The following is a 72,089-nucleotide window of genomic DNA, read 5'->3' as shown; positions in this document are numbered from 1 at the left end:
CCATATCAGTTAATGACATCCCCTAATTTTGTGTGGCTCCATGAGGTCGTGGCTGGTAGTTTTGTTGCCTCGGTGTATGGTTCAGGTTCGGGTGATCGTGCCACCCTGGATTGTACGAGTTGGAGTATGGATCATACTTCCTATAGGAATGCCCTTGGTACCGATTAAGAGCATTGATCTGTTCTGAACTTTCTTAATGTAACATGGGACACTTATCAGTAACATGCTTAGTGGCAGCACAAATCCCACATTTTTTCACCGGAGCCATCTTTCCTAGAGCTAAGTTCTGCATAAGACTAGTTAGAGCATTTAATTTTTCTTCAATGTTTGAAGTACTTACCTCATATGCTCTCCTTGGACCTTCTTGCTGCTTCCCAAACTGTTGAGAAGTTGCTGCCATTGCTCTGATCAATTCCTTACCCGTAGTTGGTGTTTTGTCGAGAATGCTCCCTCCGCTTGTGGCATCCAACATCTTCCTTTCATACTAAGTAGACCTTCATAGAAATATTGGATTAGGGAATTTTCTATCATCCCGTGTTGGGACAACTCTCACGTAATTTCTTGAACCTCTCCTAATAATCATGAAGTGACTCCACGTCTTTTTGCTTGATCCCACTAATCTCCCTTTGGATTAAGGCTGCATGGGATGCTGGAAAATATTTGCAAGAATAAATGCACCATCTCATTCCATGTAGTAACGGTTCTTAAAGGTAGATTGAGAAGCCAGTCCTTCGCTGCATCTTCTAGTGAAAAGGATAAAGCCCTTAATTTGACTTGTTCTTCGGTCACACATTGCGATCTCATGCTTGAGGAAACTACATGGAATTCCTTGAGATTTTATGTGGATTTTTAGTTTCAATCCCATAGAACTTAGGCAATAAATGGATTAGCCTTGATTTCAGTTCAAAAGACACATCCAAGGTAGGATATGTGATGCATAGAGGCTGATTCTTGACCTCTTAGGCCTGGAGTTGTCTCGAAGTTCTTTTTGCCATTGCTTTTTCAATCTCATGAAATACTTCTTCATCCTTGCTTTCGTTGTTGTCAAGTCCCTCAATATATTCTTCTTCTGTGGGAATTGAAGTTTCAGTAGCCATTGACTTTTGGAAATTGGCTTCTTTTTGACGTTTTTTATGGTTTTCTCAATTTCAGGGTCAAAACGAATTTGCTTCGATTTGTCAGACCTAGTCATAAGAGAGATTAAATCAAGTTAGAATATTCCCCGATAATGGCGCCGAATTTGATGGGTGTCGAAACCACCAAAAATAATCTCGACTTTTCCTTAACAAAATAATTAGTAGACAGAGCAAGTAGAGGTCGAACCCAAGGGAATATCACTGACTCAAAAACAATTATGACTTTATAAGTAAACAAAGTAAATTAACAGGGGGGTTTTGATTTGTAAGACTTGACCAATTGTAAAAAGAACTTAAATAAAATAAGCAAGAGTAAATATGATTTTGTAAAAGATGTTTGGAGAAATCCAGTCAATGGGTTCAGATGTAGGTGATTCGCACAATATTGATCACTGACAGACAATTTATATTCTTAAATACATACCGGATTGGTTTGGAGTATTCTTCCTTAATATTAAACTAGTCAAGCATGACAAATAACTAGTTCCTAATCAACAAATAATCAGCCTCAGTGGTCAAGATTCAATCTATTGACAGGCTTATGAATTAGAAGAACCCGACCTTAGCCAACCGACTCTCAGCGTCGATGATTCAGAAACTAAATTACTTATTCATTCGACTCAAATAAATCTAATTACTTTTGTATTAATGTCACGTGAAAGACAATCTCAGGTTGTCAAATCTGAGTCTATTCTTTCAAATACAAAACTAACTTAATTTATATTGTTGATTGCTACCATGATTGGTTCACTTAGGTGAAACTCTAACTTTACCAATTTAGCAGTATGATAATCCAATTCAAAGAACAACCTGCAGTTATCATTCAAAGAATGAATAATCAATTGAGAATAAATCCCAAAAACAATAAACAAATAAACAAATAAACCGCAAGTTTAATAAGAATAATTAAAGCACAACAATCTCACGATAATGAAGAAAAACCTCCTTTGAATTAACCGTTAATTGAATATAAAAGTTTAGCTAAGAATAGCCATGGAGAACAACATCTTTATGATTCGAAAAGAGAACCGAAAATAAGAACTAAAAACTAAACCTAAACCGATTCAAAACTGAATAAAAATGGGCCCCTCTAAACGTAAAGCTATATGTTTAAATAGCATTAATCTCTTCCTAAAAGATAGCTAAGGAGAAATAGAATTTCAATCACATTAGAATCCTTCCTAATCTGTCATATCTCCTAATTTCGTGCATGCTTTATCATCTTTTACCGTCCATGTTCATTCTTGATAGAATAGGAAAAGATTCCCTGTCAATTCAGAAATCTGCAATCCCGAATCCTTAGTCTTGGGAAAGACTAACTCTGATTCAGAAAAAATCCATCAGCTCAGCTCCAAATCACGATCTAACTCCAATTTATCCAAAAAAAACAGGCCCAAATTAGCTCCTTATACTCACCAAGACTTTGTAGAGATGAAAATACCAAAACAAACAATAAAACTCATGATAACAATCAAACTAGCTAAAAATAAGCATAAAAGTGGGTATTTTATGGCTGAAGTAGTCAAATACCTCTCTATTTTTCCTCCTTATTCAAACCCAACCCGTACAATCACATAGCACATTTTCACATTTCTTCCTTCCTTTTTCACATGTCCTACTTCCCCCATTCTTTTCTATACATGTCTTTTGCAGCTTTTGACATTCCGTTAATAGACACACCTCCATTAATTTAAATCCCATTGTTTCTTCTCCCCTTAACTAATTTCTGCAATCTCTGTTCCCCCTTCTCTTTATCAACCATTTTCCCCAATTTTTATCTCCAATCAAATCATGAATCAAAACGACAATTATTCTTCCACAGATCACACTCTTCCTCAAAGAAGAAGAACCCCTTATTTCTCTTCCTCCCTTCTTGGCGCCATTTATCACTCCATCAATGAAGGTGTAGAAGATGAGGTTTTCGAAGAAACGACAATGGTAAAAAATAGAACATCAACTCTGTTTCTACTGAAGAAAATAGTTGATTGAAATCTCCAAAGAGAAAAGAAGTCGAATAGTGAAGGGGGATTTAGTAAAACTAAGCTAATAGCGAATTGAAGAAATTAAAGCAATCGATTTCACTAGGAGGTCGTATTGCGAGTTTTCTGAATTCAATTTTCAGTACTTGAAATGTGAAGAAAGTGAAAATGTGTTCAATCGGAGCTATGGATGATGTGAGTAATACAGAGGGGAAATCAAAATTGCTGCTTGCTCTTCAGTGACATCATTTTCACGTTCTTGTTTAAGGAAAAATAGATACAGAGTGTAAAATTTATTTTTATATGTATTTCTAGAGAGCCAAAACAGAGGGTAGGTGTGTTTAGAAAGAGAAGTAAAATAAATTAAGGAGAGATGTTTGAGGAGGAGATAGTGAATTTGATATTTTATTTTTGTTTTGGGGTTTATTTGTGATAAGTAGACAATAAGAGGGTTAATTTATAAAATAAATAAATATAAAATAAAAATATTTTTTTATAATTTGACTGTTGACTTTTTTTAACACAGTTAGTCTATTTGGACTGCTTTTGCTAACAGAATGAACCACGATGTATCACTTTGTAAATTTTTAAACCACGTAGTTTATGTTTGAAAATGATCCAAACCACATGGTTTATTTTTGTACTTTTCTCTTATTTTTATCAGTATTTTACCATGTAAATGTGATAAAACAAGGATTTCCTACATGAATATCATGATTAACTATAAAATTGCAACTAAATCATATTATCAAACTTAATTCTGAATATGTTATTATTTTCCATATATAACAAAGGGTAAATTCCAAAAAAAACCCGTGTGGTTTGATGTTGTTCCAAAAAAACCCTTGTGGTTTGTTAATACAAAAAAAGGACCGTGGTTTGCGCCGTTACCCGAAAAACGAAAAATGACTTAACGGTGTTAAAATAGAGGGGTAAAATTGGAAATTCCAGATTTTTTTATTTTTTTTATTTTTCTTTATCTTCTTCTTCTCCCTCCTCTCTCTCTTCTCTTCTCCTTTCTATCTCTCTCTTTTCTTCGACCTTGGCGTGTACTCCTGCATCGTCACTGTCATCAGAGTCATCATCGTCATCAGATCGGTGCCTTGATCTCACCGGTGCCTCAGCGATGGCAGCATTTGCGGCTCTCTGAGATTCGATGATTCGACGACGACGCTCTACGGGTTGCTGCTCCAGCGATAGGAAGACGTTGCCCTTGTCATTAAGGGAGGCGGTTCCATTAATTTTAGAGGCATTGGACGCAGCGGAAGAATCGGCGGGCTTCTGCTTCCTTTGGCGCTTAGCGTATGTGACTTTCTGCCAGCCGTGATATGGGTTGGTGTGTGTGATTTGGTGATCTTCGTTGTTAATGTTGGCTTCAAAAGACTCTATTTTTAATTTGGAGTTTGGATTTTCGGAAAATTTTGTTTCTTTTTTACTCTCTCTTACTTTCGAGGATACAACAACACAACACAAAGGGATGGAGAGAGATAAATAGATCTGAGGAAGAAAGTATACTTTGGATGGGAGACTAATTTTATGGGGTTGACTTTGTTCATTTTTTACCTAACAAATGGATGCAAATGCAAAGTTATAAATCTAAAAAAATACAACCTGCACAAAATCCTAACAAATGGATGCAGATACGAAACAATCAGCAAAAACAGAGTAACAAAATCCTTTCGCCAGCAATTTCCCGTCCTCCTTCTCCCTCTCAAGCAATTGCTCCATCTGCGCTTCCACATCGGTCCGCAACGCCCAAATTATCGCACAAGAACAGAGCAAAGAACACCCCGACGGAATCCACGACCTCTTGCACGCCGGACCGTTCAAAATTGGGTGAATGGAGGACGAATTGAAGAGGAGGAGAAGTGAAATAGGAAGAAAAAGAAGTAGAGATGAGTGAAGCTTTAGGAATTTTCCAGAATTCTGAACGTCTGAATTTCAGACGTAACGTCTGGATTTCGGAATTAAAAAAAATAGAAGAAGAAGAGGAGAGGAGGAAGAAGAAGAGAAGAGAGAGAGAGAGGAAGAAGAAGAGAAGAGAGAGAGAGAGAGAGAGAAGAAGAAGAAGAAGAGAGAGTGGAAAAAGAAAAAAGAAAAAGAAAAAAATAAAAGAAAAAAATAAAAAAAAATTCGATATTTCCAACTTTACCCATGTGCCACGTCAGCTTTTTAACGGTGTTAAGCCCTTTTCCGTTTTTCGGGTAACGGCGCAAACCACAGTCCTTTTTTTGTATTAACAAACCACAAGGGTTTTTTTGGAACAACATCAAACCACACGGGTTTTTTTTGGAATTTACCCTATAACAAATAAACTATGTTTTTACACCCTAATTTAAAACTTCTAAACTTCAATTCATAAATCCTAAACTTTAGACAATATATCTTAACCCCTAATTTATAAACCTCAATTCTTAAAATAGATTAAAAGTAATGATTTTATTAGTTTGATATATTTTAAAATTAGGACTTGATATAATTACAGATAGTTTTTCAAATGTGGATTTATATGTAAATTTCTCACAATAGAATATGTATTTTATAATTCAACTTAAATTATATAATTTATTAGATTTTAAAATTTTATTTGTATGTATTTAAATACTAATTAAACTTTATTAATATTAAATATTAAGAAGATAAAAATTTTGTCTTCCTAAACTGATCCCGGGTTAGGTTTTTGTTTGTTTGTTTTTTTTTCTTCCCTTCTTACCAAAAAAAAACAGAAGATAAAAATTGGAGCGTCGACCCAGGGATTTGACCTATCTTTTCGAATCAAGCAGGAGTCTCGCATCATCCCCGTCATCTGCGCCTTCGTTCGATCGCCTTCGCAGCCTGCTTGTCACCGTCCGATCGCCTACCTCTGCCTCGTCGCCTTATGCTTGGTCTGTTGCTGCGACTTGGCTTTTGAGAAAGCAGGTCGTGATTGTCGCTGGGTTTTTTTCTCCTCTGTTCTACCGCTGTTTTTTTTCTATTCTATCAGTTGATTCTCAAGCGATAGTTTTAAGAAAAGCTTATTGACATGAGCATTGTCGTCGATCATTTGTTCGTCACTGCTGTCTCCAATCTACCGTTGTTGTCTTGTTCTTCTCTTTTGTTGGCTTCTGCCTTCTGATTGCTCTGTGTTTTCAGGCATATTGAACGAAGATTTTCTTTACGTGAGATTGTTGCAGCTGTTTAAAGTGTCGATCGGTGTTTTCCGGTTGCTGGTTTTCGGATTGCATTGTTTGAGGTTAGTTTATGTGCTTTTGTTATGATGGCATCTAAAGTGCCTTTGGATTATCTTGATAATTGTTTAGGAATTGGAGTTCTGCTCAATCCCAAAGCTCCTATTTTTGGCCGGATTGCATATTCTATGTCGATTCCTAGAAATAGTGGGGGTATAGCTTTGGTTGTTCCTTTTGTTGGTCGACATTCTTATGCACACGTTGTTTCGGCCAGGGTAGATTTGGTTCCAAATTCTACGGCTGTGGTTACAAAAATTGGAGGGTTGAAATCAATTAGGATTTCTCAACAGGCTTATGATAAAAAAGGCTGAATTGTGTTCATTTTCTCTCATTGGGAGATTGATTCTTAGTAAGGGGATTCCCCTTCGAAAGTTTCAGCTCTTAAGGATGCTTTGTCTAAAATTTGGAGGTTTCAGGATAATTGGTGTCTTATTTCTATTTGGCGCAGGTTTTTTCATGTGGTTCTTAGCTCATAGGAGGCTAGAAATTTTGTTTTCTCTAAGGGAATTGTGAATGTTAAGCCATGTTCATTTTGTTTACAATCTTGGGTTCTTGATTTTGATCCGAATGCTGAGAAGTCTACTAATGCGCAAGTTTGGGTGAGTGTTGAACGATTTCCACAAGTGCACGGTATACGCTTGTAGTAATAAAAGATATCGAACCCATAGGGAACGCTTTTTAACGAAAACTTATTTTAATTCAGTTTAATTCACATCTTTAGGTTTAACTTAGAAAATCGTTTAATTATTTGTATTGGTCTGGTTTAGATGGAATTAATATGTTGAAACTTTAGAATTCAATTCTGTCTTGAGATTTAATTACAAGTTAGGAACTTTCGTGTTTAGAATAAGAAGTACACGAAACTTACTCGCATTAAGCAAGAAAGCAACTATAACTTTGGTAAGATTATAAACATGTAACAATTGATAATTTTATGCAATTAACGGGCTTCGAACTGCAGACGATCTTCCTACGGTTGGGCAAGATCGCTACCTTAATCAAATTGGTGTTTTATGTCTGATAAGTCGAGCTATCAATCATATCATCCATAAATCCTAATCTTTTTAAGTGTTCAACAAAGTTTCTTTATAAATTATATTTGTGTAAAACGTTTTAATGAAAACACCAGTATATTACTTTGAAAATCATTTTGTCAGAATAACATCAAAATAACAACATAAAGAATATATTGAATAGAAAAATGTATTATTATTGAATTGTGAATCTTCACAAGTTAACAGAGAAGAAGAAACATGGATAGCATTTTAACTAATTTGAGTTTTGGGTTGTCAATCCTTTCCTCAAACTTCGTAGGTTTGTCAGACCCTATGGTGCTTCAGCCGCTAATCCTTCTCGATGAATCCTCGAAATAGAGATCGTTGGATCCACTATCAGAATGTGAACTTGTCTTCGAACAACTCTTAAATCTAAACTAAATGCTGCTGTGTTTCTAATTAATCTAAGAACAACTTGTGTACATCAAGTTTGCTTTTACAAAATGAAAACTAATCTCTGACTCTCTTCTGAATCAGAATTTCTTTAACATAATAACAACAACTCTCTAAAACTCCAACAACCAACATGAATTCTAAAATAATCCACTTATTTATAGATGCTGGAGGGTTGTGTTTGAAGGGTCATGTCCGATGGTGAAGGGTAGTTTCTATCCAAACGAACATACGCGTTTTTTGGATTTTTGACATGTGAAATCAGTGTTGGAATTGCTGTTGTTGCTACCGAGATTTGAGAATCTCAGTCGCGACCTAGGGCTGAGAAATATGGATGAATGAAAGGTCATCTTCATGTTTGAAATCAGCGTGTCGCGACCGAGATGTGGGAATCTCGATCACGACACGGGTGTTTATTCCCGGTCTCGTCCGCTTCTTGTGTCCTCGTATCGGTCTTTTGAATTACTCGTACTTTTGGCTCGTAACTTAGGTTTTTCTCTCGTTTTTGCTCCGTTTTAACTCCTATTTGGATTTAACCAAATAATTAAGTATCTTGCATCAAAGAAACATATAAAGACGTAAAAGTACTCTAAACGAATATAATTAGCATGATTTCAATATAAAACTTACACAATTATTAATGATATTTTAGGTATATTTTGGGCTTATTAGTGAGACTGTATTCGCTTCCATGGGAATATTGGGATCCACAAATTTTGTCAAATATTGCAACTGAAGTTGGAGGTTTGATTAGGCTTGACAAGGCTACTATTGATGGTGATTTTGGGCATTATGCGATGATGCTGGTTGATGTTGATTTGAGTTCTGATCTCCCTGTTAAACTTAGAATTGAAAGAGCACGGAGACAAATTTGGATTGATCTTATTTATGAGAGATTGCCAAGTTTTTGTAAGGTGTGCTCGAATATCGGTCACATGGCTTATGATTGTAGGAAAAATAAGAGACCGGTTGAAGGGAAAAAGATTGTGAAACCATTAGAAGTAGCTGTTAATGCTATTCAAAATCCTTCTTCTAATTTGGTTGAAGTGCATCAGGAATCTCTGGTTGTGCAGGTTCAGCAGGCTAATGCGAGGTTGCTTTCTGATCTTGGGGTTCAGAAGGGGCCTTCGAGTTTTATTGAGGATCGGATTGAGAGTGTGTTGGATATACCTTTATCTGGTAGTCCGCTTGGGTATCGGGAGGACGATTCTGATGTTACTCGTCCTCCTTCTCCGGGGATGGAGAATATCTCTTGTGCTTTAGAGAGGGGTAATTGTTCTGTTTCTGATCCATTATCTCAAGGCTCAAAATTATGGGCGGATTTGGTTGAGGATGATGATATTGGATGGAGTACTGTGCAAGGTAAAAAAAGTGAAGCATCGTGAAAGGATTATGACTTCAACTGAGAACATTTCGTCTCATGCGAAACGGGCTAGTAAGCTTCCGGTTCGTTTTAAATGAGTGTTTTATATTGGAATTGCAGGGGTATTCTCAATACAGATACTCAGAATTATTTGTTTCGTTTATCTTCTGTTCATAATCCTGATCTATTATGCCTTGTTGAGCTAATGGGGTGTTTTGATTCTGTTAGGTTGTCTTTTTGGAGAAGTTTGGGATTTTCTTTGATTGTTGTTAATGATAGGTCTTTGCCGACTCTGTGGGTTTTTTCCTCTGACCGGTTTTCTTTGGTTTCTATGTGTTTCTGTCATGAGCAATTTGTTCTATTGCATTTAAGATCAATTAATACTTATATTTGTGTGGTCTATGGTAGTGTTTGGGCTAATCGTAGAGTGTTAAGCCCAAAATATACTTAAAATATCATATACAAATGCGTTAAATTTACATTGAAATCGTGCTAATTATATTCATTTTGAATACTTTTACGTCTTTATTTACTTCTTTGATGCAAGGTACTTAATTATTTGGTTAAATCCAAATAGGAGCTAAAACGGAGCTAAAATGGAGGAAAAACCTAAAAAACGTACCAAGAATACGTATCAGTTAGAAGAATGCTCAAGGAGGACAAGAAGCAGTCGAGAGACGGGGAGAAAAGCCCCTGTCGCGACTGAGATTTTCAGAATCTCAGTCGCGACATACGAAAGCCGAACTCTGAAAAAACGAAGTCTTCAACTCGCCCCTGCACCCCCTGTCGCGACTGAGATTTTCAGAATCTCATATGAGACAGCGAAGAATTCTGCACAGTTTTCACATGTTTAAATCCAAGAAACGCGTCTGTTCGTTTGGATAAAAGTGACCCTTCACCAATGGACACGACCCATCAATTACAACCCTTCACCAACTATAAATAAGTGATTCATTTCAGAAATCAATGTTGGAAAATAGTTAGAGAAATTAGAGAGTTGTTATGTTGAAGAAACTTTGACTCAGAAATGAGTCAGATTAGTTTACATTTCTGTGTAAACAAACTTGCTGTACACAAGTTGTTATTAGATTAGTTATAAACACAGTATTAGTTTAGTTTCAAAGGTTGATCAGAGACAAGTTTTCATTCTGGTAGCGGACTAACCAAGTCTCTATTCCGAAGATTCAGAGAGAAGAATTGACGGCTGAAGCGCAAAAGGGTCTGACAAACCTACGGAGTTTGAGGGAAAGATCGACAACCCGAATCTCAAAGTTTTCGTCACAATGCTTTCCATGTTTCTACTTCTCTGTTAACTTGTGAAGATTCACATTTCATTAATGATATATTTATTTTATTCAATACATTCTTTCTGTTGTTATTTTGATATTGTTCTGACAAAATGATTTTCAAAATGATAAATTGGTGTTTTTATTAAAACGTTTTATTTCATCTTATTCATATAACAAATTTGTTGAACACTTGAAAGAATTAGTTTTTATGGATGATATGATTGTTGATCGCGGCTTATCGGATATAAAATACTAATTTGATTAAGGTAGAAATCTGCTCCGAACCAGAGAGATTTCTACGGTTCAAAGCCATTTAATTGAATAAATTCCTATATTATTACATGTCCATAATCTTACCAAAGTTAAAGTTGTTTTCTTTGCTTTATGAAAATAAGTTTTATACCTTCTATTTATTCCAATTACAGAAGTATCTGTCTTGTAATCGAAATCTCAAGACGGAATTGTTCTCTAAATTCAATATAATATTCTTATCTAATCCTAATTTATCCGAACCAATACAATCAATTAAACGATTTTCTTTTGTTAAACCTAAAGACGTGAATAAAAGTGAATTAAATAAGTTTTTAGTTAAAAAGCGTTCCCTGTGGGTTCGATATCTTTTATTACTACAAGCGTATACCGTGCACTTGCGGAAATCGCTCAACAAGTTTTTGGCGCCGATGTCGGGGAACGCCAAATTTTTAACAAAAATTTATGTTTTTCGTGTTTTATTCCGAACCTTGGTTTATAATATATGTATTTATTTATTTTTATATAGTATTTTATTTATTGAGGATGGTCACTAGGACTAAATTCTCATTGTTATTTAACGTTTGGAATTAGATGTTTGCAGAAAAAAAATTCAAGTTTTTTCAAAGATAAACTGGAGATTTGATCATCAATATAAATTCAGAGAAGGAGTCTACATAAAAGAAATCCAGTACAGATACATCAGAAGGAAAAGAAAAATTTATGAAACAGGATGTCAGACGTGACAGATGATTTTTTTTCAGAAAATTTACCTCTTCCCAAACACATTTACCTCTTTTCTAACAAACTTAACCCTTCGCCAAAACATCATTTCTCTTTGTACAAAAATTTATTCAATTCCTACATTACACCCATATAATTTCTTCTTTTATCATATCATTTCCTTAAACACCTACATATTCTCTCTAAGAAATAGCCGATCAACTTTTCTCAGACGGATATATTAGAAAGTAGGAATGAGGAATATAGTCCTTGAAATTATCTTATCTACCAGGAAGGAATTGTCGATTTTTACCATAGTTTCAACTGTTTCGGTTCATGTGCATAGTTCTAGTTCGTGCACAAAACTAGAAGTTTGGGCATTCAACCGCAATCAGTAGACCCTTATATTGAGAAAACGTAAAAAAAAAACATCTTATTCCAGGTAAGTTAAATGGACAGGACCATTATTTAAAACCGGTCTAGGTAATTGACTCTGTCCATAATTTTGATTCTCCTTGAGAATTCTTAAGGATTATAACATTTTTAGTTTTTAATATTTCATATTCTAATTTTTACATTTTATTTTAGTTTAATTTTTATATTCATCTTTAGCTTAGCAATAATGATTAGATTAGAAATAAAAAAAATTTCATTGAACGATATTGAAAATATGCTATGTATCTTAAATATTTGTACTTAATGAGGCAAGTGTCTTTTGATTTAAAGAAATCTCAATTGAATTTAAAGAAATCTCAATTGAATTAAAATCACACATAATTTGAGTTTCTGATTATATAGAGATTTTTCAACAAATCTCTACAGTGATTTTTATTTGACGTTTTATAAATTTCTAAACTTACTGAGAAATTTTTAATTCTCAACTGAGATTTTAAAATTCTCTATAGAACTAGGGAAGACCGTTGCAAAGCATTCCTTGCCAATGGGCAAGACGTGTCGCGATCGATATTCCAATTTCTCGACCATGACACGCATAATTTTCAATAAGATATCTTTTGTTCTATGAAAATTAATTTATTTAGTTTTCATGTTTTTAACTTTTAGTTTTTCTTATCTTTCGCTCATAATTTTTATTTTTTTATTTATTTTTAGTTTAATTTATTTTTATTTTTATTTTCATTTATTTTTAATTTTTACTTCTGGTTTTTGTGTACAAATAAGTTTTGTAAAATAAAAATCAAATTTAGTCATGTTTTGAAATCTATTTTCATAAAGTGTTAAGTGTTTTTGAGAAAAATATATATTTAGAAATCTCAGTTGAGATTCTCCATGTTTCAGGATTTCGGAAATCTCAGTTGAGATTTCGGAAATCTCAGTTGAGGTTTTCAGTTGAGTTTATATAGTTTGTTTGTAAATAGTGTATATATGTTTGTTGTTTTTATGCATAGATGTTTTTTTAGTATATATGTAATAAGGTATTTTATTGTATTTCCTTTGATTATGATTAATAAAGTGCATTAATTCTTTAATTCATTTCTTTTATTTAAGGAACAATTGGTTACTAATATGTTGCTGATTAACTCTCATATTGAGGATTTTTATTCGACTTTGCCTGGTAATTTTGACTTGGTTTATGAGGTTGTGCCGAGATTGGTTTCTGATGTTGAGAATGAATTGCTTACTCTTTGTCCGGATTTCTCTCATGTTAGAAATGTTGTTTTTGATATGGATGGTTCTAGCTCTCCTGGTCCTGATGGGTTCACTGGGATTTTTTTTCAACATTTTTGGGATGTTGTTGGTAAGGATGTTTATGAAGTTGTGAGGTATTTTTTTATGAATGGGGTGGTTTTGCTTGGATTATGTTCTAGTATTATGGCATTAATTCCAAAAGTTGATGGTGTTATTACTCTTGATCAGTATAAGCCGATTGCTATGAGCAATTTTTGTTATAAATTAATTTCCAAGATCTTGGCTGATAGGCTTGGTTTGATTGCTTCGAATATTGTTTCTGTTAACCAGTTTGGCTTTATTCCTAAGCGTAGTATTCATCAGTGCGTTGTTATGGCTTCAAAGGGCACTAATATGCTTCGAAAAAAGTGTTTTGGTGGTAATATGGCTTTAAAGGTGGATATTAAGAAAGCATTTGACACTTTGGATTGGAATTTTCTTTTAACGGTTTTGGATGCTTTTAGTTTCTCTTTTCAATTTCGAGATTGGATTTTGAATATTTTGTCCGCTTCTAGAATTTCTATTCTAAATAATAGTGTAATTAGTGGTTATTTTAAATGTTCAAGAGGGGTTAGACACGGTGATCCTCTTTCTCCTATTTTGTTTGGGATTGCTGAAGACTTTCTTAGTCATTGGTTGCTTTATCTCAGGGATTCGGGGAGATTAGCTCTGATTCAGTACACGGGTTTGAAGGTATTTCCTACTCATTTATTGTATGCGAATGATATCTTGCTTTTTTGTAAAGCTTCATCTGCCAATTTGGAGATGATTATGGATGTTTTTTTATACGTATGGTTCTTTGTCGGGTCAGAGAGTTAATAGGAATAAGTCGGAGTTATTTTTCGGTAGCTCGATTGCGTATCAACGTGGTATTCGCTTGGCGGCGATTATTGGTATTAGGCTTGGGGAGGACCCTTTCCGTTATTTGGGTGTTCCTCTTTTCATTGGGGCTCCTCGCAAACAGGTTTTGAAAAGTTTAAAGGATAGGGTTTTGGCTAGATTCTCCAAATGCAAGTGTCATTATTTGTCTATGGCTGGTCGGGTTGCTTTGGTTAACTCTGTTATTACTGGAGGTTTCATTCATTTATTATTTACAAAGGGCATGTTGTTGAAATACCTTTCCACATAATTTTGATTTGACAAAATTGTTTAAATATAAATTATAACACATATCCTAAACACACTAAGTTTAAATGCTTTGATTTATTCTACTAATGTGTTTGTTCAATGTTGAGTATAAATGTTATAAGTCATAAGGATTGGAAGGCCCAAGCCCAATACGGAAACCAAGGTCCAAGTTAAACAACTCAGTACACTCGGCCCGCGTATGTCAAGACGCTGCCGTTTTTGTTCAAAACGCAACTCAGCAATCGGAAGGATCTAGAAGACCTTCGGGAACAACTTCAAGATGAAGCTGCTGAGTAGTCTCGACAAAGCGTACAAGATAGCAGCTGGCAAAGGAAAACTTCCAGACAAAGTGTTTCCTCTTTTGGCAAAGTTCAGACGACACAGTATGCTGTCCAGTTGACTTTACCATAAAAAGAGAGACCATCTGCTGTGCTGACCGAGGACAGAAGATACACGATTATGATTGGCCGAGAGCTCTGTGCAAGTCAGGATGACAACGACATATAGCCGTTTCCCTCCAACGGTTATTTCGAAATTCGAAATGACCGAATGACCAGACGTCTCTATAAATAGTGCCATCACAAGCTTCACAACACACAGAACTTGATCAAGCCATTACGCTGACCAAATCTCTACAAGTTCTGCAAGCAAGAAGCAAAGCAAATTTCTTACACTACATTTTCATATTTGTGTAAAAGTCTAGAGTGATTGTAAATCGTCTAAAGTGTCTTAGCACATCTTTGTATTAGGACAAAAACACTTATCATTTCTAGAAATAGAAAGGAGAGGCTGAGTACTCGGTTTTAAGTACTCAGCGGAGAGATTAGGATTGAGTAGAAGTATAGAGGAAGGTACTCTTGTCATACTCAATTGCTGATATTGTAAAAGGTTTGAGGCTCTACCTTTAAAGAGCTCAGTAGAGGATTCGAAATCTCGGAAGTGTTCCGGGGACAGGACGTAGGCTTAGAAGAAGCCGAACCTGGATAAATCTGCCGAGTGAAGTATTTCTAAACCTTAACTCCTAATTTATATTGCTTGCTTTAAATAATCAAAACTGACCAAGTAAAGAGGTCAAGTTGAGTTGTGCGCGTTGAACGTCTGAGTTCAGGAATAGACTCCAAGTGCTATCTCCTGACTCAAGCTGAGGAACTGACCTAGTCACCTGTTGACTAAGCCAGTATCTTGCTATTTACTCAGCGCCGCTGTTCAAACCTTTTTCTTTAGAAAAAGAAGTCTGCCTAAATTGCGAAAAAAGTTTAAATAGTTCCTAACCCCCCCTTGGAACTATACTTGCAACTAAACAAGGGACCAACAAGTGGTATCAGAGCCTAAAAGCTCACTTTAAAAGGTCTAACAACCTTGAGCTGATCCCTACCATGGGCGAAAATAGCACTCGGTTTCTCCCTGGAAACCAAACAACTCAAATACTGCCTGAGGGGCTGTCCATTACTAGGCCTCCCTTATTCTTCGGGTCAAACTATACCTTCTGGAAGAATAGGATGAAAAACTTCATTCAGGCTACAAACATGAGTGCCTGGCTATCTATAGTCCAAGGGCCGTTTGTACCTGTTGAGGTTGTGGCTGGCCAAACAGTTATAAAAGCTGAGGCCAAATGGACAGAGGATGATCTTAAGAAGCTTCAAAACCATGCTTCGGCTATCAATATGCTTCACTGTGCGCTCGATGCTGCAGAATATAACAAAATCTCAGGTTGTGAGTCGGCACAAGAGATCTGGAAGAAGCTGGAAGTCACCTACGAGGGAACAAACAAAGTAAAAGAATCCAAGGTGAATCAGCAAATGAGACTGTACGAGCTGTTCGAGATGAACAATGATGAGGGCATTTCAGACATGAACGCAAGGTTCACCAACATCATTAATGAGCTCAAGAGACTTGGGAAAATCTTCACTGAGGAAGAACAAGTCAAAAAGATACTCAGGAGTCTTCCAAAAGACTGGAAAGCAAAGAAGACGGCAGTTGAGGAAGCTCAGGATTTAACCACCTACAAATATGACGAACTCATCGGTTCATTGCTGACCCATGAGATATCCATGAAAAACTTTAAGGTGAAGGAAAAATCTGATGACAAGAAGCAGAAGTCACTTGTCATGAAGGCTGACTCCACTGACGGGAGTTCAACTGATGATGAGGAGATGGCCATGTTCACAAGAAAGATGAAGAGGCTATTCAGGAAGAACGACAAAAATTCTAAAAAGCCTTACAAAAAGTTTGATAAGTATAAGGCTGACTCAAGCGACAGCAAATACAGAAAGGACAGCTCAAAGCCCATTACATGCTTTGAGTGCCATCAAGCTGGCTATATTAAGTCAAACTGGCCCACGCTGAGGAAAGACAAGAAGAGTGGGAAGAAGGCAATGGTGGCTACTTGGAGTGACAGTGATGAATCTTCATCAACAGAAACTGAGGCCACCGAGTCAGTGAAGATATGCTTTATGGCTGACGAACTTGCTGAGCCATACGTCTCTGAGCATGCTGACCCATCCATCACATCAGATGATGAAGAGCAATCAAATGAGGTAATTTCTCTTCCCCGGCTCAGAAACGATATGGTTAATGCCCTGAGTGATCTCTATACACTTGTTAAGAAGTGTAATAACAAGGTTAGAGCACTCAGCAGGCGCTGTGACGAAGTGGAAGAGGTCAAACTGAGTGACCTCAGATACCTTCTTCAGGACAACTCGACTCTGCATGATAACATGAAGATCATGCATGAGTATGTGTCTGAAGTCCAGACAGTTTTAAAGAAACTGAGGAAGGACGTCACAGCCATCCAGAACCAACTAAAGGTTCCTAAGAAAAATAACATTCCTCTGAGAACTCAGTACCAAGGTACTCAGCAGAGATGGAATCCCCAGTGAAAAGTCCAGTGTGACTTTTGTGGGAAGTTAGGACACACTACTAAAGTGTGCTGGCATGCTCAGCACTGGGGTGCTGACAAGTCAGTAAAAAACCCTAAACAGAAGGTCAGTTGTGACTTCTGTGGAAAGAATGGCCATACTGTCCATGTATGTCATCATAAAATAAAATATGATGCTATACATGTTGCACCTAACAAGTCAGGACCCAAAAAGAATTGGGTACCTAAAAGTAACTAGTTACAATGCAGGTAAGCCTGAGATGTGCCGAGAAGTCAAAGATGTGGTATATTGACAGCGCATGCTCAAGGCATATGACGGGTGATGAAACTCAGTTCATCACGTTTGAACGTAAACGAGGAGGGAGTGTAAGTTTTGGAGACAACAAGAAGGGTAAGATAGTAGGCTCAGGAACCATCGGAGGTAATCCTACTATTGAATCTGTCTCCCTAGTCAGCGGACTCAAATATAACTTACTCAGCGTAGCTCAGCTATGTGACAATGGGAGAAAAGTTATATTTGATGCTACTGGATGTAAAATATACGAGGGTAAAACTAATGAGTTAATTTTAACTGCCCCTCGGATAGATAATGTCTTTATGCTAGACTTAGAGAAAAAGTTTTCAAAAACTGTGTGCTTAGTAACAAAGGAAGAAAATTCCTGGCTATGGCACAGGAGACTTGGTCATGTAAGCATGGACCTCCTGGCCAAACTAGCAAGAAAGCAATTGGTTGAGGGACTGCCTGAAATTAAAAACCTCCTGTCCAGTCCAGCCGCTGAGTCTGGGTGGAAGAAGATTTTCCTTGGTCATTGTAGATGATTTCTCTCGGTATACGTGGGTTATCTTGCTGACCAGCAAGGATGAGACCTTTGAGACATTTTCAAATTTGGTTAGAAAAATTGAAAATGAAAAAGACCTAAAATTAGCTCATATCCGTAGTGATAACGGTGGAGAATTCAAAAACCAAAAGTTTGTTGAATTCTGTGAAGCCAGCGGCATTGACCACAATTTTTCTGCTCCTAGAACACCTCAGCAAAATGGGGTTGTAGAAAGGAAGAACAGAACTCTGATTGAAATAGCAAGGACAATGCTGGATGAGCATAGGCTTCCAAAGTATTTTTGGGGTGAGGCTGTTAACACAGCATGCTACATTCTTAATAGGGCTCTAATTAGACCTATACTCAAGAAAACCCCCTATGAACTTTGGAAAGGACGAAAGCCCAATATTGGATACTTTCGTGCCTTTGGCTGTAGATGTTTTATTTTAAATACCAAAGATAGCTTAGCAAAGTTTGATTCAAAAGCTGATGAAGCTATCTTTCTGGGCTACTCAACAAACAGCAAAGCATACAGAGTTTTTAATAAGCGAACTCAAGTTTTAGAAGAGTCAATACATGTAGAGTTCGATGAAACTGACCCTGCAGGTAGATACCAGCCGCTGACCGAAGATGATCCAAACTCAGTAACCATCGCTGACTCAGAACCAGCTACTGAGTCATTCACGAAAAGGCTGACCAAGAGTAAGAGTGAACCTAAGATTACTTTTACTGACCCATCTACTTCTGCAGAAATTGTTGAAACAGGAACAGCACAAGACATGAATCTACCCAAAGAAATAAGGATTCCTAAAGGGCACTCCGAAAGTGCAATCCTTGATTCTGCTGGGAATACCCTGATGACGAGGAATCAACTCAGAAAATACCTCAGCAATGTTGCTTTCGTCTCAGTACAAGAACCGAAGAATTTCGCTGAAGCTGAGTACGATGAATTCTGGATGAACGCAATGCAAGAGGAGCTCGATCAATTTCGAAGAAATGATGTATGGGAGTTAGTGCCTCATCCAAAGAGTCAAAAGACCATCGGAACAAGATGGGTCTTCAGGAACAAGATGGACGAACAAGGAAACGTAGTCAGGAACAAAGCAAGGCTTGTAGCTCAGGGCTACAGTCAGCAAGAAGGTATAAACTACGGTGAGACCTTTGCCCCAGTGGCAAGGCTGGAGGCAATTAGAATATTATGTGCATATGCATCTTACATGAATTTTAAATTATTCCAAATGGATGTCAAAAGTGCATTTCTTAATGGAGTTATAAACGAGGAGGTTTATGTAAATCAACCTCCAGGTTTTGAGGACCCTAAGTTCCCAAACCATGTTTACAAACTCAAAAAGGCTCTGTACGGCCTCAAGCAAGCACCACGTGCTTGGTATGAGAGGCTGACCAGTTTCCTGCTGACTAAAAATTACGTCAGGGGCAAAGCTGATACAACCTTATTCATTAAGAAAAAGGGTAAAGATACCCTGCTGGCCCAAATTTATGTTGATGATATAATATTTGGTGCAACTAACGAATCAATGTGCAAGGAGTTTAGCAAACAAATGCAGACTGAGTTTGAAATGTCTATGATGGGAGAACTCAACTTCTTCCTCGGTCTTCAAATTAAACAAGGAAACAATGGCATCTTCATCAGTCAAGCAAAATATGCCAAGGAGATCTTAAAGAAATATGACTTGGAAAATTGCAAGCCAATATCCACTCCTATGGGCACTGACACTGTCCTCTGCGCTGATGAGAATGGTAAGTCAGTAGACAGCAAGTTATATCGAGGTATGATAGGCTCTCTACTTTACTTAACAGCCAGTAGACCGGACATTCGGTTTTCAGTATGCTACTGTGCTAGATATCAATCTAACCCTAAGGAATCTCATTACATTGCTGTAAAAAGAATCCTTAGATACTTGCAAAGCTCAGTGAATGCAGGTTTGTGGTATCCAAATACTCATGAATTTACACTTATCGGATACACTGACGCTGACTATGGACGAGATAAGCTGGAACGTAAAAGCACCTCTGGAGGATGCCACTTTTTAGGAAGCTGTCTTGTATCCTGGTTCAGCAAAAAGCAGGCGTCAGTAGCCTTGTCCACCACTGAAGCTGAGTACATTACTGCTGGTCACTGTGTTGCTCAAGTCCTATGGATCAAGCAACAACTTGAAGATTATGGTGTTCAAACGAAGACAATTGAGGTCAAATGTGACAACAAAAGTGCAATTGATCTGTCCAAGAACCCAATACAACACAGCAGAATGAAGCATATCAGCATCCGACATCACTTCATTAGAGACCATGTACTCAAGGGTGAGATTAAGCTGACCTTTGTCCCAACGGACGAACAGCTTGCGGATATCTTCACGAAGCCACTGGCACGTGAGCAGTTCAGCATACTGAGAGAAGCAATTGGTATGTTTAATCCTCTTCAGTAAATTCCTGTGCTAAATGAATATTGAATGCTGAGTGAATTACATGCTGAATGATTTATTGTTTGCTGAGTATCTCCTTGAAACTGACTGAATATACAATACTGAGTAAACTTGCACACTGAGTAAATTAATTTAGAACTTGAACTTAAAATCATCCTTAAATAATGCACTAACCACTCAGAATATCAAACGCTTGACATTCTAAATACTGAGTGATTAATCTGTTAGCATAAATGCCAAGCACGCGTATAACCTAGGATGACGTATTCGCCGTAATGTGTCATAAATGCCAGGATCCTTGTCGGTACATGATCCCAAGGCAAAACTGACACATGGATTTGGTTAAGATCCACACCGTTCAACTTGTCTATAAATTATGGGCATTTCCCCATTTTTTACTCTTTACGCTTAACAAATTCTTAAGGCTAAGAAATTACTCAAATTTCTCTCTCTCAAATACCTCTATTCTCTCCATCTTAAAAGAATGACTAAGCTATCCTTCAACGTCTCCGGTGCCGGCCACCAAAAGTCTAGCTCCGATGAACCTTCACGAAACCCCTCTACACCGAGCAAGGGTAAAACTGGCCAAACCTCTGGCCAAGGGAAAGCTGTTAAGATCAGGACCTACTCAAAGGTCTTCGACAATGTACGTGAATGGAAGGTAGAACCCTCTAGATGGGTTTCGGAGCACTTTGTACAGAACGAACAGCCATTTGCTGAGTGGATTTCCAAGAATGAATGGACTGGGTTGTTCTCGGTCAGGGATGAGACATATCCTGACCTAGTGAGGGAATTTTACCACAACCTCAAGGTTGCCAGTGACTCCGTCGACTACCTGAGCACTGAAGTAAAAGGGAAAACCATCTTCATCAACCCTCTGTACATAGGAAATCTCCTCCAGCTCAAAACTGAGGGAGTAAGGCTGAGAAAGTCAGGAGATCAGGACAAGACCGACTACGTCCATACCTTCTGCAAACCTGAGGGTCACTCAGGAGAGATCTCAGCATCTTCGATGGGACAGCATCAGAAGATGGCTCACTACCTGCTGAGCTATTTCATTTACCCAAAGATCAACTGCACTACATCAGCAACCAACTTTGAACAGTGCTTCATATGGCACATGCTGACGTACACCCCCATCAACATGCCAGTTTTCTTAGTTGCTGGGTTCCTACGCAGCACGGGTACAATGAGGTTGGGATCAATCATCACCAGGATCCTCATCGACCACAAGATTGACCTCGAAGGTGAGGAATCTTTTAGAGGAACCGAAATCACAGCTGCCTCGCTGAGGGCACTTAAATTTGGACAGCCCTTGAAGAAAGGAAAAGCTGCTGCTGCTGCTGGCCAAGCTGATTAGACTGAGGAGACTATTGCTGAGCCTAAGAAAGGGTGAAGAACTAAGGCCCCATTTTCTCGCAAGAGAAAATCTGCTGAGGCACCTAATGCTGTGTCTCCAGCAAAGAGGCAGAGGTCAGCTGGAAAGTCAGCTGAGAAGAGAAGCAGGCAAGATGAGCCTGACACTGAGGAAGCTGCTGAGCTATCTCAGAAGAAGCAGAAGTCTTCAACACTGGCACCTCTCGACGTCATGCCGACAGATTTTATTGTACCAGGTGATTCTCATTTCACTCAATGCCAAGGTACTGATGCTGAGGAACCTGAGGTCCAGTTAGATGACCACTTCATCTCCCAAGTTGAGGAAGAACTTGATGGAGATAATACTGAAGAAGAAGAAGAAGAAGACGATGAAACCAGCGGTCAGGATGACGCTGAGGAGTCTGAAGAGTATGACAGCGAAATTGAAGCTGAGGACGCTAACACTGGGTTAGCTGGTGGAGCTGTGCAGACTGGCACTGAGTTAGCTGCTGGAATTGAGCAAGTGGATCAAGCTGACCAGACCCATAATGAGGAAAAAGAACCTACTCACTCAGAAGAACCTGCTCATCATACCTCTCCACCACGTAGAAGGCGAAAGCTGGTTAAGGCCAGTGAGAAAATGGTCAGTGAACCCCCTTTGCAATCACCATCTATTCCTGAACTTGTCCTCTCCAAGACAACAAAGGATCCTTCTACCGTCCAATTAAAATTTTTCAAACGGCCCTCAACTTCCTCTACTACAACGCCGTTGGAAAAACAAGCCTCTGTTTCTTCTCAACAGGAACATGCCGAGCATCATACTTCCACTACTTCAACCAGTCAGGTTGAACCGACCACTGCTCATGTTGTCTCCTCAAGCATGGTGCTGACTCCCCATCCTTCTGCCGTCAGCACAGACAGTGTTCGAGTTAACACCTCTACAACCAATCTCTCTGCCGATCACACAACAATTCCTCCATCTCAAGTGTAGATTGAGCAAACTCATCCTGTCACTGACCAGGGTACTCCTCTCACACCCTTCTCTTCTGGTCATACGGATGTACATAGGGATGCCACTGAGTCCGGCAAGAAGCTCATCGACTCAGTGCAAGCTCTCATCCAAGATCTTCAACAGTCTGCTTCACCTGCTGCTGGATCCTCATTCCCAGAGACAACTCAGCTCTCCCAAGTCACTCTACTTCTTAATGAAGTCAAGGGACTCAAGGACCTGCTGAATGTTGTCTTATCATTTCAAGCCCAGCAAGCAAAGCAAGACTCACTTGCCAAGTTGGCAGAGATTCAACTATCCATAATTCAACATCTGAACTCGCTACATCAGCAAGTCCAGAGGTTATCTGCTGTGAACACTGACTACGCCACTTCCTCAGAACTGAAGATGCTTTTTGCTCAGCTGCATACTGAGCAACTCAAGACAAATGAGCAAATGGTGTCCTATAGTCAGTGCTCAGTTGAGCAAATCAGTGAGGCTGTCAGGCTACTTAACCTGAACAAGCAAGAAATGGATACTGACGCGTTGAAGCAGAATGAATTGCTGTCCCTCGCACAACAATCCTTCAACCATATCCGTCAGAATAATATTCAACGACATCACTATGACTCAGCACTTCTGAAGACATTCCACCAAGTCTTCGCTGGCCTCTCTGAAGCTCTCATCTGGCAAGCCAAAGCTTAAGCCTTCAGTGTAAATATGCTCAGTGTTGCTGATCTTCATATACCAGTAGAAGTCTCAGCTGATGGGGTTGCCATTTTTTATGGCGTGAACGAAAGTGCTGACAAACTAAAAGAGCTTTCACAAGAACTTTCTCGTGCTGTCTTAACCGATGCGTTCAAGCTCCCTGAAGTTGACAAAATGGGGGAGAAAGCGCAAGCTGCCAGAGCTCAGCATGAGCGACGTCAGTACGAGCGAAGTCAGTCACAGGGCAAGAAAAAGAAATAGATAGACTAGCATGCTTAAGCCACATCTGTGTAACCCATTTTGTCTAGTTTACTTCTTTTGTCTATATACTTGCTGACTTCTCTCAATATATATATCATACTTTATTTCCTGATTTCAATACTGAGTTATAATATATGCTTTTATAGTACTGAGTTACTTTGTATCTTCATCAGCCATACTTAACACTTATAATATTTATTGACTAAATGATATGCTGATAACATGTTTGACATCATACTATGATCTTATGAAACATTCTGATAAAGAACTCATTGAACAATAATTTGCTCAGTGCGCTCTGTATATCTAAAACTTTCGCTTAACACTGAGTAAATAGAATATGTAATATAGCTGACCTACACCTAAAAACTGACCTTAGACTCACTCATTTAAATTCTTAAATGATGCAATTAAAACTAAGTCAGTAGTGCAACCCTTACGGGGGAGTTTGCTGAATGATATAAGGTCAACTATCATGGGGGAGCTCATACTAAATGTCTTGCTGAATAGTTTTGCCAACATCAAAATGGGGGAGTTTGTTGAAATACCTTTCCACATAATTTTGATTTGACAAAATTGTTTAAATATAAATTATAACACATATCCTAAACACACTAAGTTTAAATGCTTTGATTTATTCTACTAATGTGTTTGTTCAATGTTGAGTATAAATGTTATAAGTCATAAGGATTGGAAGGCCCAAGCCCAATACGAAAACCAAGGCCCAAGTTAAACAACTCAGTACACTCGGCCCGCGTATGTCAAGACGCTGCCGTTTTTGTTCAAAACGCAACTCAGCAATCAGAAGGATCTAGAAGACCTTCGGGAACAACTTCAAGATGAAGCTGCTGAGTAGTCTCGACAAAGCGTACAAGACAGCAGCTGGCAAAGGAAAACTTCCAGACAAAGTGTTTCCTCTTTTGGCAAAGTTCAGACGACACAGTATGCTGTCCAGTTGACTTTACCATAAAAGGAGAGACCATCTGCTGTGCTGACCGAGGACAGAAGATACACGATTATGATTGGCCGAGAGCTCTGTGCAAGTCAGGATGACAACGACATATAGCCGTTTCCCTCCAATGGTTATTTCGAAATTCGAAATGACCGAATGACCAGACGTCTCTATAAATAGTGCCATCACAAGCTTCACAACACACATAACTTGATCAAGCCATTACGCTGACCAAATCTCTACAAGTTCTGCAAGCAAGAAGCAAAGCAAATTTCTTACACTACATTTTCATATTTGTGTAAAAGTCTAGAGTGATTGTAAATCGTCTAAAGTGTCTTAGCACATCTTTGTATTAGGACAAAAACACTTATCATTTCTAGAAATAGAAAGGAGAGGCTGAGTACTCGGTTTTAAGTACTCAGCGGAGAGATTAGGATTGAGTAGAAGTATAGAGGAAGGTACTCTTGTCATACTCAATTGCTGATATTGTAAAAGGTTTGAGGCTCTACCTTTAAAGAGCTCAGTAGAGGATTCGAAATCTCGGAAGTGTTCCGGGGACATGACGTAGGCTTAGAAGAAGCCGAACCTGGATAAATCTGCTGAGTGAAGTATTTCTAAACCTTAACTCCTAATTTATATTGCTTTCTTTAAATAATCAAAACTGACCAAGTAAAGAGGTCAAGTTGAGTTGTGCGCGTTGAACGTCTGAGTTCAGGAATAGACTTCAAGTGCTATCTCCTGACTCAAGCTGAGGAACTGACCTAGTCACCTGTTGACTAAGCCAGTATTTTGCTGTTTACTCAGCGCCGCTGTTCAAACCTTTTTCTTTAGAAAAAGAAGTCTGCCTAAATTGCAAAAAAAGTTTAAATAGTTCCTAACCCCCCCTTGGAACTATACTTGCAACTAAACAAGGGACCAACACATATTTCTTTGCTTGGGAGTATGATGGGTTGTATGATAAATTTTGTTTGGTCTGGATCGATTGACAATCAGAAATTAGTTTCGGTCCCTTGGAAATTGTGTTGTGGTTCGATTGACTCTAGGGGCTTGGGGTGAAGAATTTGATTTTGCTTAATCAGGCTTTGTTGGGTAAGATGGCTTGGGGTTTGATTCAGGAGAAGTCTTTACGTTTTGATTTACTTAGATCCCATTTTCTTTCTAAATCAGGTCAACATAGGCCTTGGCTTCTCAATTCGTCCATCTGGGGTTCAGTTAGAGGGGTGTATTCTTTGGTTTTAGATAATTGTTGTTGGTGGATTGGGTGGAGATCTGGTCTAAATTTTTGGAATGGTATATGGATTAGGCCAACTGTTGCTTTACAATTGGGGTTATCGGCCTTGCAACAAAGGCGTGGCTTGGATATGGTGGATGATTTTTTGATCAATAATGATTGGGTTGGTTTGCCGATTATGCCGATTGAGGTGGAAGAAGCTATCAAGCGGGTTTGTAGAAGTTCTGAAATGGAGGATTTGTGTATTTGGGAGCCTGCGTCTAGTGGTATTTTTACAGTAAAATTGTTTTATGATTGGATGCGGCCTCCTAGGTTGAAATTGGATTGGTGTGGTTTTCTTTGGCGTCGGTTTATTCCTCCTACGCATTCATTTATTTGTTGGAGGGCTTTTTTGGGTTATCTTCCTACTCATGAGAATTTGAAGAGGCATGATTGCTTGATTGTTTCTAGATGTCCGTTGTGTCTTTCTCATGAGGAGACGACAAATCATATTTTGCTAACGTGTGTTTTTTTTCAGGAGATTTGGCAAGGAGTTTCTTTTGTTTGGGAGGTCTCTGGTTTTGGATGGTGATTTCCAAACTCTGATTTCGGAAGCTGCTAAACAGAGGTTTAGTTCTCAAATTGCTGAACTTTGGTCTGTGGCAATTGTTAGCACTGTGTGGGCTCTTTGGTTGGCAAGGAACAACCACATTTTTAAAGATGAAAACCCGGTTATTTTTTTGACTCTTAGGCGTGTTTGGAGCGCTATTCATGAAGCGGCAAATCAGGGTCGTGATTTTACTTGGAATTCTTCTGTGGAATTACAAATTCTAAGTGAATTGAGAATTGATAGAAGATTTGCTAGGGGGCCTCGTATTATTCATGTGGTTTGGCAGCGTCCTCCGGTTGGTTGGACTATAAGGTTAATACTGATGCTTCTGTTTTGGGTAGTCCGGGTGCTGCGGGTTGTGGTGGTATTTACCGATCCTCAAATGGTACGTTCCTTGGTGCTTTTGCTTTCCCTTTTGATGTTTCTTTTGCTTTTTTAGTCGAGTTGAAGGCTACCATTTTTGCTATTCATTCGGCTTTTGACAAGGGTTGGCGTCACCTTTGGTTAAAGAGTGATTCGACTTATGTGGTTCAGTTGTTGTGTAGTAGGTCGTCTAACGTTCCTTGGGTGGTTCGCCGGAGTAGGGTTGAGTGTTTATCAAAATTAGATTCAATGCAATTTGTCATTTCTCACATTTATCGTGAAGGAAATGCAGTTGCTGATTCTCTTGTCTCTTTTGGTCGTATGGTAGATAGTTTACATTGGTGGGATATTATGTCAGATTTTTGTTGCTCGGTTTTTTTGTATGATCTTGAGATGCGTGGTTCTTATCACTTCTCTTGACTTGGTTTTGTTTTGAGCTTTTGTAATTGGATTTTTGTAACTTTTCTCTTTTTCTTTAATAATATTGGTTCGGGTTTGGTGTGATTTTCAGAGGTGCCAGCATAGCTGGGATGTTTGTTTTTTGCACTTTCTCGTTAACCGACCTTCAATAAAAAAAATTATTTTATGATATTTATCTAAATATAAAACAAAAACAAAAAAATTTAATACTAAATAATGTTTTAATTATTTAATTTAGGATATATCTATATATTCTTTTGTTTTTTTAGAGATAAAAGATTTTATTAAGCAATAGACTGATTGTCCTTGCATAAAGCAAACAAGACCAAAAGAGGAAGAAAAGGATTAGCATAGAAAAGAGTATTCCTGGCAACAGCGTAAACAACATCATTCGTAATCACGGAACAAAAATCACTGAAAATCATGACGAAGACGTAATATATTCCTATAGAGGATGATCACCCCAAACTAGAAAGATCACAATAATTTGAACGGAGACAATCCACCACAAAATTTGTATCAACGTCAAAACTAACATTGTGAAATTTAAGTGAGCTGATCCATAGAATATAGTAATGAAGCGCATTAGCCTTTGCAATTTGGGTCAAATACATGAATATCATAATTAAGTATGAAATTAAGTCATATCACCAAACTTAATTTTTAATATGCCATTATTTTCTATATATTATGATTTTATATTATAATTTAAAAATTATAGATTTCAATTCATAAATCATAAACCCTATAAAATATATTCTAGACTTCTAATTTAATTTATAAGAAAAATGAAACAGAGCAAAACGCGAGTTGCGATTTCAACCCGCGATACCACCACCGTCCATCTACCAGAACCTCCGCCGCAGGGATCTTTTAGCTCCGACGCTGGCCCGTTTTCTCTCTCTCCGCCGCCGCCGGTTGTGGGAGGTCGTTTGTCCTTCCGGCGCTTCATGGTGTCTGTGGGGGTGTTTGATATCGCACGGTTTGCTTCTCTCGTGCGCGGTTTCGTGTCTTGCCGATCTTGAGGGTTTTTGCTCCACCGCTCCTGCCGCTGCCTCCGCCACCGCCCGTCGGTTTCTGGTGTGCCATTGTCGCCTTTCCTCTGCTTCAGGGCCCGTTTTCGGTCTCGGTTCATCGTCCTGTTCGGCTCCATCTCTACCGTTTTGGTAGCCGGGTTAGTGGTTTGATCTTAGCTGGATATTGTGTTGAATTAGGGGTGTGGTTTGATTGATTGGTTTGCCTTGGTTCTTGATTTGCTCAGTGTTGCTTTTGTTGGTCAGTGTATTGGTTTATTGAATTGTTAGTCTGGTGTTTGGGTTTGGGTGAACTGCTGCTTGGGGTTGTACTGGTTGGTTTGAGTGCCCTGCTTTTTGGTTGTTGGCCTGCTGTCCGTCATTTCGGTTTGCCTTGGTTCTTGATTTGCTCAGTGTTGCTTTTGTTGGTCAGTGTATTGGTTTATTGAATTGTTAGTCTGGTGTTTGGGTTTGGGTGAACTGCTGCTTGGGGTTGTACTGGTTGGTTTGAGTGCCCTGCTTTTTGGTTGTTGGCCTGCTGTCCGTCATTTCTGTTTCTTAGTTTTTGTTGTTAATTATAGCTGGTGTGGAGAAGGCAATAGGCAACTTGTCGTTGTCGGATGGTGAGGAGGAAGCCCTGGATCTTAGTGGGCCGTCATCCAATCTTATTGCTAAAAATGGAGGCCTAACCTTGATTGGTCGGTTTCTCACAGAGCGTTCTATCAATACTGTAGCCATGAAGGCTAGAATGGCCACGATATGGAGGCCAGGCAGGGGAGTGGCTATATCAGAGCTTTCCAACAATAAATATGTCTTTGAATTTTACCATGCTATTGATTTGGCACATGTGGTGGAAGGGGGGCCCTTGGTTTTTTGATAATCATTTGCTTGTGGTTTCTCTCTGGAAAGATGAACCGTCACCTGACTTGGTTGATCTGTATATTGCCGACTTTTGGGTTCAGATTTATGACTTGCTTATTGGTTCTACTTCGGAGGGAGTGGGTAGACAGATTGGGGATTTTATTGGTAAATTTCAGGCTTATGATATCAATAATAACACCGGGTTACGTAGGCAATTTATGAGGCTAAGAGTCTCTATTGATGTGAGGAAGCCGTTAAAGAGGATGAAGAAAATCCGTAAAGGGAAGGAGGAGTGGGCTTATATCTCGTTCAAATATGAAAGATTGGGATCGTTTTGCTATATATGCGGCCTGTTGGGGCACAGTGATAGATTTTGTGATAAGATCTTCACTCTAAAACCTGAGGAGATCACTAGGGATTGGGGGGAGTGGTTGAAGGCTTCTGTACGCAGGGGCGGGGATGTGTTGAGTGTGAAGTGGGTGAGAGAACCGGGTAGTCAGGCTATGGCCTTCAATTCTGGTGGTGGACCTACTTTGGAAACCTCTATTAAAACCTTGAAAGCAGGGCAGTCGAGTGGGGGCAAGGAAGCCGGGAAGGAGAATATCCCCGGGGGTCAGGAGGGGGCAAAGCTGAAGGGTAAAATGGTAGCAAGAATAGGGAACCCAATTATTCAGCCAGTGTAGGAGGGGGAGATAGTGAATATGGCTGTGGATAGTGATGATGAGGGACTTGAGTTGGCAGATGATCGAAAGCGTAGGCGTGCAGGCTCGGATTCGATATCAGTCCAGGCTATTGTGAATAAGCTGCAGGGGAATGGGTCTGATCAGGTTCTTAATACTCCGAAGGGGACAATTTCTACGAGCCAAGTAGATTCTTCTTCTTCACATGATACAGAAACGACGAGGTCTGCGAAGCAAGCCCGCCGAGGATTATGAATTGCCTAAGCTGGAACTGCCGGGGGTTGGGGAACGCCCGGGCAGTTCGGTCTCTCGGTGATCTTGTTAAGACAAGTAAGCCGGATTTGGTCTTCCTGATTGAAACTTTGGTTACTAATTCCTCTATTGATGGGCTAAGGAGGAAGTTTGGATTTGAAGGTTCTTTTGCAGTCGATTGTAGGGGTAGGATTGGGGGTATTGCCCTACTTTGGAGGAAGTCTGACATGGCTTCGGTGGTTTCTTTCTCTGATCACCATATTGAAGTTCAGATGCATGATGCTGAGAAGGGGGATTGGAGGTTGGTAGGTTTCTATGGACATTCTAACCGAGCGAATCATGTGCGGTCCTGGAGTCTCCTGACTCAACTGTGCTCATGCTCGATTCTCCCTTTACTGGTTATTGGGGATTTTAACTGCATTCTTTCTGATTCAGAGAAGGCTGGGGGTCCAGGCTACCCTCATGGGTTGATGCGCCGGTTCTAGGAGGCGGTGGAAGAGAATTTTTTGATTGATCTCCCTACACAGGGCAGTCAATTTACGTGGGAGAGGAGTCGGGGTTCTAGAATGTGGGTCAGGGAGAGGTTGGATAGGGCTATGGTCACTAGTGCCTGGGCGGACAGATTCCCAACACATCGGCTTCAGACTCTAATCTCAGCTTATTCTGATCATCCACCCATTTTTTTAGAGTTCGATAATCCGGTTAGTAATGTGAGGCGTAACCACTTTCGTTTTGAACAAGAGTGGCTTTTAGATCCTGAGTTCAAGGTGTTGGTGAGGTCTTATTGGCTAAGTAGTAGCTGTCATAACCTTGCTGCCTGTGCCAGCAGCATGGAACAATAGGGAAAGAAGTATCGGCTGAGGTTTAGAAAGCAACTTGAGGGATGCAAGAAGAAGTTGGATAGGCTTGTGGATAGCAGTGTTCCGGCTGATGTGGTCAGTTTCCTTCAGGCCAAGAGTGAGTTGAATTCCCTACTTGATTGTGAAGCTATATATTGGCAACAAAGGGCTAAGAATTTCTGGCTACAGGAGGGGGACCAAAATACTAAGTTTTTCCATGCCTATGTCAAAGCTAGAAAGCAGAGGAACACCATTCGCCACCTTGAGGATATGAACGGCCTGATAGTAGAAGGAGTCTATGATATGGGGATTATTGCCAAAGCTTATTTCTCTGATCTGTTTGCTGGCCCTATCAGCCCATGCTATGATGCCGTGGATACCCTTGTCCCTCTTGTTACGCCTGAAATGCAGGCTGACCTGTGCTCCCCTTTTACTTCTGAAGAATTCAAAATTGCCATGTTTCAAATGCACCCTGATAAATCCCCTGGTCCTGATGGGTTAAATCCGGGTTTCTTTCAACATTTTTGGGACCTCATTGGCCCCGAGATTGTTAATGCATGCAAGGGCTATCTGGCCCGCAAGGAATTTCCCCCACATCTAAATGACACAATAATTGTTCTTAACCCTAAAATTGATAGGCCTGATTGTATGAAGGATTTTCGCCTTATTTCCCTGTGCAATGTGCTTTATAAATTGATTGCCAAGGTCCTAGCCAATAGGCTCAAGATTGTGTTACCTTTCCTGGTATCTGAGTCTCAATCAACTTTTGTCCCTGACAGGTCTATCTTTGACAGCATTATGGTGGCCTTTGAGTCTTTACACTTTATGAAGAGAAAGAATAGGGGTAGAATTGGTGAGGTGGCTCTAAAATTGGACATTAGCAAGGCCTATGATAGGGTTGGTTGGACCTTCCTAAGACTTGTTATGCAAAAATTAGGCTTTCCTGGGCTGTGGATTGATTGGATCATGTTATGCATTTCTACCATGGAGTACTCTGTGTCAATTAATGGTACATTTATGGGCCCGATTAAGCCTGGAAGGGGCCTGAGACAAGGCGATCCTCTGTCGTCGTACCTATTTATACTGTGTGCTGAAGTCTTATCTAATCTGATTACAAGGGCGGCGAATGAGGGTTCCCTCCATAGGTGCCTCATTGCTAGGGGTGCGCCAACTATTACACACTTGTTTTTTTGCAGATGATAGCTTCCTGTTCTTCAGGGCTTCTATGGATGAATGTAACAAAATTGGGATGATTTTATCCGGGTATGAGGCAGCTTCTGGTCAGGCTATCAACCTGCAAAAATCTGGAATTTTCTTTAGCCTGAATGTTGGCCTGGATCTGCGAAATGAGGTATGTAACTCTCTTCAGGTCCTTCATCCACTGGATACTGGTCGCTATTTGGGTCTCCCTTCACTTATTAGGAAGTACAAAGTGGCAATTTTTAGTTTCCTTAAAGATAGACTCAGGAAGAGGTTAAGTGCGTGGTCGTTTAGATTCCTTTCTGCTGCGGGTAAGGAAGTGATAATTAAGGCGGTTGCTCAGGCTCTGCCAACTTTTTGTATGAGTGTTTTTAAACTACCTAAATCCCTTTGCCTGGATTTGGAGAAGATAAATGTAGGTGTCGCGGCCTCGCCCGGGCGGACCGGGGGGTGGACACCGTTGACGACAGATGCTGTGATTTGCGCCGAAAGCAACCAATCGCAGAATCAAGCTGCTCGGTAGGGCCGGAGCTCGGAGTATGAAAGAGTCGCCACCCACGAATGGGAAATGAACACCCATCCCTTGCGAGAGACCGGTGAGGGTTCGGGAAACTTAGGTACGAGTTTATTCACATGAATTTAGAGTATATGGAAGAAAGAAAGAATTAGTTTATTCACCACGTGAGTTATACTTTGTATTATACATTAAATCTACACTAATCTCACTCCCAAAAAACGAGTTTATTTACATGGTTCGTACCTTAATCGTCGTTGGAACGATTTAGGTACGTTTCAAAACCCCGTTGATTTACATGATGTTCACTTGAATCGCCGTTGGAACGACTCGAGCGTTTGAAAACGTTGAACAAAAAGTTTTAACCAAAAACGTGATTAAGCATACAAGTCCATTTATTTTTGTACAAAACCGTTTAGTTAGGAAAACGATTCAAAACTCCATTATTTACAATGAAAACGATTTTAATTACAAGGTTCGCTTAATCCGCCATTGGAACGAATTAAGGTTTTAAAACGTGACGTTTTAAGAAATGGTTTGAAATGGTAAAAAGCCTTTTATTTACACTTTAGAAATATCTAGAAAAACTTTACTTTAAATAAGCAAGTTAAACTCTCTTTTTGTGATTTATTTCCCCTTTTTCACTCAATTAACCTTCATTTGCATAAGAATACAACAATTAATCAAATTAAATCCAAATTCACCCAACCAAAATACTTTTTAAAATATATATATATATATATATATATATATATATATATATATATATATAGGAAGTTCAAAAGGAGAATAAATGTACATATTTATATAAATATACATTATGGTAAAAATAATGATAATACTTATAGATCAAAAATAAGATAAGAAAAATAATAATAATATATATACAAGTTATTAATAAATAAAAATGGTAATATATATAATGCTAGATATGATACACTTTTGTTCCAATTTAAAAACATGTAAAAATAATGGATAAAATTCATAAATAAGAAAACTACATTTAAACCAAAATAGTTTTTATACATAATAAATATATAGAGAGTAACCCACCCCAAAAACAATAAAAGGAAAACATATATATATATATATATATATATATATATATATAGCTTTTACAAAACCAAATTAGTGAAAATCATACCCAAATATACAAGATAAGTATTTAATAGTAAACTATTACTAATTATACATTTTGAAAATAATTTTAATAAACACCTTACCTATTTATACATATATCTATACAAGAATAAATGTCAAAAAAGATGAGAAAAATATTGAAAAAGGGATTTTTTAAATTCCAACAGCTTTACCGACGGAAAATCCGTCGGTAAACGGCCTTTAGTGACAGAAAATGGAGAATTATAGAATCAGTCCAACAGTTTCCAGAATTATTCAAACACTTTAAATCTACTCTATTCTATCATTTTGGGCCTCCGAACTACCCAAATTGGATCATAGTCTATAACGGAGACTCCTAAAATGATGTTTTATTTTCAAAACGTTATTTAAAAATATTTTTAAAATCTATATTTACAACATTTTAATCCCGAACTCCCCTTAAATCGGGTCACGGTTCGTGTTGGGACTTTAAAACGAGGTTTTTTATTTCAAAACAAAACGTTTATTTAATACAAGACGGGAATTAAATAAATACGGAATAATAAGTGTGATAAATAAATAACTTAAAGCAAATAAAAACTACATACTAAATAAAGGAAATAAATAAATAAATAAAACGAGTCTAGTCCTGGGATAATACCTCAAGATCGGTATTGACGGCTTGATGTCGGTCGACTCCACGAGTTATGATTTTTTTGCTGTTTTTTGGTGTTTTGGTAAAATATTAAACTTTTAGGAAATTTGGATTTTTTAGGAAAAAAAATGTTTTCTCCCAAAAATTCACTCTCTCTCTAAAAATAATTTTCTAGTGTGAGAAGCTCCCAAAAATCCTCCTCCTCCCCTCAAATGCATGGGGATCCGTGCCTTTTTATAGGCACGGGTCCCAAGGTTGGGCGTGCGCCCAACGAGGGGTTGAGCGACGCCCAACATGGAGTTGGGCGACGCCCAACGCAGGTTGGGCGACGCCCAACCTTGGTTGGGCGCGCGCCCAACAGACGTTGGGCGAACGCCCAACGCAGGTTGGGCGAGCGCGCCCAACTGCCGTCGGGCGCTCGCCCAACGCCGCTGGGCACTCGCAAGCCGTCTATTTGACGATACGCGATCCCTCCGGACCCTTTCGTGGGTTTTTTTATTTTTTTATTTTTATTTTTTTTATTATTGGAATCAACCGCTCTAATCGTCTTCCATGGGTTTTCATCACAGGTCCTCCGACTCGGTGTCTACAATAATGAATTCCTTTTAGTGGGGTATGAAACCAGGGGGCAGGAGATCGATTCATTGGCAAAGTTGGGATATGCTTAGCAGGGATAAGAAAGAGGGAGGTTTGGGTTTTAGGAGCCTCCAAAAATTCAATCTAACCTTATTAGGTAAACAGGCCTGGAAGTTGATGGTTACTCCAAATTCTTTAGTGGGTAGAATGTTCAAAGCTAAATATTTCCCTAGAGACCCTTTTCTTTCCTCCAAATTGGACAATAATCCTAGTTTTGTTTGGGGGGGTGTTTGGAGAGCCATTGAGGTATTGAGACTAGGAGTTAGATGGAGAATTGGGGATGGTAAGTCAATATATGTGTGGAAAGACCCATGGGTGAATACTGTGGCACCTTTTAGGATCCAGGGTGATGCTGTCATGCAGCAGGATGATACAAAAGTGGCTGACCTGTTTATTCAAGGTAGGAAAATCTGGGATAGAGGGAAGGTGGAAGAGTTGTTGACCGAGGCAGATGCCAGAATTGTGTGTAGGATGATTTTACCAACCAAAGAAGTAGAAGATGGACCAATGTGGAATTTTACCAAAAATGGCATGTACACAAGTAAATCAAGGTATAGAGCGCTTTGTGATGGATATGGTGGTGAGAATCAGGATGATGGGTGGAGTAGAATTTTGAAGATGCATGTTCCTCCAAAAGTTAGAATGTTTGTGTGGTAGTTGGCCTCGGGTTGTGTGGCCATTAGACATAGATTGGCAGGGAGGGGGTTGTCAATCCCAACGCAGTGTCCCTTCTGTCACTCTGATACTGAGCATGACCATCATCTCTTCGTGGATTGTGTATACGCCCAAGAATGTTGGAACCTATCCGGGATCAATACGGATGTATTCCAACCTAATTATCTAACGGGTTCTATTTTGCAGGTACTCTTGTCCAATGATCAGGAAACCATAACCAAGATGGCAATGACGCTTTGAGTCATTTGGAATCAAAGGAATCAGATAGTCTGGGAGAGCAAAATCCAACTACCAGAAACAGCTATCTCTCTTGCGGATAACTACCTTGCTGCCTGACGCCAGTCCCAGTTGAAGAACCTCCCTGTTGCTGTCTGTCACCTGTCCACGCCCTCAGTGGTCCAATCCGAAGTCGGCATCGCACAGAATCGTCCAAGACTAGCTCCTCAGGCGGGCCAACCGGTCACCGTCCGCCCTGCTGCGCAACGAAGGCTGCCCACTTCCATCACCATCGACGCCAATGCCAATGTTAACACTGCTGCCCATCGTCTTGAGCATACGACGCGAGCGACAATGCCACAGGTACGACATATTAGCTGGTCCTGCCCCCCTTTAGGCTTCGTCAAATACAATTGTGACGCGACTACCTTTAAAGCTGAGTCTCGAAGTGGGGTGGGAGCTTTACTTAGATCTTCTGATGGATCCTTCATGGCTTGTCGTAGTCGCATAATCCCAATTGTTGATGATGTTAGGGAAGCTGAAGCATTAGCTCTACGTGAGGCATTGCATTGGTGTGTCTATCTTAATTGTATTAATGTCTTGTTTGAAAGTGACTTTGTGGTTAATAGTGTCAATTCGGTTGATCCAGACTTGTCTGTTTATGGGTCAATTATTCAGGATTGTAAGGTTTTGTTAAGTAGTCGACACGATTATAAAGTGTCTTTCTCTCCACGCCTAGCGAACAGGGGCGCTCATGTTGTTGCACGACATGCCCTGTCCAATGCTAGCGAGTTCGCATCTTTTTCTGGTTGCAGGAGACTATTGTTGCTGATTCGATTTAAGGAATGAATATCATCTTGTTTCAAAAAAAAAAAAAGACTTCTAATTTATAAATTTCAATCCTTAAAATATATTAAAAATACTTATTCTGCTAGTTTGATATAATCCAAAATTATGATTTGACATAGTTGTAATTAGTTTTTCAAAGATGAATTTCTATGTAATTTTCCCTTGCGATTTTGTGTAAGGAAATACCATATGCAGACGAGCAATGCCCTCACTATTGCATTAGAGTTGATTAACCTAGAATTTCTTCTCTGATTTGCAGCAGATGGTGAGCACAAGGCAATAGTCTGCCATTGGCATTGCGAGAAGAATCATAAACTCCATTCAATGGTTGCGCCTGTTGGCAAATGCGACGCAGAAATACCATTATGTAGAAATTAAAGAACTAGAGCTCAATTTGATCCCAATTACCATTCGACGCAGATGCACTCCAAATTGACATTCAACAAAGAGGTGTCAGGCATGTTCAACCTCATTCTCACATAAAAGGTAATTTAGAGGAACATCTACATTCTATCAAGCAAACGATAATGGGTAGGAAGGCAATTATTACCAAGTTTCCACAAGAATACTTTTAGCTTTGGTGAATAGTTTTGCTATCTTGAAGGACATGATATCCCAACTTTGAGGAATAATGGTCGTTCTTAGTGAAATGCCATGTAAGTCTATCATCTGTCCAATTCGGAAGGAGTTATGTTACATATAATGGTAGCTTTGTCCTCACGAAAACATCCTTACACTTCGCTGCGATCCCCAAGCACGTGAACCTTCAATAATAAAATCCGCCAAACGAGCATCCTACAAACCTTAAACACAAATCTAATGACACGAAAAAAAAATTCATTATTAATCACCCATGGGACATGTACCGACTCAGACGAGCAATTCTCCATCATAAACCCTTACGAAGCATATCAATTGTTCCCCACACACTCATCCAAACATAAGTTGGGTTTCATCCCAATTTAGAGGAAAGAAAAGAATTCTTAAAAATTTATTTAGCTTTGAAGATCCGATTAACTAATTTGTGGGATTGATTAGTGAATTTCTACCCTTGCTTGCCTATAAGAGGGATATTGAAATCATGGAGATCTTCAAAGCCAAGGCCACCCTTATCCTTCGAGTAACACAAATGAGACCAGTCAAACCAGTGAATGGTTCTGCTTCCATTAGCTTTCGTACCCTACCAGAATGAATTCATCATCTTCTAGTGATCATCGCATACAGACGGAGGCAGAAGAAAACCCCTCATACATAACGTGGGTAAAGCTTGAGCCACTGACTTAAAAGAACATATTTTCCCGCATTTGACAAAAATCTCAAGCTCCAACTACTGAACTTTTTCCTTAATATGTCTTTAAGAAACGCAAAAATAGCACATTTAGATTTACTAATGTAGGAAGGCAAACCTAAGTGGCGTCTTGTATCAAGAGCCGAGTAAACTTTTAGGATATCACAGATAAAATCTCTAGCATCAGAATGAACACTTGAACTGGAGAAAATGCCAAATTATAAATTGACATCTTGCTCAGACACATTTTCATACTCCATCATAATATCAGCAACTATCTGACTATCCTCTACCATGGCAGTGGAGAAAAGAAAAATGTCATCTACAAACAACAAATAAGTCACACTGGGCACCCCATGGCAAATACAACACCCATGTGGGCGACCCTCCATCTCGACCTTTTCAATCAATTGTGATAAAACCTCAACGCACATAACGAAGAGATGTGGTGAAAGTGGATCTCCTTGTCTCAACCCTCCACTCGGAGAAATTGGGTCTATAGAGGAACCATTAACATCAACAGAATAGGACACAATAGTAGCAGACCATAATCCAATTTACCCAGCAAGCATCATACCCCATACGGCACATTATAACTTTAAGAAAACACTCATCGACTCTATCATATGTTGTGCTAATATCGATTTTCAAAGCCACATTACCTTTATTACCCCTAGATTTCCTCTTCATGTAATGCAAAGAATCAAAAGTATTAATAACATTATCAATTAGAAACCGCTCAGGAACAAAGGTTGATTGACTATTAGAAATCAAACTCGACATATAAACCTTCAGTCGATTAGCTAAAATCTTGGTAATGATTTTGTAAAGAACATTACAAAGAGCAATAGGTCTCCACTTAGTCATAGGCATAGGCTCATCACATTTAGGGATTAGGACAATGATAGTATCATTTAGATTTCCCGGAAATTCATTACATCAACCATCTACAACAAGCATAAAAAACCCTCCAGCCCTATATCATTCCGAAATGTTGAAAGAATCCGGGTTAAGTCCATTCAACCCATGAGATTTATCAGGATGCATTTGGAACAAAGCAAATTTAAATTCCTCAATGTTAAAAGGAGTAGTTAAATCAGTATTCATATCTATCGTGACACAACGCCAGACAACATCCACAATATCCTAAGAAGGAACATGAGGCACAGAACAAGTCAATAAAATAATTTCTTACAATGAAAAATTTCATGCGTACCATGAGAATTAGTTACCTCAGTATTGCCGTCATTGACAAGCTCTACTAGCCTATTAGCCTTCTTCCTTATATTTAAGCATGCATGTAAGTACTTTGTATTAGAATCACCCAGAAATTTTTTTGCCCATTGCCTCCAATAAACATCTTCCACCTCCAACTAGTAATTTAGATTTCACCCAGCAGCCATGTATAGATTAATTGAGCTTTTGTCCTCCCTATCTCAGAGCTAGGTCAAGATGCTTTATTTTCCTGGTGAACCGAGATTTAAATTACCTACCCCATTGTTACATTGCTTTATTCCTCGCCTCAGACCAACACTTACGAACAAGATCAGAGGAACCGACTTTTTTAACCATGCCATTTTGAACTTAAACCAATGGGAACTAATATTAGACAACCTGCCTTGAAATTCCAACAAAAAAACGAAGAATAGTCAAAGTAACTAGCAAACAGATTCAAAAATCTATAATTAAGGAGTCTTTGACACCACCTTGCGGATGCAAACCCTCTATCAAGCTTTGGTGAGTGATAGTATTTACAATTGAAGGATATTAGGTTTGAATCCACTTGTGTTAAAAATTTAATTTTTTTAGGTAAACATGTCTGCAATCTAACCAATCTAACCAGACCAAACCGTTCAACCGAAACTGGATCAACCGTAGAACAGTTCTAGCCGTTTTTCAAAACTAAAAAACCAAACCACCTTTGACCCGATTTTGTGACCAGTTCCGGTTAAACCGACAGGTTTGCTTCAGTTATTACAACCATGATATTAACACATTCTAACTTGCTAGTTTCAATCATTTCTACTCTAATTCTTTTTCCTATCAACAATTTATCGTTAGATACACTTTTTCTCCTTACATTCCCTATCCTTATTCTCAGTTCCTTCTATTCAGATAATATCATTACTAACCTGCTTCCACACAAAAAAAAAATTTGGAATAAATTTGCGAGGAACCAAAATAATAAGAGGATTGAGAAAAAAATTACAATCAAGCATGTACATAAATTGGCTAATAAGCTGTACATTTTATTTTTTTTTGGCGGGGTAGGGGGAAATGATATCAGCGGAATAAAATGGTGTTTGTTAGCCTCTGCTGGGTTATGCTGCTCCTAATACGGCCATGGAAAAGGCACAAGGAAAGAAAGGAAAAACCTGGTCATACAGAAACTAAATTCTAATCAATTAGTAAGAACTGCATTCATGATGACAACATGCAAGACACTAATATCATAGCCAATGGTCATCATTGAGGCCGAAATACTCTCCTAATTTTGTTTGAATCCCACATTATTCTGATCACCCCAAGCTTTATTTCAGCCTCGAGGAACGACGCGCCTGTGGCTTCAGATGGGTATGGAAGCCTCATCCATCTCTCAGCCCTAAGATTAGTAATATCAACAACACATGTTTCAGATTCATCCAAGCTCTTTCCGTACCATTGACCTTGCACTTGATATACCTTTCCTTCACCAATCGCATCGCCTTGCTTATCTACAAGCACGACTTCTTGACCAGGCTTGCACTGGACATGTTCTGCACCACAAATACCGACAGCTTCTGCTACAGAAGTCTCAGCATTTCCACCACCACTGATTCTTCCTCTTCTTTGAGCAAGTCTTGCACCTGATGCTACATTTTCTTCACCATGACTCTCTGATGAGTCGTGTGAATGCCGCAATGCTAGAACACCTTGCTTTTCAGAAACAGCATTCTCGACCTCCATTGATACACGGACTTCTTTACCTGCACGTGCTAACCTTGCTTTTCGATTGTTAAGCCTGCAATAACAAAAGATAAGTAAAATTAAAAGTGTAACCAGTTATAAAAAAAAAAAAGGGCAAAGGGCGTCAACGTCTTCATGGAATATGCCCTTGCGGTTCCAAATGATTGCACACATATCCTATCATTAGTAACATCTGTTAACTTGACCCCAATGTGACACTTCTATAAAAATCAGAATAACGTAGTCGTAACTATTAAGAGTCAAACATGACTTGGCAACTCCACAAAATGAGTAGGACTAGTCTGACGGACAATTCAATGGGTAAACAGGAAAAAGGAAATAAAATTTAGCATTCCAAATAAATTGTGAAGAAAAATATAAAATGCCAATAGTTTTGAATGTTTCCACTCCACTTATACCAGTTGCAAAGGGACAGACATCCATCTCCATCTGCTTTCAACCATCATGTTAATACTAATCTTCTCAAGGAAACAGCAGGCATTTACCAGGAAGAACAACTGAGCATTTCAACTACCCTAGTTAATTAACTTCTACAAGAATTTTCGATGATGATATCCTAGTTATTTGCTGATGTTATCTTGATTATCAAAATGGAAAATAACCTCAAGGATAGGAAATAGTCCTTCAATGAAGGAATATAAGGTCATATAAGAAAAGAATAAAACTCCTCACCAGTTTTTCAGCTGTGCAAATGTAACTTCTGAACCCTGCAGAAAAATGTAAAAACCTATTAGGCAAGATGTTCTTCTCTTTCTCTAAAACTGACAACTAACCCACATTGTGAACAGTTTAAAGTTTCTAAGTTATACATACATGATGACTCAATTTATCAGCCCATAACTGTATAGAAGCTGCATTCCGCTGCATATCAGGTTCATCTACCAGAGCTTTCTCAATTAGAGCAATCTGATAGTCATTCATTAAAGTTCGTTTCCTTTTTCTTGGCTGCTTTTCTTCAAACTGAAGAGTTTCAACTTTTTCATCTCCTTGAACTCCTTGAAGGCCATTTTCCTTTTTAGGCTCACTTGATTTTGGGATGTCGCTGTTCCCCATTTGGCCAACAAAAATTTTTCCTCGAGTAGAACTAGTATCTGAACCACTTGTTTCAACATTCGGAAAATCTATGTCAACCTCTCTTACAACAGCAGATGCAATCACGCTAGATTTATCCTTCTCTTCCCTGACTGCATCACCACTGAGATTGATATGCTCACTTCTGAGATTGGGTTCCTCATCTTGGAAAGCAGAATTCTCAGACATTTCCTCTTTTGGATTACTGCTTGTGTTGTTAAGATTCGACGGTTCCTTCTTCAATAAAGGGGATGAGTAGTGCCCTGTACTTTTGGTCTCCTAAGAAACAAATATTCATTATGATTCTGAGAGGAAAACCAACATCACCAAGAAGTTCAATAAACAGTTCCAAATTCAACTTATGCATTTCCATCTTAACAATATAAGGTCCAATAAAAAAAAAAAAAAAAAAAAAAGGGCGGCCCGGTCGCATTACGCGTCCCCGCTGAGCGAGGGTCCGGGGAGGGGTCCCACCACAAGGGTGTATTGGGGGCAAGCCTTCCCTTGCCAATTTAATTGGCAAGAGGCCGCTCCTAAGACTCGAACCTACCATGAAGAATATAAGTCAAGTATGCAAATTCAGTTGTTACTAGAACAAGAATTCATATTACTGCAGGAGTAAAAACTCAATAACCAAGTATTGACTGTCACTAGAAGTTCTAAACCTATAAAAAAAAGAGTTAAAAGATAGGTTTCTGGCCAGTCTTCAGTATTGTCACCTTGATGATTATTTCTCTCTACCTCTATATTTTATTACCACCAAGAGAAGCTTACGTCACATAACTGATATTGTGATAAATCAAGCATAAACTAAGCTGAACATCGAGAATTTACCTGATGATGCTCAATGATGGCAAGTTTAGCAAACTTTTCCAAAGATACCGACCGTTGGTGTTTGATTTCCTGAATTTTCTCCAAAAGTATAATTTCATGGAAACTTTTATTAATAGAAAAAATGAAAAAAAAAAAAAAAAAAACAATTGGCATAGTTGCAACAGAACCATACTATAATAAAATAACAATTTATGCAACAAATAAATAAATCTCACTTGAACTTGGTTTTCTTCAAAATTAGCAGAATTAACCAGTGGTTCTAATTGGTTAAAGAAAACCCTGCAGGAAAATATAAAATAAAAAAATAAAACAGAAGTAATAACATGTGAAATACCTTAAAGTGAACTAAGAAACTTTAAGCAGCAGTAATAGCATGTACCTTAAAACGAACCAGTTATCATCTATAACTAGCTAGGAGGTTGCTAAGAGACCACTGATTCATAAAATATATCAGAGGTTTACTGATGGGCAAAAGAAACAGGTTTAGAAGTCCTATTTTGTTTTGTTCAGGATTACTTAATATTTTATTGTCCTAGCTGTCCTTTTCCAAATAAGAGCAGGAGTGCTAGTTTTTCTCTACCTTCGTAATCTTTTTCAAAGGATGTTAATTTCATTAATAAAACAAGTAATATTTCGTCAAATTTCTAAGAGATCCTATAACTTGATCCAAAACTTGGGGACATGACGAATTGGTATTAGAGCAAGTTATGGGAGAACCAAGTTCCTTTCAGAAACAGTTTGAGAATTTCTTAGCAAGGGGAGGAGAAGCATGACAGGATGCTAAGGCTGCTCAATTAGCACAATTATCTAAGGGAATGTCAGCAACTAAAACGATGATAGAGAGACTGTAGCAGAAAGCCGCACTATGGTGCACTCAAACAGGAAGAACCAGAACACCGGTAGTGGACCTTTGTTCCAAAATTCTCCAAACGCAAATTTTCCAAAATATGATGGCACATATGAGAGGGCGAGCCTTGGCGCAACGGTAAAAACGTTGTTGTCGTGTGACCAGAGGTCACGGGTTCGAGTCTTAGGAGCGGCCTCTTGCCAATTAAATTGGCAAGGGAAGGCTTGCCCCCAATACACCCTTGTGGTGGGACCCCTCCCCGGACCCTCGCTCAGCGGGGACGCGTAATGCGACCGGGCCGCCCTTTTTATGATGGCACATATGATCCGTTAAGGTGGTTAAGGTGGCTGAATTGATGCAAACATTTTTTCGCCATCAAACAACAGCAGAGGATGAAAGGGTTGGGTTGGGCTCATCATATCTTGAAGGGGACGTCCAACTCTGGTTTATCAAGCTAGAAAGAGATTTTCCAGAGTTAACATGGGAGGAGTTCAAAACTTAGTGCAACCAACAATTTGGACCGCCTATTCGCAGTAACAAGCTAGGAGAGCTGGTGAAGTGAAGGCAGATTCGGTTGGTGAGGAACATCAGAGGCGTTTTGAGCAACTATCAGCACGAGCGCGCTGAGGCTCGGATCCCATGGATGGTAAGATTGTCAAAAGAGCTTGTGATTAAGGGTCTAGCTGAGGCCCACATCCCATGGATAGCAAAATTATCATTTGCCGGTAACATTATTGAATATAAGGTCATCATCTCAGGGCCACTACTCCCAGAAGATACAGCGCATGAGGGAAAGGACAGTCATCAGTGACAATGGAGGGAGATCCACTTCAGGAAAAGCCAAGTCTCTGCAATTTGAAAAAGAAGGGTACAGACCGGATGCTAAGAAGAGCAGACCTTATAAGGTGCCAAATGAGAGATAGCCTTGGCAGCCTTCATACCTAAAAGGCAATGAAAATGGTTTGATTTGTATCATGTTTTGAATTTCTAAACATCTAATGTGTTGTTCTGGCTTTAAATGAAGGACATTGTTGTCCCATTAGAAATATTAAATGAAACCTCTCGGCGAGGAAACTTTACGCCACTTGAAAGTTGTTTGCATTCCCCTTATATGAAAATTATAAGCTAATGTTGAAAGCGGAAGTTATCAATTGAGATCTCAGTCCCATAGAGAAACCTCAAAGTCTAAATCCAAAGATAGGGATTATGAGAGGCTTATAGGGAAAGGCAGGGATAGAGTAAGAAAACTCGGAATAGAAATCTCTCACCAGTAGAGGAAAAATGGGACCTATATGGTGATTTAAAGAAACCCTAAAATTTGGACGCCATGGATCCAAAAAGGATTAGGCATGCCAAAATATGATAAGCTGCAGCCCAGTCTAGGACAACCCCACCAGAGGGATGGGAAGAAATTGTGCACAATGTTCAAAAGGTCCACATGATAAGATGTGGCATGCATGTTTGGTACAAATGAAAAAGTACATCTTGTTAAGGAAATCTGTATCTCATGAATATAGTATAACTGATTTTTACAATAAAACAATTAAGGCATGGCTAAAGCTATGACCTTAAGGCGCAATTGAATATTGTAAAAAGCCGGATGGGGGCACTGTTATGTGCTCGCGAATAGGATCTCGTGACTGGAAAATCCCATTGATTTCCCTTGTTGCTCTTGTTCTTCATTGAACATGTCTTGAAAAAACTCAATAGCGATTTGTAAGAGATCAGAGGCCAACTCCCTCTATTATGTCTGTAAATTTGTACCCTTTATTAATGAAAAAGCACTCTTATAGAAGAGTAAAAAGTCTAAAGTGGAATAAACTTTCTTAACTAAAAGACAGCTATGAGACCTACTAAAAATAAAAGACACTAACAAAACAGGAAATAGGAATAAGAAATAAAGCCTTGGCGCAACGGTAAAACGTTGTTGTCGTGTGACCAGAGGTCACGGGTTCGAGTCTTAGGAGCGGCCTCTTGCCAATTAAATTGGCAAGGGAAGGCTTGCCCCCAATACACCCTTGTGGTGGGACCCCTCCCCGGACCCTCGCTCAGCGGGGACGCGTAATGCGACCGGGCCGCCCTTTTATAAAGAGGAAATAAGACATCTTTCTCACACGACATCAGCGATATTGCTGACCCACAAAGGCGTCCACAACATTACTCCCCTCCTGCACAAAGAGCTTGTCCTCAAGCTCGAATTCGGGATAAGACTCGTGAAACTCAGTTAATGGAACCCAAGTAGCATCATGTAACGGCAAACCAGCCCACTCAACTAGAACTTCAACCACACCACAATTAACACACGAATGAATCACAGATGCAGGATGTGGAATAACTCGACCATGCTTTAAGAGAGACAAATCAGGGGTACTGGTTGGAGTGCTTGTGAACTTCTTAAGCAAGGAAATGTGAACATGATGAATTCTACTACTGTTCTCCAAAAGTTCCAGATTGTAGGCTACTAATCCTACACGTTGTAACACCTTATAAGGCCCATAAAACTTCGGAGCTAACTTAGGAACAAGCGTTTTCCTATAGAGTGTTGTCAATATGGCTGGAGCTTCAACAACACAAACTGCCCAGATTCAAAATCCACCTCCCGATGGCGCTGGTCATAATTCTGCTTCATCCGAAGTTGTGCTGACTTCAACCACATATGCACTTCAGCCAAAAGATCATCCCTTTCCACTAAGCAGCAATCAACCTCCTCAATACGAAATGAGCTAGGTTCATAAGATAGCAAACGAGGAGGGTCACGAGCATAGAGGACCCGAAAGGGTGTCACTCCCAAGGAAAAATGATAAACATTATTTTAACAATATTCAGTCCAAGGTAACCAATTGATCCATTTTCTTGGCTGGTCCCCCACAAAACAGCGGTCCGATCGACGCGATTTCTTCACCGGCGTACTCGCCTCCCTATTTCCGGTCTTTCTGTCCAATTGGTTTTCTGTTTTCGGTGATTCTGGTTACTACCTCTTCTCTGGCATATTGTTGGATCTCCGCCTTTGTTCTATGTTTTCTCCCCGCTGACTTGGTATTTCATTTCTCAATTAAGGTTGGCCTACTTTGCCTTCTTTGCTTTATGAGTGTGGTTATTCATTGAAGAACAATAGTGTGCATTTATTTATTGAATTGAGAATGTTTGACCAAGAGAATAAGAAGACTATGACTGAAATAACAGTGGGTAACACTAGAATTACCGATAGGAAATTAACCGGCGTTAAAGATTATACTCAATGGAAACGTACTATTACTAAGTATGTTAATAGTGTTGATTTGGGAGATCATTTAACTAGTAATCCTCCACTCAGAGATGATGAGGGAAATAGAAAGAAGTGGTTGATGACAGATTATAGACTTTTCAATTTGATTCAAAATACCTTAGATTCCACCATTGATGATATTGTGACTCATTGTGATACTATCAAAGAGATGTGTGATTATTTGGAGTCTATGTGTGCTAGTAAACAAGACTTAACTCATATTCATAATTTGTTGTCATCATACTATCCTCATGAGAAAAAGGATCGCACATTCTTCCAGTGCCACAATGATTGTAAACAGATGAGGAAAAGCGAACTAGATTTCCCATTTCAGCTGAGGTTAAACGTATGCAAGATGAGTATGATCGTGTATTTGTTCCTGGCTTTCTGGAAGCACTTGGTCCTAAGTTCGAGATAGCACGAAGCGTGGGACACTTCCCTCTTTAGCTAACCTTTATAGTCGACTTCTTCCTATGTGCAAGGATGGTGAAAAAGGTGTTTGGTGGTGTGGTGTCTCAAGAGATAACGGCTCTTGTGAGTAATGTGCATCATGGGGTTAAGGGTGGTTCTCGGGTTCCATTGGTAACCGTACATCTCAAAATCCTCGAGTGTGCCATCACTGCGGAGGACACATTAAGAAGAATTGTTGGAAGCTACACGATCGGCCTCAGCAAAGTAGCCCTAGGAAATTTGCTAACATTGCTACCGGTGATGGTATTCTACCGTCTCCTCACTTCCGGTCTTCGGCTCCCATTGTTACTATTTTTGTGGATGAATATGCTCGACTTCAGCAGTTGTCTCTTGATCATAGTGATCAGCGCCCTCCGCCACTGCCTTGGCTGATACAGGTAATTAGGCTGCTTGCCTCTCCACCTCATCCCGTAGTTGGGTTATTGATTCTAGTGCTACCGATAATATGACTTGTAATACAGGTACTCTCTCTTCTTTTCGTGCCTCTACCAATTTGTCATATGTTACTTTAGCTAATGGCGCAACAGCTCCTATAAATGGACATGTAGCAGCTCATCCCACTTCTAAAATAACGTTATCCTCTGTTTTATGCCTTTCTCAATTTTCTTTTAATATGCCTTTCTCAATTTCCTTTTAATTTGATATCTGTTACCCAGCTCACCAAAACCCTTAACTGTTGTTGTTTTCTTTCCCACCTATTACCTTTTTAAGGATTTTGGGACGAAACAGAATATTGGTAGAAGAAAATTGGTGAATGGCATGTACATTCTTGACTCATCAGAAGTGGTGCCAAGAGCAATTACCTGTGTAAGCTCTTCTCTGTTATAACTTCATCATCAATTTGGTCATCCGTCTCTTCGTGTCTTGCAGAAAATGTGTTTGAGTCTTCCACGGGAATATGCTTTGGAATGTGAAGGATGTCAGTTTGCTCAACATCATCGAGTACCGTATTCCCCTCGAATAAATAAACGTGTTGAGTCAGTTTTTTATTTAGTTCATGTGTGAGGTCCATGTCTTGTGGTTCCTAAACTTGGTTATCGTTGTTTCGTGACTTTTGTGGATGATTTTTCTCGAGTAACATGGCTTTATCCTTTGAAGTACCGCTCATATTTGATTACTGTTTGCGGAGTGACAATGCCAAAGAATACTTATCCAACAATTTTCAATCTTATCTTTTATAGCATGGTATTATGGTATTATTCACCAAACATCATGTGTTGTTACGCCTCAGCAAAATGGTGTGGCTTAACGTAAGAATCACCATTTACTTGAAGTTACATGTGCCATAATGTTTCAAATGCAAGTCCCTAAAGTGTTTTGGGTAGATGTTGTTTCCACTGCTTGTTACCTCATCAATCTTCAGGGTTAGATTTTGTACTCTATTCTCTTTCCTTCTCATTCTTTGTTTTCTGTTGCTCCTCGTATTCTTAGATGTGCTTGTGTTGTTCAAGATATTCGTCCTTAAGTCTCTAAGCCCAAATCTCTAAAGTGCGTCTTTGTAGGATATTCTCGGAGTCAGAAAGGGTACTATTGTTACTTTCTATCTTTGGGGCGATACCTTGTTTCTACAAATGTCACGTTCTTTGAAAGGACTCCTTTCTTTCGTTCGTCTCCATCCTCACTCACTTTACCTCTAGATAACACTAGTGATTTTCTGATATATACTACTCCCTTCGTTTTTCATTACATGACGTTTTAGACTTTTTAATTTGTTCTTTTTTATATGTCATTTTGTATTACCAATGCAATTTTTATAATGCTTTCTCTAATTTGCCCCTATTTATGATAAGAGAGAGGTCTAACTATTAATGCAAATAACCTTAATTAAGCCATAAAAATTAAGATGAGACAGAAATTTGCATAGAAAGTAGAGATTAGAAAATGAAAAAACTGAAACGACATATAAAAAGTAACGGATTATAAGTGAACAGTTTATCTCTCGGCATGTTATTCGTCACGCTTATTCTCGGTGTGTGCAGCCTGCGATTGAGGCACCACCAGAGACCAATATTCTCTCATTTGTTTCAGTTCCAGATCCTCCACCTTCGTATGATCCCAGTCCTAATCTTCATATTGCCCTTCGAAAAGGTACACGGTCTTGCACTTACCCAGTTTCCTCCTTTGTTTCTTCTTCTTTCTCTCTCATCTTTGTTAATTTCTCTCTCTAAAATCAAACCAATCAAATATAAGATTGTTTCATCCTCTCTTCTTTCTACAAAAACGTTAGATTAAATTAATTATTTGAGATATGGAAGATGAAATTTGTAATTTTACGTGATGATGGCTTTCTTCTCTGCCCATGGATTTTCTTACATCCTTTTTTGGATCGTTACCCACCAGACTTCCGAGGTAATATATGTAATTAATCACTAATTAGATGAAAAGCCAATTTTTAATTCATTTTACTACTTGATTTAATTCAGACAGTTACCAATTTCTCATTCATTTACTTGTTTTTTCTCTGGAGCATTTTATCGAACAGTTTTCTGGCAATGACATAGAAGTAGTTTATGCATTGGTTAATTAACTGGGAATGACACAAACCCCAAAACTATTCCGATCGCTGCTCATGCTTTCTGTGTCGGAATTATTGTTATCACCACCACCTCCACCTCCACCTCCTCCGCCGCTGCCGGCTCGCATCTCCTATTCCATTCTCATGGTGTTCTTCAGCTGAAAATGAGAAGATTTAATTTCAATGTTGGTTTAGATTAGGAAAGTATCAGAAGAATTGATTAAATGTTTGTGTTTAAATTGTTTGGCTTTACTGAATCTTTAGTTACGGCACTACGAAATTGGTAGGAAGGAAGGATTGGATATGGCGGTCAAACCTGTTGATTATGTTTGGTATGTGTTTGGATGGTGAAACTCAATGATTTTAGAGAGAAATCAACAAAGAGGAGGGAGAAAGAAGAAAAAAATAAAAAAAATTAAAGAGAGATGGAGAAGATAGTGTAATTGATTTTTATTTTTTATTTTGTGGTTTGTTTGTGATAATTAGATAATAATGGGTGTTAATTTATAAAATAAATAAATATAAGGACCAAATTAATTCTTTTTCCCTTTGACTTTTAACATCGTTAGTCAATTTGGTATGTGTTTGCTAACGGAATGAACCTCAAGGTACCATTTTGTAAATTTTTAAACCACAAGGCTGCGATCGAAAACAGATGTAACCACAAAGTTTATTTTTGTACTTTTCCCTATTGGAAATGGAGTTATCACAGTTGTTGTTACCATTTGGATTTCCCAGTATTCCTTTATCCGAGTTGATCCATGATGTGTTAAAGGATTCCCTCCTTAGACTATTACAGGAAGAAGGGCCATGGTTTCCTTGGATCAATTGGGGATACAGATTTCTGCATCAATTCTTCCAAGGATAGGTGGGAATTTTGTTGCTCCTTGCGAAGCACTGCATTCTCACAAAGGAGATATTCAATCCTCAGATGATGCTCGAATGGACTGAACGAAGTTCGCAACGCAGTTTGCAAGTTCTCTAGCTGAGTAGTTGTAACTTCAGCTTGCTTAGAAAGTTCAATGGGTAAATAACGAATTTGCAGCTCTAAAGCTTCCATCACTGCCGAATTTTTCTTAGTAGTTACTGACCATACTAGAATGGATGACCACGGAAAGGTGTCTCTGATACCAATGTATATCAGGAGTTGGATTTTGACAGATTAGAATTTAGGCAGAAATAGAAAGGAAGAATAAAGGACAGAGTAGGAGAAGAGAGAAAAAAGAGAGACTGGGGAGAATTTTAATTAGAATTTACGTACCTTGCATTACAAAAGCATAAGCCTATAAAAGGAATCAAAAGTACTGCTGACGATAGCAGCTACTACAATTCTCACAGCTGTAAGACCTACTACCTTATAACTAACTGCTAAGGCAAGGCAAGAACTAATGGGAATAACAATAACAAAGCAATTAAACAATCATAAAACACTTAGCCTAATTATTAAGGCTTCTTTCTATGCTGATGTGTGACATCCGGGGTTGTCCAAAGTGGCAATAGTGGATGTGGAATTGCAACAACGAGATGAGCTGATGATGCAGATCCTACATGGTAGGCTGCCACAAGTTTAGCAGCATATGAAAAAATGTTGTCCTCAAGCATCGAGATTTGGAATTTCAGGAGGGTGATTTGGTGATATTAAAGATGCAACCTTATCAGCAATTTTCCTTGGCCTATCATAGCAACCATAAGCTGTCACCACAATTCTATGGCCCTTTTATTCTTGCCGCTAGGATTTAGGATGCGTCCTATCATTCGAACTTGCCTTGTGAGGCAAAAACTCGTCTATTTTTCCATGTCTCTTGTCTTAAGAAGTATGAGGGGCTGGTCAATTTCAGTTATGCTGCCTGCTGTTCATAAGGGTGAAGTCCAGCCTACTCCCAATGCAATTTTGGATTCTAAATGTTGTTCAATGATCCTCGTTTGTTAGTTAATTGGGAAGGATTATCTCGAACTGATCCTTCATGGGAACCAGCCTCGCATATTGAACAATGGTATCCTTCCTTTGCGGATGAGGTCACGTGCATTTTTAAAGGGGAAAGCAAGGTTATGAAACCACCGATTCATAAAATATTCGGTTAAAGGTTTGTTGCTTTTATCTACTAGTTTATTTCCTAGTCCTATTTTGTTTAGGATTATTTAATATTTTATTGACCTAGCTACCTTTTATCTCCTAGTTTATTTCCTAGTCCTATTTTGTTTAGGATTATTTAATATTTTATTGGCTTAGCTACCTTTTTGCAAATAAGAGTAAGAGCCCTAGTTTTCCTCTACCTTTGTAATCCTTTTCAAAGGACGTTGATTTCATTAATAAAGCAAGTAATATTACGTCAAAATTTAATCCAGAGTTCTCTCTAACAAGCTCTATCCTTGTCTACCACTATAGGTAGGCTAGGTCAAAAGAACCAAAAGGAAGTTTTACTTCCAGACATTCAGGTATAAGGTTCTATAACTCGACCCAGAACTCGAGAACTTAACAAAGGTCCTAAGCCTCAATATGTTGCTATATGTGAGATGTATCAATAACCATAGTTATTAAAGGCGCGCCTTCAGCCTTAGCGCCTCTGGCTGACAGAGACAGGCACTGTCAGCCAGGCGCGCGCCTTGAGCCAGTCTGAATTGTATAATTACCATCATTATATCAGTTCAGAAGCTGTTAGAAGCAAAACTTATCTATATATAATACGCCCACAGAAAGAGAAAAAAAAAACGAGGAAAAGCAACAAAAGTTTGTATTACCTCAACAGTTGTACATCCTCCTCATTTAGAAAGTTCGGAATCAAAGATTCAGCATGGCACAACAAAGAACCTACAAAATAACTTGTTCATAAGGAACACAAGAAATTCATAATAGCATGTCCACACCAAAAAAAACATGGGAAATAAGTGCTTACGCAAGTTATTGCAAATAGTTTCCCCTTTGCGAGAACCAGGAGTGAAACAAAATCCAGGCAATGATTCAGATGGATCCATCCACATGCATTCTAGGAATTTGTTGAGGAAAAGATTTCTTTCCTGCTCTGTGGATTACATTAGAAGGTTAAATTATTTAATCAGGAGAAAGGCAGCAGATCAAGCTTAGTAAAAAAATTGAAAACATTATATTAACTGACCTATACAAATGTTAGGGACAAAGCAATGAAGGTTGGCAATTACTTTAACAAATAATGAAGTCCTTTGATGAGCATAGCTAGCTTGGGGCATGTTACTGGGAATTAAAGTAATCTCTAAATTTATAGCACTTGAGTTAAACAATGAAAATGTCTCCAAAACCCATCCAGCTTCTGTAAATATATCATATTCGAGAGTAGCATCTTCCTCCCTCAGCGGAAGTTCAGAAGAACACCAAATGGATAAAAACTCTCCATGAGGTAGTAAAAATATAGCTGTGAGAACCTTAGTCTGGAGCAACCATTCAAATTTGAAATAAAATGAACAAACAAAAAGAGATTATCAAAATCTTTATGATGGATGATTTCAAGCATAAAGCATCATTAGTTCACAGAAAAATTCAGATATATGTTGCAGTTCAATGTTCATATTAGTAGCATAATAGTAGATCATCAAGGTCCTAGAACTTTTTTGTTTCTTGTAGATTAGCAGACCACTTTTTGAAATCTTTGTGAATCTAATATTGCTGGTCGAAATATGAACCTAAGCAAGCACCCTGCTTATAGAATGAAATGATGGCTTACAAAAGATGTTGTAATGTATGATCGAAAATTTGAATCATCTGAAAAAATATCAGCCAGACGCATGGCATTGAGTCGCAGAAGTCCCATTGGAAAAGATCTCTGAGAACTAGCACTAAGATGTTTGGGATCTTTGCAGAGTGCAGCCTTTAATATTTGTAGGACCTACATCATAAGAGCTGTATTATGCACAAACGTATGAAGTAAAAGCAGCTTCAAAAAGAAGTGCAGATCTAGGAAAAATGCAGGATGGAAGAAATGTAGCTTGTGGCCCTAGTCATTATCACAAGCATCGTAAGTACCCATCACAAAAACTTTCAAGCCAAACAATCCTCTTTACAAGCTAAGGGAAAGATTATCAAATTTGTAGCAAATAGAATCTTAAATGATAGAAACGGCAAGAAGGCTCTCAAAATGATTAAGTAAACTTTGTGGTAAAATTCTGTCAAAATATTTTTTAGTCTCCCAGGTTCAAAAGGCATATGAAGAAAATAGTGGGTAACAACTCTGCACCAATGCAGAATAAGTAAACAAGCTACTGCAGATTTTTTTTTTTTTTTTTTTTTTTAAAAAAAAAAACTAACCTCTAATGCAACAGACTTTGCCAAATCAAAACTCCCTGGAGAGCTCGCAACCTCATCAAGGTAAGAAATACTTTCTGCTTCACACAGATGCAATAGCTGCATAAATTAATTGAGGTTATAGATTGACAAATGATGAATTTAAAGTACAAAATCAAGTACAAGCCCATATAATGTACAATGTAACTAAGTGTTGCTATTACTATGACTTACAATTGATAATACTTTGGCTTTTAATCTGGAAACAGCAGCAAGTATTGTAGGAGACTTCATGAAAGGAGGTGCAATATTTAACTTCAAGATGGCCTGTGCCAGAAAAAGAACACCACCATTTCCACATAGTTCCTGGGATAAATTGACTATGCATTAATATAAGAATGAAAAACAAAAACAAAAGCTTCAAAGACCTATAAGATTGAGTTTGTTACCATAGATTGTTAAAAATCAGGCCTACAACTTACACTAATTAAATTGAGGAGGGAACTTATCCATGCAAATACAACTTGTCATAGTAACCTAATTCAATGCTATGAAATTGTAATAATTGAGTATTTCAAAGAGTAAATGACTAATCAATAAACAACAAATGTACCCAACAGATTAAACCAGCACTTTCACCGTGAATAACCTGTCAATTTGACCATAAAACACATTTTCTTCAGAAAGATGCTACTAACACAAACTTAGAACAGAAGCCTTGTTCTCAAAATGAATCGAATGACAGAGTTTTATCTCAGAACCTTGTTCCTAAGTAATCGCTCCCTAAACAATTTTTGCTGGCAGAGTGACTGAAGAAACTGTAAAGAGGCTTCACATTGTTGGCACAGGTAGTTAGCTATTTGTTCTGCTGCCGGACTAGATCTCATGTGAATATCAGCTTGTTGAGCTGACAGCTTGATCTGAAGAAACCTGATAGCCAAATGTACGGCTCCAAAAGCTGCATCCATAAATATGTCGACCTATAACAGAAATTTCAAGATCAGAAATTTCATAATTTCCCAACTTGCATTAACTTAAGATTCAAAAATGCAATATGATGTGACCATTAATTGCTAAGGAAAGAGGAGTTAACCAATTGTGGGGAACAGAAGCAGTGGTCATTGGTCAAGATGCATCCAATTCATTTCCTTGAATGGCATCTTGAATAAAATATAACCGAGGAACTGTACCTTAGGGTGTGCCAGCAACACGTGAACAAGATCTTGCCAATTTGAAGATATACATCCTATTAATAGATATAGACTGCATGCAACCAGTGCAGAATGCAGAAGGGGCACAGCACTTTTATTATCAACTTCCTATATCACAAAAGAAAATCATGGTAAACATAATTCTATTTAAAAGTAAATCAACATAAAGAAAAAGATCAGGAAATACCTGTCTGATGCCATTAAGAACAATTAATACGTAAAACACCAGATCTATCAGTTGTTCTGACACTTTTACATCATCAAGCAAAATCTGCAAACAAACAGATAATTAGGACAAATGTATGTCAGTTTACAAACTTCAGACCTAAATCTTCCAAAGTGTAAAATGCCCAAGGAAGAAAAAGAAGATATCAAATGTCTCCATATGCCAATAGACCAACAGGGAGATCATATACTAATAATTTTGCGGAAACTTGAGAATAACAACATGGTATCAAATACAGATTCTCAACCACAACAATGATAAGGGCGGCCCGGTCGCATTACGCGTCCCCGCTGAGCGAGGGTCCGGGGAGGGGTCCCACCACAAGGGTGTATTGGGGGCAAGCCTTCCCTTGCCAATTTAATTGGCAAGAGGCCGCTCCTAAGACTCGAACCCGTGACCTCAGGTCACACGGCAACAACGTTTTACCACAACAATGATATTTACAAATAATGCTGACAGCAACAGTAAATTGGATAGAATTAAGATATAAAAGCTCATGTATCTGGGGAATAAGCATCGGCTAACTTTGTGCCAGCAGCAGCGATAATACAGAGGATGCAAGCGTGCCAAAACAAGTTTAGCACATTTAAAATATACCTGCTTGAATCCACCAAAAAAAAAGGCCACTTATATTTTCAAAATTGGAACTAACAGAAAATAGAAACAATGGGGATATATTAGGGCTGCAAGATAATTAAGGAGCTAAAAGCTAAGGACCAAAACAAATATTTAAGTTGAATAATGGCCATCCTTCTCTGCAACTTGTTAAGGTGTTGACCAATGTCACAGATCCATCCATATATGCTGTAGCCAACTGTTGATTCCTTGCTACTAAATGAAACAAATACAAAGATGATGACATGTAAGATCAAAAAATTGAAACCTTATGCAAGGATCACTAATTGCAACCTGTTCAAGTTTAGCATGCCGAGGAGCTAAGTCGCATAGGGAATGCAAAAGCCGAATTCCGCATATTAAGTATCTCAACAGCGCTTCATCCTTGTCAGATGACACGAGGACAGCAATAAGATGCAAAGGAAGAAAGCCTGCCAGTTTTTCCACATCAATCTGAAAAACAACACAATTTATAACAGAAGGCAGTGGTTAAATTGGAGAACATAAGGATGATGAAGACAATGCCTGACCTTTATGTTTGATCCTTTTTCAGTGCGGAAGTGAATTATAAAATTTTCTGAATCCCTTATTAATTTATTAAGCTCCTCCTGAGGGCTCAGCCCATGTAACTCTTTCACTGCTGAAATTAAGTCAATGACCTGCTAAAATAGGGGAAACATGTTAAAAATTGGGGAAGGATGTAGGGAGAAAGAGAAAGGAAAACTGAATGACTGAAACAGAGTTCAATTATTGAAGAAAAGAAAAAGATGGCATAGCTGAACAATTGATAAAGGGAACTGCAAGAAAGTGAAATGACTACACAAACAAAGTGATCAATGCAAGCGAATTCCACTTACTTGTTCAGCATTATATGATGATTCATCCTTAGCAAGCCTCATCCTAGAGCCAAAACCAGGAAGTTCATGAACAAAATATAACACTAAGCAATTACAGATATATGACATACATGGAGTTGTTGCTGAGTTAAATTTTTTGCCAAAATATCCAAAAAAGTAATGTTTCTAAAAGCAGCTAACAGGAGAAGGTAAATGTGCTCCTGCCTGTATGCACCAAATATATGTTGAACAAATAAGCAGCTCCAAAGACAAAAGAGCAAGAGTTGATGGATAGACCAAACACAGAGCAATTAATACATCAGATAAGAGAAGCATCTATATGAAATCATGAAATTATGACAAAGGAAAAGTTGGTCCCTCATCATAGTAGGCACAAGCTTCTTGCAACAAATGATTACGAAACCTAAATTTCTAGTAGATAGCTGGATCAAGTTATATTTGAAGGATCTTTCCATCTAGCTCTTTAAAGTCCAAAAAAATATCACATTTCCTAAAATTTATTTTGTCAGCTTGATATATTATCAAGCCTACGCCTTGTAGCATTTTTAGGTGCCATATTAATAATCCCATCCTACTCAAATGGACATCAGTGATTCGTGCTTAGAATTATACTGTAGCAGTAAACTAAAAAATACCTAGCACAAATATAGGAAGACATGAATTACAAATATAATTTTTCCAATGAAATATAATTACTTTTCAAACTCGAAAACACCACCAAATCCAAAAATGAAAAAGACATGCCAAGGGAGAAAAAAGAAGATATTTTCAAATGGCGCAAATTGAAGTTCAAGATTATAACGGTCAGCAAAAATTTAAATCGAAAATACTTACGTACAAGTATTCCAATAGTGTCAATTGAATAATAAAAGAAAAATTACAAATTTGTACGCATTTAAATAAATTGAAGTACAAGAGAAGAGAGCTTAAAACGGCTTCAACCAAAAACCAATAAAGAAAGGAAAACCCTAGATTTCAAGAAAGCAAAGGGAAGTGCACGTTGAAACCCTAAAATGCAGAGACAAGAAAGGACCACATAAGAAAGAATTAAAAACACAAAAAGGGGAAGGGAGAAAAGAAGAGTAATTCCAAAAGTATTTAGGAGCTAACCCAGAGTTGGTATCGATGAGCTTCCAAGTTCCAATAGGGTAGGAGAAAATGGAATAAATTGGCAGGGTGTGGTTATTGGGTGTGTGTATTTGGGAGAGCAAAATGTAGAGGTCGAGGCAGAAATTTTGAAAATTGAAAAGATAGAGAAGAAGAGTAGAGAAGATTGAAGAGTACGTGAAGTATATGGTGTTGTTGGTTTTGAGTTTCTAATAAATTATTACTTGGTTGGGGTTGATGACACCAGATTGGGTTTCGACAAAGATGCAGCCTGACGACGGTAACTGCTCTTTGATTTTGTCTTTTCTAGTTCCGGGACTTTTTTTGATTTTCGTGGATTTGGTGAAGTATCAAAAACTGAAAACTGAAAATTGATATAGCAAGCTAGTTGGGTATATACTAATAAAGCTCATGTATTTCATTTTTACACTTCACATGTAATTTATTGCATGCACGCTGTAATTATATATAAATATTAATAAAAAATATAATCTAATAATTACAATTAATGACATAAATATGTTATATAAATTAAATATTATTATTTGATTTTCACATTTACTTTAAATAATATTTTTATAGATAAATATAATAATAAAATAAAAACTAATATATTATATATTATATTATATTTTTTATCAGTAAAAAAAGGAGGAAGTGACACCTCAGTTCCATCGTTACTGTTTTATATTATATATAGATATGTAGAGAATTAGAGAGATTTTAGGGATTAATTTAAATTCTGTAGTACTCTTAGATATATGGGATAAAATAATCTTTTTATAGATAAATATACATAATAAAATTAAAATTAATATATTAAATTTTTTATCACTAAAAAAGGAGGAAGTGACACCTCAGTTCCATCGTTACTGTTTTATATTATATATAGATGTGTAGAGAATTAGAGAGATTTTAAGGATTAATTTAAATTCAATAGAACTCTTAGATATAGTACGAATAAAATAATCTTTTTATATATAAATATATATAATAAAATTAAAATTAATATATTAAATTTTTTATCACTAAAAAATGAGGAAGTGACACCTCAGTTCCATCGTTACTGTTTTATATTATATATAGAAGATGTGTAGAGAATTAGAGAGATTTTAGGGATTAATTTAAATTCTGTAGAACTCTTAGATATAGTACGGATACAATAATCTTTTTATAGATAAATATATATAATAAAATTAAAATTAATATATTAAATTTTTTATCACTAAAAAAGGAGGAAGTGACACCTCAGTTCCATCATTACTGTTTTATATTATATATAGATGTGTAGAGAATTAGAGAGATTTTAGGGATTAATTTAAATTCTCTAGAACTCTTAGATATAGTACGGATAAAATAATCTTTTTATAAATAAATATATATAATAAAATTAAAATTAATATATTAAATTTTTTATCACTAAAAAAGGAGGAAGTGACACCTCAGTTCCATCGTTACTGTTTTATATTATATATAGATTATCAGTAAAAAAGGAGGAAGTGACACCTCAGTTCCATCGTTAGTGTTTTATATTATATATAGATATGTAGAGAATTAGAGAATTAGAGAGATTTTAGGGATTAATTTAAATTCTGTAGTACTCTTAGATATATGGGATAAAATAATCTTTTTATAGATAAATATACATAATAAAATTAAAATTAATATATTAAATTTTTTATCACTAAAAAAGGAGGAAGTGACACCTCAGTTCCATCGTTACTGTTTTATATTATATATAGATTCTTAACAAATTGGAAGATTATGAATAGTGTTTTTTATTTAAAAGAAAATAATAGCATCACATTAATTAAAGAGTCAAATCATCCGAGATTAGATTATGGAGCCAACTCGGTTAACAAAAATCGTTCATTTTGGAACAAGCCTACCTTACAACAATATGTGCATCTTTTATTCGCTAATGTTTCTACAATTTAAAATTAGCGCACCAGAGTCAAATATATCTAAACTACTAGAATTGATATTATCAGCTACTACATTTGCATTTGTCTCGAACTCCACTCGTGTCTCGTGTCTGGCAATGAACCACAACAGACTAGCGCGAAGAGCAATTACCTCAACCAAATGGGCATCAAAAATACCCGGCAACACGTCTGATATTCGCCCCTATCATCACGAACCACAACCATTACCCCGCAAATGTTGGCAGCTGAGAAAACTGCAACATCCATGTTGCATTTTAAAAAAACCACTCCTCGGTTTCTACCACCTACTGCATTCGTCAGTTTAACCTGAAGTTTGACGCCCAGGCCGCATACGGTAAGCTCGCCAGTCCTGAACAGCCTGTAGGCTTCCTGGACACACCATCTTGTTAATCCATGTCTCATTTGTCGATTGCATAACACCCAATAACCAAAGCTCAAAACTGGTAGTCTCCATACCCGGACGCTCCAGCCCTGTTGCCCGCCAACAAAGACCTGCAAAGTGACACCGAACAAACAGGTGAAACAATGTCTCCTTCTGGGTCGAGCACTACACATAGCCCTCAAGTACCGTCACATGCCTCCCGAGTAGCCTCTAATTTGTCAGCAAACATCAACTACATGGTTTCCACATGAAATTTCTCATCTTTGGTAGAATTTGCAGATTCCACAACAAAATACACCGCTCGACACCCTCGATTCTCATGTACTCTCCAAAGCCTGATACCATGATTTGGCTGTATAGACACCTTTCTTAGTGAAATGCCATATTGGCTCATCCTCCACCTCTCTCACCGTAGGAATCAACAAACATATTTTCTCCACTTCCTCCAGATTAAAACAGCCTTCTAACAATTGTCTATCCCACACCCGGGTACCCAATATAAATAACTCAGACACTGTCATATCCTTAAGGCCTGACACACCATATGAATTAATCTTAAACACGATTAAATCAGGCACACATGGATCTTTCCAAGCCCTTATATAACTCCTATTACCCACTTTCCATCTAACACCTAGACGAAGCAGCTTAGTCGTACTCCACACACTTCTCCAAATAAAAATAGGATTATTGCCTAATTTGGAATACATGAAAGAACAATTAGAAAAATCTTTCGCTTTGAAGATTTTACTTAGCATAGTGTGCATGTAGTGAATGAACTTCTAGGCTTACTTGCCTAATAAAGATAAATTAAATAACCGCAAATCTCGGAATCTCATACCTCCTTGATCTTTCTTCTTACACAGAGCTCCCAAATCAAACCAGTGAATACTTCGTCTACCTCCCGTTTTTTATCCCCACCAGAAAAAGTTCATCATTCGTTGTCGGACACACTTTACAACCTACAACCACCCATCTCCTCAACTTTTAGAATCGGCTTAGATAGAACTTGAACACGTAATATAAAGATATACATTGATGAGGGATTGCCTTGTCGTAGTCCCCTGCCAGGACTAATTGGCCCTACTATTTCCTTATTCACCAACATTGAATACGATATTGTCGACAAACACAACATTATCCATCTCACCTAATTATCAGCAAACTCCAACCTCTTCATAACTGCTTCTAGTAATGGTTATTCGACTTTATCACACGCTTTACTAATATTTATTTTGAGTTCCACACCCCAATATTTCCCCTGTTTTTACGTTTCATATAATGAATCGACTAGAAAGCTATCTGAATATTATCAATTATAGATCTACCATGAAAAAAAACCGATTGACTCTCATGAATAATCTCTAGGAGCACCTGCTTCAACCTATTGGTTAATACCTTCACAATAATCTTGTATAAGACATTACAAATGGATATTGGTCTAAGATTCATAATTATTTTTGGGGACTCGCACTTTGGTATTAAGACAATATTTGTAACGTTCAGATTGCTAGGAAACTCCCCTATATCTAACCATCTCGTATAGTACAGGCCCGAAATAGATCCTCCCTAATCTTGTCCCAGTATCGTTGAAAGAAGCCCAGACGCAACCCATTTGAACCTGATGACTTATCCAGATTCATAGAAAAGACAATAATCTGATAGGGGTCAAAAACCCATATATTTAGGTACGTTTTTTAGGGTAGTTTCAATTAGTTTTTGGCAAATAAACGAGTATTTCTCGCACTTTTATGCATTTGTACCTGTTGTCTGGTTTTTACACTCGTTTTATTTATTTTTGTAGTTTCTAGCCATTTTTGAGTGTTTTCAGGCAAAATATTGCCAAAAAAGCATACACTTGAACTTCACCTTATTTATTTCGGCTAATTGTTCCACCAAAGGTCACACCAAAAGGAGTTTTTACTTGAATCTAAAGATTGGTGGGTCAATTTAGCCTTTGGAGTAATGATTTTTGGAGTTTGATGTGTGTGTGTGTGCAGGTTGAACGGGATCAAGATCGGTGGAAAATCGCATCTTGGGGACCTTCGGGAGTAGGGCTGTAAATGAGCCAAGCCGCTCATGAGCGGCTCGATAAAAGCTCGGCTCGACTCGGCTCGATTTGTAAACGAGCCGCTCGTGAGCACGATTTACTGGCTCGGTTCGTAAACGATCCGAGCTTGAGCAGGCCAAAGCTCAGATCGAAAAGTCGCGAGCAGGATCGATTAGAACATTTATGAACAAATTTTAATTTTGTAGAAAACTATATAGTTTTGTGTTAGTTCACAAATATCTAAACTTAATATTATTTCATTTGCTATTAGATGAGTTCGTTCACAAACATAATAAATGAGTAATAGACGAACTATTTGTAAGCATCTTGTTTATTTATTCACAAACTTTGCTTGTGAGCTTGTTTATGTACACAATGAAAGAGTTATTTGCGAGCAAACTTCATGAATATAATTAACGATTTAAGCACAAACAATTCATGGTTAGATAATTTTCCTAATGTACCAAGTCCAAAGAGGATTTTGGGCTCGAAACAAGCTCGAAGCTCGGCTCGAGCTTGTTGGGCAAACCAAAGCTCGGCTCGGGCTCGAGTTCGTTAATTTTGGGTAAATTTCATTAATGGTGTACAACCTCTGCTCCATTTCACACTTTGGTGTACAACCTTCAATTTGTCTCACTAATATGTACGAACTTATAGGTGACCTCCCACTTTGGTGTATAGCATGTAAAAATGACCGATCAACGTGCCACATCATCCTTTTTCATCTCTTCCATTTAAAAATGTGGGACCTTTAAGATTGAAATATCTAAAATACCCTTATTATTTGTCCATTATTCCATCTTTTCCTTTCATTTCTCCATCTTTCTCTTTCTTTGTAAATATTTTCTCCCTTCTATTTTTCCCTTTCTCTCTCTTTTCTTTTGCTTTGTAATAAGTTTTATTAGATTCGATGCAAATTTAGAACTCAAGCAACCAATTCATCTTCATTTTCATCCTGGGAAAATACTTGGGCTGGAAACTACTCTTAGTCAATGCTCTCTCTCTCTTCATCCTAGGAAAATTACTTTGGTAAGAGACGAAATGGGGATTGTTTTTGAAAAAATTGTTTGGAAATTCTTCTAACTACATCTGCTTTGGAGAGGTAAAATAGTTTAGACAAATGTTTTTGGAGCTAACATTTTGGTATGAGGATGGTGATCGGTGGTGCGGTTTAGAGAGACGATCCGTCGTCGAAGGATAGACATGAATAATAGACCTGTAAGAAATTTAGATATAAGAATAAGACACGAATAAGAAATTGTAATCCATATCTGAAATTTGGAGAAAACGTAATGCATATTATATTTTGAATAGACATTGAATGCTACTGGAAATTTTGTCAGGTTTTATAAATATATATAACAAACTCTGATGAGTAACTCTCAATTTTTTGAAGATATTGCCAAAAAAAAATTTTCTCTTCCATTGGCAGATTGAACAGCTTTAGAACTTGGATCTTTATTTTATCCAGCAATGAAGAACTCTTGAACTTCAATCTCAACTATTACCAAAGTAATGAAGAGAGAGATAGCCACTGGAGAAAGAGAGAAGTTAGAGAGAGAAAGAAATTTGGAGAGAGAAAGGTTAGAGAGAGAAAGAAATAAAGGGAATAAGATGAATGGATAAGGGTAAAAAAGAGAAAAGATAAGAATTAAATGTTTTTATAATTTGTGGGTCCCATTTTTACTAATAATTTGAATAAAAAATGATGAGGTGGTAGGTTTGACCGGTCATTTTAACCGGCCATACACCAAAGTGGGAGGTCATCTATAAGTTCGTACATATTAGTGGGATAAATTGAAGGTTGTACACCAAAATGTGAAATATGGTAAAGGTTGTACACCATTGATGAAATTTACCCCGTTAATTTTATAGCAAGCTCGGCTCGAGCTCGAGCTCATTAATTTTATAGCGAGCCAAGCTTGAACAGGTCAAAGCTCGGCTTGGATTGGCTCGATTACAGCCCTACTCGGGAGTCAATTGGCGAGTTGGACAAAATCAGCCCGTTGAGTTGGCCTCTATAGGCTAGCTCGATGAGCTGGCCTACGAGAATCAACTTTTTAGCTAAATCCCGGCCCCATGACTCCTCTGGTGCGCCTCGGTCTTCTACCTGCATCGGGAAACATTTTAGAATTAGGTTTAGGTCATCTACAACTATAAATAGGACTTTTTCATAATGTAATCGCATCTTTTGCTTGTGTAAACTAACTTACCCTACCTTGAGAATCCTTCCTCCTTCCTTACGTCTGCCATTAAAGAACTGCATCTCCGCGCTCCAAAGGATTCCTCAAGGTTGTTCATCCTTAAGTCCTAGGAAGACGACTGCTTGGTCGACAGGTTCCCTGAAAGGGAGTTCTTCTCTTTTATTTCTTGTTTGCTTTAGATCTTTTCTATGAATCTTAGGCTAATTGTAACCTCGTGACAATAACTTCTTTTCATCTTTAGTCTAATTTCCAGCATTGATTCTCTTATTGATTGTTATTTCTTTTAAGTTTATGTTTTACCTAATTGGTTTAAATCATTCAATAATCCAAATATCATCTAGGTTCATATTGCGAGTCAAATTTGATTAACCCTAATCGAAGAACCTATAAGATTGACAATCATATAGTTGGTAAGACCCAAATTTCTGAACCAACGAGCTAGTTTCGGCCTGACAAGGGAATAACAAACTAGGAACCCTAGAAGGATAAGTAGGTTTAATCGCCTTAGGCCTAAGCAACTCATATTAGATTGGCAATTAAATGTTAAATTAGGTTGGAATTAGTATTATCGTATCACCTCATCCACTTCCAGGTTAAATTACCTTGCTTAAGATCACTTAGGAGTAGATTTAACTTAGATAGGAGCAGATTTAACTTAGATAGGAGTAGGTTTAACTTAAATAAAACTCAATCTAAACCCCCCATCGCCTAGATAACATTAGAAGCCTAGTCGTTTGGTACTTGCGGTATAAATTCTGTGGATTCGATACCTGAACTTGTCAAGATTTATTACTTGATAACAATGAGGTACACTTATCCCTTAGTGAGCTTTCGAGCGGAAACTCGGGGGCGCATCACAGTCTGAAATTCATCAATGCAAAAAAGGGCAACCAACATGTTGTTCATGTCATTCACAATCACAAGGTCTAAGGAGACTTACAGTTTCAAAAGGATCAGACACAAATGGAGCAAAAAAAAAATATTAAAGTACTCATTTATATGTGCTACTAAAGTCGTTTGACCTTCAACCGACTCCCCAAGATCATTAATAAGATAAGACATGGAATTCTTCTTACTTTTGTTTTTAACATTGAAATGGATAGTGTTTTTTCCTTTTCCTTTTATATTCCGACGAGTTTTTCCTTTTATAAATCAATATATGTTCGAGATACATAAGCCCTATTAATGATATTTATCTATCTATATTATATATATACTATGTATAATAGCGGAAGCAAAGAGAATTTTCAAAAAGTGTTTTAGGCTTTTTTGCTTTGTTGGCACCGTAGGAGCAAAAAGAATAAATGAGTTAATGAGTTTTAATTATCTCTATATCATAAGTACTTTATTAACACATTATTTATTATCAATTATTAACTCATTAATTAAAGTAATAAAAGAAAGTAACAGTTACCGGAAAATGAAAAACACACAAAGTGAACGAAATCCAAAAAACCTATATATAAAACATGATATATAGTATTTCATCATTATATACATTGGTCACCGAAAATCAAAGACCCCATTGACCTTTAATTTTGATTATGTATTAGTTTTATTCTTAATCTTATAATTTTGTTCTTACTTCAAATAATATAGTCTTATCATTTTGTTCTTACTTCATTAAGAGATTCAGATTTATTTAGGAGTGGTTTCCATTGATAAACTGTATTAATAGCATTTTTTTAAGAATTTAGAGTTTAATATCTCCAATTGAAGAAATCCGTTGGAAATAGAAGAAGCATGAACAACTGAAATCGGGAAAAGCAAATGTGTCAAAAAGTACAGGAAATCATTATGTTTTCGAAGGTAATTATTCGATTTTTTTCATATGTAATAGTTATTTTATTCTCAATTGTGTTGTTCAACACCTCTCGTTGTCTTATCTATGTTTTCTTTTTTATTTGTCTTTTTTTTTCAAAATGACTAAATACAGATTTTGTATATTTTCATTCTTTTTTTAGTATAAGTTGCTAAGTGTAATCATTTCGATTGTTAACTCTAACTAAAATTTGGATTTTCAGCTTTCTGAACTCAATTGTTAGGTTTAATTAGAGTTAGATTATTTTTTCAAATTCAGAACCTAATGAAGTCCACTGGTTTTTTTAAAAAATTTCGGTTTATCTAACTCATATGGATTGAATTTTTTATTTTTATGCATTTTTGGTACGAAATAGATATAAAGTTTCACACAATAGTCGTTTATTGAAGTTGGAGACATATTGAAGAAAATAATTAAAGAGATATTGAAACATTATACTTACAATGAGATTTATTTCAATTATAAATCATGTTTTGTCATGATTACTATTTTAAGTTTCTTTCTCATTTTTAGTGATGGATCATATATCTATACTATATATAATTACGGAAGCAGAGAGAAATGAGAAGAAGTGTTTTAAAGGTCTTTTTGATGAGTTGTCAATGAAGTAAAAAATCAGATTAAAAATATTTAATTAATTAAAAATAACAAATTTATATTTATAATATATTCAATAATTACTAGCCTATTAATTAAAATAATAAAAGAAAGCAAGAGTTACGGAAAGATGAAAAAACACAAAGCAAAAGAAATCCAAAAGTCACAAATAAACTTCTATATAAAGCATGATAGATAGTATTTCACCATTATATTCATTGGTCACAATAGATAGTATTATATTTCTGAAGGTAAATATTCGATTTTTTTTCATATGTTGTAGTTATTTTGTTCTCAATTATGTTGTTGTTTTATTTTTATTAAACAATATTTGTTATAATTTCATCTTTCAGATTCATTTCTGTTGTTACCCAGGTTCTATACCTGTCGCTATCTTATCCATGTTTTCTTTTTTATTTGTCTTTTTTTTTTCAAACTGATAGCTTCAATTGAAGAAATCCGACAGAAATAAAAGATGCATGAACAACTAAAATCGGAAAACACAAAAGTGTCAAAAATTACAAGAAATTCTTATGTTTCTCAAGGTAATTATTCGATTTTTTTTTCATATGTTGTAGTTATTTTTGTTCTCAATTGTGTTGTTGTTTTCTTTTTATTAAACAATAGTTGTTATAGTTTCATTTTTCAGAGATGAAATTCCATTTCTGTCGTTACCCAGGTTCCATACCTCTCGCTACCTTATCCATGTTTTCTTTTCTATTTGTCTTTTTTTTTCAAAATGACTAAAATAAAGATTTTATAAATTTGTATTCTTTTTTAGTATATGTGACTAGGTGTTATCGTTTCAATTGCTAACTCTTAACTTAAATTTAGATTTTCGGCTTTATATGAACTCAATTTTTGTCTTTCTCAATTGTGCTGTTGTTTTATTTTTATTAAACAATTATTGTTATAGTTTCATCTTTCAGAGATGAAATTTCATTTCTATCGCTATCCAGATTCCATACCTCTCGCTACCTTATCCATGTTTTCTTTTTTATTTATTTATTTTTCAAAATGACTAAAATAAAGATTCCCTAGTAGAAAAAAGTAATTTGCATCGGCCATTTAGGGCCATTTGCGTCGGTTTTCAGGCGATGCAAAAGGTCTCGACGCAAATGAATTTGCATCGGCCGATGCAAATGCAGCGTCATTTGCATCGGCCCTTTTAAAGGGCCGATGCAAATGCAGCATCATTTGCATCGGCCATTTTAAAGGGCCGACGCAAATGATGCTTTTTCATTTAAAAAAAATTGAAAAAAATTAATTTGGATTGAATGGAGCTCCGTAGTATACCAAATAGCTTTGATTCATTCATATATATTACATCGAGAATTTCCATATACATATGTCTAACCGAATTAGAGATAAAACTATTAAAGAAAATAAAACCTAATGCCTAACTAGAATTAGGAATAAAACTATTAAAGAAAATAAAAGAATAGGAATCTAATAGAGATTCTAAAAACAGTATGAGTTAAAATTAATTGAGGCCGTAATTAATTAGCCACACTGCTTTCCCATTACCGCACTGCTTTCCCATATTTCATTAGCCGCACTGTCCTCCATCTGCACCAAACACGTTCAACATTATAATCTTTTTAAGAAATGAGACTATAATTAAAATAGCAGATCTAGAGTACCTTAATGTCCTTAATTTGCTCAAAAGAATGCCTTGAAGGAAGACAAATTACCAAAAGTAGACATTAAACGTTTTAACCCACAAAATGCACAACTCAATTAACACAATAATTAATCACTGATCCATTGATAAAGAGATTGTAACAATAATAAAGCATATAAAAAAATAGCATAACATATTATGAATTAATAGCATCTGTACCTGCTAGGCTAGACTGGTCTGGGTTGGAGAAAATAATAGAAAAAGGGAATGATCTAAAAAATTACTCTGAGGTGCTACTCTAAGCACAATATATCCTAACTCAAGGAGTGGAAAATTACAAAGAAATTGTACCATGGTGAAAAACAAGAGATTGAACTTCCACAATGTATCTTCCAATTTTTAAAGCATAACTTTCTTATGGAAAAATCATCCATTTATTGATACAAGCAAACAATCTTGAAGCATTCCACCATGCACCATACCAATTGCTCAGATGCTGTAAATTTTTGTACCAAAATCTATATTTAAAATGACCTGATATCATTATAGACCGCCATAGACAGAGACAACAACAACGTTAGAGAGCAATTGATCTAGCATATGTCCTGTCCAAGTGGTTGGAACCTCATATCTCTTCTTTCATTCCTGATTTACATAGGAAAGATAGTAACCAATCCATGGCTGCAATGCAAGAGGAGGCAACCTGGAAAAGAATTGGTGACTCTAGCAATTAATATGTGAAACGACAACCAATGGCATTAAGAAGTTATAAAGCTCACTGATGAGGGGTTGAAAGCGTAAGAACAATTTCAACAGCTGACTTCCTTAACTAAGGATGAATAACTGCAACTCTAGCAACAAAACCACCCATAAAATGACAAACCAATATCACACTCTTTGGCAAGCTACCAGAGGTTGCAGTACCTTCTCTTTCTCGGGTATCATGGGATTTTGTACTGATCCAAGATCTGCAGGCATGACAACATAGTAACCAATTGCCAAAAACAGTAATGCTTCAAGAATAAGTTCAAGAGAATGGAAGTTATAATTAAGTAAGGGAAAACATCATTAGGGTCATGCAAAATCAGTTCACAGCATTAACTCAAATCTCAATTTTAGGGGCAAATTGGATCCACTTCGATGCTGCATACACTAGAAATTAAAGCTTAATCAGTACAAAAAAGGGCACTCACCATATCATCTTCTGAGTAAGGGATTATCAGAGGCACTAAGATTGATAAACCAATCCCAATTGCAAGTCTTCAACAAAATAGTCATAGCATGGAGAGTGGTAGCAAGCATAGTAGGGGCTCTATAAGTGACCATATTTGATTTCGATTTCTCAATTACCCAAACATTACCCACAATTCCAAAAACTGCTTTATGACGAACAAATTTCTCAATGCTTCAGGCTCCGCGCATCAGCAGCCCTATGAATCAGATAGTAATTCCTTGGATGGTAAAGAGCCTTAATCACTCTAATTACCCGTTTAGAATCGCCCTTAGATGCAGAAGTTAGGTAAGCAAATGAAACAAGGTAAAGGCATCAACCCAATGTGAACCCAGTGTTGAAAAAAGACATCCGACTTACTAAAATTACAACAATAGACGATAATAAAAAGAGTAAATCTAAAGAGACGCGACAGTATTGTTTATTTCACAACGCAAAGCACCTGAAGCTGTTGATGAGTCAAAGAACAAAAGGTAAATGATGTAAAAACCAAAATGGCTGATTGCAGAAGAGAAGACGAGATCGTAAGTGTTCAACCATTACCTAGAGGAAGACGAGATGTAAGGAGCGGAAGCTTGACCGGAGCTCACATAGTTCAATATTGAAGACGCGATGCTGGAATGACGGTGACAGTTTTGGTCTTCTTGAGAAGGCATGGGTGAAGAAGGTTGCTGCAAAGCAAAAGAAGACGTGAGTGAGGTCTGCAATAGAAAAAATGGGAGAACGGAGAAGAGAGAAAGGAACATCATACATGGATTGAGCGAAAAGAAGCATGAAACAGGAACAACATACCTCGATTGAGTGAAAGGAAGACGATGAAACAGGAGAACAAAGAAGAGAGGAACAGAGAAGAGAGAAAGGAAGATGAGATCGTAGGGAGCGGAAGCTTGACCGGCAGAGCTCCGAAGTTAATGGTAGATTGGAGGCTGGGGTTTGAAAAGGAAGGAGAAGATGAGAAGGTCGGCCAAAGGGGAAGGAGGAACCCTAAAATCCAAATTTATATTTAACGTTTTATATTAATAAAATGACCCAATTAATTACAGAATAGGTCCTCCTATTTTTTTAATTTTTTTAAATTATACTAATGCTATTTGCGTCGGTCTCTTAAAAAGGACCGATGCAAATAATTCAATTGATATTTGCATCGGCCCTTTTAAAAGGGCCGATGCAAATAATATAGTTATTTGCATCGGTCCTTGTTAAGGGGCCGATGCAAATAATTCAATTGTTATTTGCATCGGTCCTTTTAAAAGGGCCGATGCAAATGATACAGCATTTGCATCGTTCCTGTTAAGGGGCCGATGCAAATGGACCTTTTGCATCGCTCTTTATAAGGGCTGATGCAAATAGGTTGATGCAAATAGCCATTTTTCCACTAGTGATTTTGTATATTTGCATTCTTTTTTAGTATATGTTCCTAGGTGTTATCGTTTTGATTGTTAACTCTAACTAAAATTTAGATTTTCGGCTTTTATGAACTCAATTTTTAGTTTTAATTGAAGTTAGATTAATTTTTCTAATTCGGAATATGTTGAAATCCACTCATTTTTTTAGTTTGAGTTTAGCTAATTGATATGTATTTTTTATTTTTATGCATTTTGGTACAAATAGATATAAAGTTTCACACGATAGTTGTTCATTGAAGTTTGAGACATATTAAATAAAATATTAAAGAGATATTGGAATATTATACTTACAATGAGATTGTAAGTGTCTTATATTTCAATATAAATTATGTTATATTATTATTATTATTATCAAGAAGTTATTTTTTCCCAATTTTCTAGATAAGGAGATTGTAAGTGTCTAATACGCTTGATAAGATGTTTATTCTTGAAGAATGTGGATTATGCTAGATACGAATTCAAAATCAAGGTAAATAAAAATAAATTTTGATGCTCAAAATCCTAAAAATGTACATTAATTATGGATATTGAGATAATTGCTTTTGCAACATTGGCTTATATCATTTTTAACTATTAT

At 37.5% G+C, this 72,089-nt stretch overlaps 1 protein-coding gene and 1 long non-coding RNA gene across 13 annotated transcripts; both read right to left on the bottom strand.

Moving 5' to 3' along the window:
- Positions 1–40,205: 40,205 nt before the first annotated feature.
- LOC136218359 (nodulin homeobox) lies at positions 40,206–58,614 on the bottom strand. Of its 8 annotated transcripts, none has more exons than XM_066005175.1 (19): positions 58,254–58,614; positions 57,144–57,186; positions 56,817–56,948; positions 56,581–56,739; positions 55,633–55,716; positions 55,425–55,553; positions 54,996–55,214; positions 54,848–54,883; positions 54,469–54,600; positions 54,259–54,354; positions 53,678–53,839; positions 53,096–53,384; positions 52,877–53,002; positions 52,722–52,791; positions 43,100–43,163; positions 42,885–42,962; positions 41,793–42,329; positions 41,652–41,686; positions 40,206–41,013 (listed from the first exon to the last, which is right to left on the bottom strand). In XM_066005175.1, the coding sequence occupies exons 2-19, from the start codon at positions 57,183–57,185 to the stop codon at positions 40,479–40,481; spliced, it is 2,925 nt and encodes a 974-aa protein (XP_065861247.1). In that variant the 5' UTR covers position 57,186; positions 58,254–58,614; the 3' UTR covers positions 40,206–40,478. The 8 variants fall into 8 exon arrangements, with proteins under 8 accessions (XP_065861247.1, XP_065861252.1, XP_065861248.1 ...); XM_066005180.1 differs by having other exon boundaries at positions 52,877–52,997; positions 53,139–53,384; XM_066005176.1 differs by having other exon boundaries at positions 56,817–56,945.
- A 9,914-nt stretch (positions 58,615–68,528) lies between these two features.
- LOC136218358 (uncharacterized) lies at positions 68,529–71,080 on the bottom strand. 5 transcript variants are annotated; one of them, XR_010683749.1, is made up of 3 exons: positions 70,899–71,080; positions 68,895–70,777; positions 68,529–68,820 (listed from the first exon to the last, which is right to left on the bottom strand). It is a non-coding gene; the product is annotated as an uncharacterized lncRNA (long non-coding RNA). The 5 variants fall into 5 exon arrangements; XR_010683752.1 differs by having other exon boundaries at positions 69,410–70,777; XR_010683751.1 differs by having other exon boundaries at positions 68,529–69,578; positions 69,655–70,777.
- Positions 71,081–72,089: the final 1,009 nt, after the last annotated feature.

This window comes from Euphorbia lathyris, chromosome 2 (genome assembly GCF_963576675.1).
Source record: "Euphorbia lathyris chromosome 2, ddEupLath1.1, whole genome shotgun sequence".
Classification (NCBI taxonomy): Eukaryota; Viridiplantae; Streptophyta; class Magnoliopsida; order Malpighiales; family Euphorbiaceae; genus Euphorbia; species Euphorbia lathyris.
Note: the sequence above shows the minus strand (reverse complement) of the source record. Positions and strands in the feature narration are given on the sequence as shown.

What these genes read in the sequence shown, in the direction of transcription:
- LOC136218359 (XM_066005175.1), bottom strand. Translation starts at nt 57,185, where the DNA reads ATGAGGCTTGCTAAGGATGAATCATCATATAATGCTGAACAA. An exon ending in CATCATATAATGCTGAACAA is followed by an intron (nt 56,949 to 57,143) that starts GTAAGTGGAATT and finishes CCCCTATTTTAG; the next exon opens with CAGGTCATTGACTTAATTTC. An exon ending in CCATCATTGAGCATCATCAG is followed by an intron (nt 42,330 to 42,884) that starts GTAAATTCTCGA and finishes TTTGTTTCTTAG; the next exon opens with GAGACCAAAAGTACAGGGCA.